This window comes from Strigops habroptila, chromosome Z (genome assembly GCF_004027225.2).
Source record: "Strigops habroptila isolate Jane chromosome Z, bStrHab1.2.pri, whole genome shotgun sequence".
Lineage (NCBI taxonomy): Eukaryota > Metazoa > Chordata > Aves > Psittaciformes > Psittacidae > Strigops > Strigops habroptila.
Window position 1 is genome coordinate 60,715,328 of NC_044302.2, and position 72,089 is coordinate 60,787,416.

At 40.8% G+C, this 72,089-nt stretch overlaps 1 protein-coding gene across 1 annotated transcript; it reads left to right on the plus strand.

Annotated features, from left to right (window-relative positions):
• Nucleotides 1–7,542: 7,542 nt before the first annotated feature.
• On the plus strand, nucleotides 7,543–54,490 carry RASEF (RAS and EF-hand domain containing). The gene is made up of 17 exons (XM_030470638.1): nucleotides 7,543–7,892; nucleotides 20,808–20,954; nucleotides 21,739–21,829; nucleotides 33,392–33,487; nucleotides 34,454–34,531; nucleotides 34,990–35,105; nucleotides 35,922–35,990; nucleotides 36,927–37,011; nucleotides 39,016–39,107; nucleotides 41,123–41,357; nucleotides 42,421–42,558; nucleotides 42,650–42,797; nucleotides 43,739–43,820; nucleotides 45,081–45,195; nucleotides 46,604–46,723; nucleotides 47,729–47,805; nucleotides 49,204–54,490. Exons 1-17 carry the CDS (start codon nucleotides 7,543–7,545, stop codon nucleotides 49,310–49,312), a joined length of 2,148 nt encoding a protein of 715 aa, XP_030326498.1. The 3' UTR covers nucleotides 49,313–54,490.
• Nucleotides 54,491–72,089: the final 17,599 nt, after the last annotated feature.

A 72,089-nucleotide genomic window follows, 5' to 3' on the forward strand; every position in this document is an offset into this window, starting at 1 on the left:
TTTCAAAGGCCATGAAGAAATCTCACTCCTCCTCAAGATTAACAAGCATTGTATTTTATCTTACATTCCAGAAGAATTAGCGTGACTTTATAACTTTGTGATTCTTTTATTGTTTGATTTACTTTTCATCTCTGAGTCATGTAACCTTTAGTTTCCTTTAGTTTAAAACCCTCACTAATTTGCTTGAACACTTTCTTATTTAGAAGATCCTTGAGGGATGTTTTACTACACCTTTCTTCTCGTCCAGCTCTCCAATCTTATATTGCAATATTGTTTGGCCACACACTGTAATAAATAGTTAATGAGTAGTTTTGAATGGATTTATTTTATTTCTCATACAATACAGAATTAACCTTGCTTAGGGGGCAAAAAGTCAAATTAGTTATGTTCACATTTATTTAGCATTTTATATTAAACAATTTTTAAAAAGTCCTATATATGCAGGAAATAAATTCTAATAAGTTTATAATCTCAAATGTTATTCTGATATTTTATAAATAAGTAGGCCTACATAGGCTATTTTTCTACCTTAGTAAGTTAAAACCACCAGAACTGTTCTCTGACACTGAGGCCAGTGTGCATGGCAGTGTCCACTTCATTATTATTAAACTGGGCTTACCTTCCAAAACAAGGTGGCTACATGGTTTCTCCTATCTTCCAAATAGTGTTCATTAGGGCAGAAAAATAATTTGGAAGATGCTAGTTGTCCTGCATCCAATGCTGGGGGATTGTTCTAAACAATTTAACAATGTAGGAGGTTGAGCTTCTGTGCCTTTGCCTGAGTTCTGGCAGTATTGAAATTATCAGTTGCAGTCAAAGGGACTGAGAGACACCACTCAATGCTACTTTCAACGGGGCATTTACCAGTTGTTTTCCCCAAGAAAATTGCCCAGAAGCTTGAAGCTGTGGGCATGTCCAATAGCTCTGTGGGCACCGAGCATCTGAACAGCCAAAATCCCCTTTGGATCCGGAAATGAGACATTCTTCACTCATTCTTTGAGGGCTTGCTCTAGTGTCAGTACACACAGTTTGCCTAACACGAACATGAGAAAGTTTCACACAGTGAAACAGTGAAAGCCACTTTTGCCCTAGAAAAAGTAGAAAGAAGTACTTTGTTTCTGCCTTCTTTATAGAGGAAAATGAAGGTAAATGCATTACACAGAAGCTTTAGAGATGGGTTCAGCCTTCTCTGTCTGAACAGATTCAGATATTTCCTGCTCCATGTAAGCAACCCTGTCCTTTAGGCTGTCTTACAGTTGCTCAAATGATTGAATATGTACCATTTACCCAGAATCTGTGAAAATAATAAGGTTTTTTGAAATGGACAGAGAGAAATTAAGGACAGATCAGTGATCCACTGGCATAGGGAAAACTGGCATCCAGCATCTGCTCCAAAGAATTTTTTGTCTAGTTATAATGCACTGTAAAACACAGATACTTGGAGCATTATAGCTTTGAACAGCTGGATGCTTCTCAACTTCATCACTGTCCCCTGTAGCTTTGTGGTTAGGGCACTTGGATTAGGAAAAAGGTAACTTTAATTTGCTTCAGACAGACCAGTTCATTAAATGTGATTCTCTGGCATCTGGGGAAACGTTCCAACACACTGAGCAAAAAAAGGGAGGTAGAAAGATGGTGAAACCATGACCTTCCTTTTTGCAAGGAAAATGCAGGCCTTACTGTGTTTTTGAAAAAGCTTTGGCACCATTCTGTGGAAAAAGATCAAAGGTAATCCTAACTGGAAGGAAAAATGTCTGTTTGACCTAACATTGTTCATCTTTATCCTGAAAAGGACACGTGTATCCTCTGTCTTCCGCATTGCTCATTGCACGAGATTTGTGCATGGGGAGTTGCATTTTGAGATGGCCACTTCTTTAGGACCAGAGAAGGTTTATTAGTAGATGTAATTTTTTTGGATGCTAGAATGAGAAAAAGTATGTAGAATTTCAAGTATGATAAAGGCTATTTATCTGAAAGATTGTATATCTTTCAGTTAAAAAAGCCTAGAAAGCTTATTTTGCTTATCTCTTTACACTATTCTGTTCATTACAGAGCTACCTGTGACTCTTTTTATGGCTGCTGTAGGAAACTTAGAAGACTGATCAGTATGGATTTCACCATCTATGACCATGCATGAAGGAATATTTAGTCCATGGTGAAATTCAAATTCTGAATAATAAGCAGCATGTAATAATCTAATGTAATATATGAGTTTTCCATTGACATGTTATTTCTCTGCGCACAGAATAACTTTATCTTTTCATTTTTTTCCATGCATGGACTCAGAGAATTTTGCTTTAATTTCTTTTACTGCTATGGAGAAAGAAATAGTAAAAAATTTAGTAGTGGTTGGGTTTTCTCTTCACAGAGCAATGTAATTACTGCTTGTTGTAGCAATCCAGTTTTATCACAAGAAAATAATGGCAGAATGGATCTAGCAGCTTTGATTTCTTTGAGCTTAGTGGGACTGAAAAGACAAAGGAATAAAAGCCTGTATTTTCTGAGGATGCTTGTGGATCTGTCCATGTTAGTTTCATTTGCCCCTTTGTTTCTGAGGAAGTGTTACTTTCATACCTGAAGGTGGGATTTGGTGACTCCTTCTGCATTTCACTCAATTTTGCATTTCTATTCTTGTTTGTTAAAAGCCAGGTATTTGTCAGGATTCCTGACAGCTTGAAAGTAGGACAGAATAAAAAAAATAATCAAGGTGGTATAAAAATCATCATGAAAGCATTCTTGTAAAAGACGAAATTCATAAGTATTTATTGCTGGCTGCCTATGTTCTCCAAAACTATTACAGAGTTTGAGAAATGACAAAATCACAGCATGTCTGTAGAATAATCTTTTTCTGTTATTTCTGGGGCTGGAGTACTCTTGTTAGAGCAGCATGAGAATGACTGCTAACACCTCCAAAATAGGCCAGCAGTCATTATTGGTCATTTCAGCATCAGACTGGCTATTCAGTTGATTGTATAGACTAGCTTTTAAAAAGGCTGTCTCCACTGCTGTTGATACTTAATAATTTCTGCAAAAGTACCTTGGGTACTTCACTATTCTTTTATTAATGGTCTGTTTTCTCTCTTTCACACTAAAGATGCTTCATCTGTATGGCTTCTTCTTCAGACGTAGTCTGGAGTCCATTACAGAAATCAATAAAACTGTGAAAGTTGTTAATAACCTCACTGTCCCAACTGCTAACACTTCAGTTGGATGAAAAATTCTATGTATCCTGAGGACATTTTTAGCTTTCAAATGTACCTCTGCTTTACAAAAATCTATTATGTCACTTTGTGTCTCAGTTTTTGATAAAGTTGCAGCACAAAATTGTGGGTTTTTTTTCAATATTATGCAAGTTTCTTAATTTCTTTCCCTTGGACTAAGTTTCTAAAGATACAGATTATGCCTTTTCCACTTTAGAGGTTATAATGATGCAATATATCTAAGAAGAACAGTCTAGATTATGCCTGTTAATAAATATATTACCCTTAGTTTTTAACTGAGGAGAATAGGAGTGAGTCATATTCAGTAGTACTAAAAATTATACAGCAGGGATTAAGAGTATGTAGCAGTGGTCTATAATCTGCCCAGACTTGGCATTTAAGTATATCTAGTTTTTATGAGGTGCATGCCTGGATACAACTGGGTAAAGAGCTGAAAATTACATCATAGTCATAAAAAGTACAAATGGAGGCATGGTAGCAGAAAGGCAGAGAAGGGAAAAAGGGACAGGAGTGAGAGTCACTACTACTGTCTGTCTACTGGAGACGTCCCAGAGCCTCTCCACTCCGCGCACCATCTTCTCACCATGCACTTCACCTGCCTGCACATACTGTGCTTCCCTTCATGATGGTAAGGAAAGAATGGGGAGGAGGTTCAAAACAGGTATGGATACAAAAGGAAGAGATGGAGCTCCAAATTGGAATTATGATGCTTTGAGATATAGTGTGGCTTGCAGAGGTGGTAACGTTTGTGACTGGAATGAGTGGAGAAACTGGAGTAGGCTTAGCCAATTAGTTTTCGTAGTGCTGTGGCTAAGTATGATACCTGTATATAATAACGGTTCAACTAGCTACTTCTGTATTACTAGTTGATTCTGTTTTACTTACGCTCTACTTTACTTTGTGCTAAACTGCTTAAACAGTCCAAACGGAAAACAGACAAAGGTGAATAAGAGAGTTATTGCAACCATAAAGGGATTCATTCACTCTTTTAACCATCTATAATATTGGGAAGATTAGTTAATATATGCAAGAACCATAGAAAAGAAATACTCTGTCTTCAGAGATAGTCAGAATAGTATGCATGAAATATACATATACAATGATGAGAAGAAGCAAATTACTGAAAAATAGTTCCAGCTTATGTTCTATCTCCTAACTTTGAAATGTTTGGTAGTCCAAGCAAAAATCTTCCTTTACTATGCATGTGAGATTCCAAAAATAATATGTATGGAGAGATGAGAAGAGTGCTGCTATTTCAGGTGTGTGATCTGCCTGGAGCACAGTACTCCAGCTTTACTGTGCTCCTGCACAGTTCTGCAAAATTACTTTCAGAGACCACATATATTTAAACAGCATTCAAGAGTTCTGTAGCTTATGTCCCTAACCAGCTTAGCTTCTCTTCTGCTTGCTGAGGTGATGCTAGGTCTTGATGTCATGTGGTGTGCCATGCCTTCTGTTCCTGGTTTCCCTGTCTCTTCTAATCTGCTCATTTAACCTCTGTGTGTCTGAAACATTGTCAAAAAGCACCTTCTCCCACTTAGAATAATAGGACACTTTGGTAGTGATGCAATAAATCTCTTCTTGCTCGCGTGTTTCTTAGGCCAACCTGAAGTTCCTTAGCATGAATTCGTGTTCTGTTCTGCCTCTTCAGCTGAACAGATTCTCCAGCTGGCTTGTGTGTTTTATGGCACAGAGAAGTAAAATAGATAGACTGAAAATTGCATGTGGGATATACTTGTATTTGTGGCTTTGGTTTCTTACTTACGAATTTAAAACTTCTCCTCTAGCATATCCACAACCATTAGCCCATGGAAAAAGTGCTTTGGTTTTGCATATTTATTTAATTTAGAGCTGGATTTGAAGGGACAGATCCTTTTAGAATAGGCACATCATTTCAGAACAAAGCATTGTTTTGCCATTGCCTGCTGGGAATGCTGCCTTCAGCGCTCACTCAAATCATATTTTATTTGTTATCTCTGTGCTGTTGTTAGGACCATTTGACTGAGCCATGGCCTGCCAAGAGAGCACTGATTGTGTGGCATTGTGTAACACTGCAGGCATCATCTGTTTTACAGGATATATGCCATGGCAGTGCTGAATGACACACTGTACTTCATGCCAGTGTCTGAGATTTGTGTGACTTCTGTACCAGTGGAAACAAGGGAGGTGCCAAAGACAATAACAGCCACTGAATACACAAGGGATTACGTGAACACGAAGGCAGAAATCTGGCCCATGTGGGCACTGCACTTGCAATATTGCAAGATTTTTATATGGCTTGATTTAAAACAGAATGTTAACATGAAGATTTCAATTTGTTTTCAATGTTCCTTATTATTTACTTGTATTACATAGGTAGAAATATAAAGCTTTCAAATAAACAAAGATGAAGATCTTTGCAGTGGGAGGGTCAAATCCCAAGTCATATAAAAGTAGGGTTATATAGAAAAGTTTGAGGAAACATGATGTTCCATCTCAGAGGAAAAAAAAAAAAAAAAAGATTGGGGCTGTGTATCCAAAGTCTATGCCTTCTGCTTAGCAGTCCATGGTAGTTACTACCACAAGAGATAGAATAGAGTGAATAAGTGAGTGAGCAGGATAAGGATTACTGACAAACGTCAATTCATACACCTGCAGCCACAAAAGCAAACAAGAAGGTGAGCGCATTAATTTGAGCAGGAACTCCCTGTCTGTGAGGCACTCACTACACTCCCTGTAGTGAGGCACATTCAGCCCTGGATAAGGCTGTTCCAGCTCAGCTCTGGAGTTTGTCCACACTAAAAGCCAAATGTCCTGACTTTGGTGAACAGATAGCTGGTGTGTGTAAGCAACATACGTTTGCCTCTTTAGATAGCTGAACAAACTTTCATCGGCCTCACAAGGGCTCATGACACTCATTGGGAACAAAAATTGAATGGCCAGATGAGCAACCATAGAAGAGAAAGAACACTTTTGTTAAATTAATTCTTCTTTACTAAAACATTAGATTTTGCCACACTCAGAATCTGGAGGTGATACCAGTTTGCTACTCTTTCTAGTTCTACAACTGAATAGTGGAAATATAGTGGCAAAAATGTATCAAATTATAAATTGAAGTCCTTTAGGTATCTGACATTTTTAAGCTAAAATTTGTGTTCCAAATACTTGACAGCTATATTCTTCTGGATTTCAGGGAACATTTCACAAAACATTGTACTGACTAGGGATAGATTGTTCGCAAGATTTTAGGCTGAGTCTGTCTAAGCCTGACAAAATAGGAATCAAAAACTGTATAAATACATTAATTTTCTTTGAGAGCATTCCCCACCTCTTAGGCAGAGGGGAACTTTAGAATTTTTATGTGATTTATTTTACTGAGAGGTCAACTGGATTGTTTGTGCTTTCCTGGATCAGTTACTTAGCCTTGGGCTATGTTTCTGTCAATAAGGAAACACTGTTTCGATAGTTGGATTTGTATTCTGTTAAACTCCATCACAACTTTGGTATACACAATTTACATTTGCAAATAGACATAAACAAGAATGAGTGTGGGACGGAGGGAGAGGGAATCTCAGTTCAAATTTTACTGTTTCCAATGAAATCTGAGTCTGACTTCAGGAAAGTGAGAAGTGTTTCTGCCAAGACAGACAGACCCTAGTTCTTTTACACACAGCACTGAAAATCTGCTCCTTTGGTTTACTGCTCTGAACATAGCGTTTGCATTTTTAGTTTAAGCTGGTATTTTAGCAGTGCACGTTTCTAAATTGCTATTGATGGGACAGAAGCGAGCACGTACTCAGCAATGTATAACTCCAAGACTACTCACAGTCATCAAGAACTTACCTAAGGAATCTTTGGCTCATCCTGAGTTCTTCATCATCCCTGAGCATTAGGAGTGCTTTTATTCTGCTGGAAAACGACAATGCGATTTAATACCTTACAGTGACCGCACAGCACTGGGACTCCCACTTATTGCTGCGAGAGAGTGGGACGTGGTTTTAATCTGTGGTGCTCGAGAACAGTACCCGCGCTGTTTGCAGTCCTGGGCAGAGCGGTGCGCAAGGGAACCAGCGCCCTGCTCCGGCGCTGCCGGAGATATCGCGGGGAGGAGGCCTGGCACCTACAGGCCGCCAGCTTGGGGCCGCCCGGGGGCGCCTGCGGCCCTGTCCGGTACCTGCCGCAGTCAAGCGCCGCCACCTGCGGCCCGGCCCCGCAGGGTGCCGGGGCGGAGCAGGGCCGGGCCCGCCCCGCTGCGCCGGCGGCAGAGTTCTGCCGCCAGCTCGAGAGCCCGCGGCTTGCCCTGTCGCGGCCCGGCCCGTCCCGGTCAGAGTATTCCAGGACGATGGATCCCGAGGCGACGGGGGATGAGCTGTCCCGCCTGCGGGCCCTCTTCCTGGCCTGTGACGCCAGCGGCTCGGGCCGCATCGAACGGGAAGACTTCGCGGCGCTGTGCGCCGAGCTGCGGGTGCGGCCGGCCGAGGCTGAGGCCATCTTCCAGCGCCTCGACAGTGACCGCGACGGGGCCATCACCTTCCCGGAGTTCGCTCGCGGCTTCCGCGGCGCCGCCCGCTGGAGGCCTGGCGACGGCGAGCCGGAGGGCGAGGAGGAGGTGGCGTGCGCCGCCGTGGGGCTGGAGCAGCCCTGGAGGGACTTCGAGGTGCGGCTCGGGGACGAGGCGAGGTACATCCCCAGGTAATGTCCGTCCCCGCCCGCGGCGGCACAGGCGCGGCCGCCGCCGTGGGAGCAGGGCCGCGGCCCCGGGGGTGCCGGGGCCACCCTGCCCGGGGGGGTCTGGCGGCAGCAAGCTGCCGCTGCCGCCCTCCGGAGGGGGAGCGGTCCGTCGGGCAGCAATTTGCGCCGGTGTTGTTGCAATTACTCAGCTAGGGAACCGGAGTTCAGGCTGACCTCTCGCCCGCCGTGCTTGCAGGCGTACAGAGCCCTCCCCACATCTGTTCCCCGGCTTTGAGGGTTTCCAGCACTTTTTCCAGCGTGCAGCCGCTTGCTTGCTTCCTCTCAGCTGCTCTGCCAGCGCCCCACGTGGGAAAACCCGGCCGGTGGAGCGCTCGGGATATAAGGTGCTGCCAGCTCCGCAAACGAAACTTTCTCCCCCCGATGCCCTCCTGACCAGTCCCCAGCATCTTTCTTGCACCACTGTCTTCCTTCTCCCGTCAAAGGCAGACCAACACCACCCTTGTGTCCAGGTACAGCTCTCCGGCTGGGGAGCTCGCTGAAGTCCGTGAGAGCCTTTGCCCCCAGTGTCAGTCAAATGCAGACAACTGACCATAGTCTGTTTTGGGATTAAACCCGATTACCAGGGGCCTGTCAGCACCGAGCTGGTTCCAGTTTATAGAGGCACATTTTGGTGATTTGCAGTAATCTGTCTGAAACCTGAGGTGCTCAAAATTAATATGCAAATGCCTGCCGTAAAAAGTAGAGTGATTCTGCTTCATTTAAAAATTGTAATTTAAGATGGAAAACCAGCACTCTGAGTTCCAGGTCTTGGCAGTTAGTTAAGGGGCAGTTAAAAAAAATAGTACATGGGTGTATCAAGAGAGGCTGTGTCAAATTGCAGTGGGTCCTGGCTCTGAGCTGCAGAGAAGCTAACAAAAAGCATGTTAGTTTCTGTGTAACTTTTGTAACAATCAAATAGGATGTGCGGAGGGGTGTGTGTGTGTTCTGTTGTGGGGTTTTTCTGTGGGTTTTTTTTTGTTTGTTTTTGTTTTTTTTTATTTACAGGTGCAAATATCTAATAAGTGGAAAATTTTTATCTTTATCTGCACCTTAAATTCTCATCTACCCCAATAATTTGTTTCTAGCCACTTATAAAAACGTGTTTGGATTGTGAGATTACAAATTTCTTCGGAGGCATTTTCAGTTACTTGCCCTACTACTCATGTGTACAGCCTGAGTCAACTGTTCTTTTCTTTTTAGACTGGAAGAATAAATCACAATGGTTAGTCTCATAGACAGATCAATAACTTCAGACAGTCCTTACTTACCTAGTTCATGATTCTGTCCTTGCTACATATTTGCTTTCTGCAGAAAGAAAACAATATAAGAAAGGTCTGCTTGAAAATTTGCAGAAGCAACTTGTGACGTAACCTAAAGCCAGACGGAAACTCAATAGATGGAAAAAATCTGACTCATGAACAGTGGTGGCATGTGAAAACATCTCTCTCCTTTTGACAATAAGCCTATCTCAGTATCTAGGTTACTATCTTTACACCAACAGTTTGAATATCGTCCAGTTGTTTGTCTAAGAGGATGGCAGGAGGGAAGGGGAATAGCTTTTGTTGGCTTTACTGTGCAGACGTGTCCTTAAGTTTTGTTAAATTCATCATGACACAATGTCATATGTGTTATGATTCTTATACATCAGAATTGCAAACATAACTAAATTTTGACAGTTAAATACATGTATATCAGCTGGGCAGTAATTCGACATAAATGATTCCTATTAATGTTCAGCTTTGTAAATAGCTTTGAACATCCTTGGTCTTTGGCTCCATTTATTAGGTGTGTGTGTCAGCGTCAGCTGGAGAACAGTGTGCCCTTTGTTTTCCTGTTCTTTCTCTTTCCTGTCCTGAAGTACCAGAAGCAGATTTGTGTAACAGCTCAACTTTTTTGCACTTGTGGCCTGCAACTTCTTTTATTGAAACATACGTATAATTTTTTTTATGTGAGTAGTCCCACTAGAATCATCAGGACCACTTATGTAGGTCATGAAGGTATTGCAATTGTTTGAGGAGTCTGGGCGTAGGATTGATTTTAAGCAACAAAAAGTAACAAAGCCATGTAAAGTACAAGCTGATACTTTGGAAAAGTTATTTATCTTATTTATTTATTGCATTTATCAGTTTGTTGCCTTTTTTTAGGGAGAGGCAGTACAGACCTCGCTTGGAACACACCTTTATGTTCAATACTATAAAACAGTTGGTGTCCTCACATTGTGATTTATTATTCTTCATATGTTTGCTGTAACATTGATGTTGAAAACCACGAGAAAAGTAATTAGAAGAAACTGCTCAAACCCAGATGAGTGAAGTTAGTTGTCCATAATTTTTATCTTGATCATATGTGGTTTCTACCTTGATCATTTTGGGATTCAGTCCTTCAAAATGCTGTGCCTTCTGGCCCCAGTCTAGCAAAACACTGGGACATGTTCTTTAGTGCTATTGTGGTTTATATAGAGAGAAACAAGGCACAGCAGATTGAAGTACTGAGACAAAACCAGGTCTGAAGCCAGGAGAAAATGACGCAGTAAACACCTGTGGTCTTTACCATTCCTGAGCTTGAGCGAGTGCCCATGGACATGAAGGGGAAATTTTTCACTGATACCAGTACACGTGGTTCAGCCTCTTTTTCTGCAACTGAGCTTTTAAAAGCTGTAAATAAGCTCCATAATGATGTGCCAAACCCAGTGACAGATTAATACCCTGACCCAGTACTCATGTAGTAGCAGACATTAGATGCAGCATTGCCAGGTGTTGCCTTGTTCCAGATACGAAAATCAATAAGCATAGTTTGAATTTAGCTAATTTTAAAAAAAGATAGTTTTATTATGAGATAGATCTTTCCTCTCTGTAGTTTGGTATATCAGTTGCACAGTTCTGTACATTCAAGTTTGTACTGGAGCTATGGTTGTATCAGTTACAGTTAAACAGGAAGTGTAACATCAAAGAGAATCTTCTCAGCCTTGCTCCTTCCCTTCCCATCTGAACAAATATTTTGGAACTAAGTTCAGTTAGATTTCTTGGTGAAGTGGGTCACTGTGAGTCAAAGTATTGTTTGACTTACTCTTTACATATGCTTAGTGGGCAGTTGTGCTTGTAGCACGAAAAAGTGGAAAGTCTTAAGTCTTCCAGGCCGATGACTTAAAATGTGTGAGGTCAGATTTTAGTGAATATATATATTAATTAAAAGATTAATTAAGCACAAAAGGTTGCAATGCCTTTGGTTTTTATGTAGTGAATTGCCACATGGAGTATACCTGTGTGAGCCATAGGAGATCTGTTTTACTGAGAACTTGGGCATATTAATTAGTTTGTCCTCTAATGAGTATTTGCAATGGTACAGAAGTAGACAAAAAAAAGATAAGAAACCTATTTGATGCACCAGGCAGTGAGTGGTCCAGTATACTGGAAGGGTTTAGCCCTTCACCACATTACTGGGTGTTGCATTCTGTTTTAATATGTGGCCAACCTCACTGGCTTGAAATTGAAAAGTTTGAAAGGTTCCCTCCATGCTGCTAAAGGAATGTGTTTTATATGTGTCCTAACTATAGGCATGTGTTCCTTTAAGCATGTGTGAAAGTCTCCTGAGGCAATGCTTTTCCATTCCTCGGCTTGAGCAGAGTGACCCAGCATCCACTGGCACTTCAAGAGAAGACCTGCACTTATGAGCGCTACAACAGTTATTTGTGTCTGTAAGTTACAGGCAAAAAACTTTCCAGAAAATAAATTTTAAATTTTAATGTCAAAGACCTTCAATCAGAAAAAACAAAGACTTGGGACTGTGTGTGCTGTGTGCATTCTCCCCTGTACTCAGCACTGGTGAGGCTGCATCTTGAATCCTGTATTCAGTTCTGGGCTCCTCACTACAAGAGGTGGCAAGAGGTGACACTCCAGACACTGAGGTGCTGGAGCTGGTCCAGAGAAGGACAGCGAAGCTGGTGAAGGTTCTGGAGCACAAGTCTGGTGAGGAACGGCTGAGGGAACTGGGGGTGTTTAGTGTGGAGAAGAGAAGGCTCAGGGGGACCTTATCGCTCTCTACAACTACCTGAAAGGAGGTTGTAGTGAGGTAGGGGTCCGTCTCTTCTCCCAGGTGACAAGGACAAGAGGAAGCAGCCTCAAGCTGTGCTAGAGAAGGTTTAGATTGGATATTAGAAAAAACTTATTCACTGAAAAGGTTGTCAATCACTGGAACAGGCTGCCCAGGGAAATGGTGGAATCACCGTCCCTGGAAATGTTCAGAAACCATAGACAAGGCCCTTAGAGACACGGTTTAGTGGTGGACTTGGCAGTCCTGGGGTAATGGTTGGAGTTGATGATCTTAAAGGTCTTTTCCAACCTAGTTGATTCTATGATTCTTGCGTATTATGGTTTCGCTCTGGGATAAACTGAATCCCTTCAAGCCCTACCAGGCAAATTTTCTGTGATATTTGGCAAATTGGAGAACCAGATTGGAAAATTAACTAAATTAATGTGAACATGAATGGGTGAATGAATCTGGAGAAGAAAGTTTGTATCATGATTTCAAGCAAGATTCTTCTGCTTTTGAAAATCCTCATATTTTGTTGCTTTACGTTTTAGTCTTGGGGTCTGTTGTACTTGTGTGCCTTGTAATTTAGGTGAAGTGACTGTTCACTGGACTCTCATTTCAGTGCTGCCAGACTGTGAGATTTGATGCATCGTACAATCCCAAAGTGTCCTAGTGTGATTATGATAACAGTTTGCCCCCAATTATGTCATCTGGAGCTGTATAGGAAATGTGGACCTGGAGGACATGATAAAAGAGTGCTGTTTTTACCATGTGCTACTTAAACTGTGAAAACAGGCAATGCTCATGGGAAGTACGGCTGTGCGACAGCAAAGGAGAGGGGCTCTGCTGCATAAAAAGCTGTGCAAAACCTGTTGCGCTCTTGCTGTCATGAGCTAGGATGGATTTTTGCCAAAGTCAACAAAGAGCACAGCATTAACTCTTATCAGCAATTTGTGTTTACTTCGAAGAAATGATGAGCCATGATATGCACACTTGAGAGATTTCCTTGGAAGTCAAAGTGTGTTCCCTGGAGAGTGGATAAAAGCAAATTCTGAGGAAAAACAGATGCTGGGTCCCCCTTTGTCACAGTGCTGGAGAGGGGATCTCTACTCTAAGAGTGATGTCTTATAATACGTCTCATGACAGGAGTTTGACAAATGTGCTCTGTTGGAAGTGCGGTGGATGCCCTGTGTATGTACTAGAAGACTTTCTGAGCTACCTTAGGTTTTACTGCTCTTCTCTTCTTTGCTTTAATCAGAACAGCACCTGCGTGAAATAACTTTAGCACTGTAGCATTTGTTTTCCTGGTATTTTCCTGTCACGTGGTCGTTTGTCACAACCATATCCTTTGGAGCATTCTCCTTTTCCACAGACTTCATCTTTCCTCCCTATCTCACAGTTTCTTTCATTCCTGCTCCACTGGCTGCAAACCACACCTCTGTCTTTAGGAAGGGAACAGTATTTGTTCCTTGGAAACATTCAAAATCCTCTCCCTGGGAATGAGCCCTTGGGCAGGCTCTCCCATCTGGGCATTGCAGATCTGTTAGTCTTCTTTTAATGCAGCCTGTTTCTGAAGGTGCAGAAACAAAAAGAAAAGACAGCATTAAAAAGCCCTGTAGTGCTTCAGGTTGAGAAGCTCCTTGAATTTTACACAGTGTTAACATTTCATGTAATTTTTTTTGCTCATGGCACTTAATCTAGGAGAAAGTGTTAGGTACTTAGCTGTGGCAAAAATATATCCTTTTCAATTTGAAATGGTTTTGGTTGATCTTTTCTGCTGGCATGTCTAGTGTGTCTGCTTCTCAGGAGAAGGTATTTCTCTATCTCTTGGTGGTACCCATGGGCTATTGGTCTCAAGCGTAAGGACACTCATCAGATTTGTAATGCTTGATCTTTCTCTTCCTCCAACCACCCATCTCAGACCACTGTATGTTTCACCCCTTCATGCCCATACCAGAATGGAGTTGCTGCAAATGATAAGAGTAATTTTATAAGCTGACCTTCTCACTGGGAAGAGACCATTAGAATTTAGGAACGGAAGCACTTATCAGCATGAAATAAAGTTTTAAGTGTAGTGGTGATCATCTTCACTTTTACGTGCACCTACAAAAATAGAAACTACATTTTCCTAGTGCTTAAAAGATGTCTGGGTCAAGAAAACAAAGAGAAAGTGTTTGGAGACCTTCAGTCTGCAAGTGAGAACATGAATAAGAAATGAATAAGAAAGAAGACAGAGGTCAGTAACTGACAAGGGATGATGTTGAGAAAGATACAGATGTACACAGAAGGGTCTGCAGTAACAGTCCTGCTGGGGAATGCTTTGATCTAGTTTTCTTTCCTCTCAATACAACCTTTGCCAGCTAAGCCTGGCAGCCCACAGGCAGCTCCCGCTTGAGTGAGCTCTTGCCTTGTTTTGCTGCTTTGTGCTCCCCAGAGTGCTGCGTACAGAGGGACCCTGAAATTGTGCTGGTCACCTGGTCAGTCTCCACCTTTCTAAAGCAGACCCAGGACAATATGCAAGTAGTAGTGGAAGAAACACTGAATCTTTACCATGCGAGTAAGGGAAGGCAGTATTATAACATCACTGGCATGTCTTTGACTTTTTCCCGTTTTCTGCTAGCTTATTGCACTTTGTACATCTTTGGTGGAAAACTATGCTGAAAATACTGTTCTTGAGGTCAGACCAAGAGGCCCATGTAACATGGTGTGCTCGCTCTGGCAAGTACATAGAGAACACATGTAAGATACTGAGCAAGTATGGAGTCGCTCCTCTTTGATAAATTTCATCAACTCCCTCTGAGCTGTATTCAGAGTGTGGATCATTAGGCAAAAGGTCACTGTACATTCAGGAAACCAAAACAATATTATGAATTGATAGGAATTAGTATAGCTGTGTGGGTTAAATGAAATCATGCCACTTAATATACTTTAAATATTTGATATCTCTAATTCCAGTGTTGTTTTTATTTTTTACCTCCCCCCCACCCCCTTTCTTCTCCTTCTTCTGTATTCTACCATGGTATTTAAAATCTATCATATTACAAAGTGCATTATCATCAGGGCAGTTTTTTTTTCTTTCTGTAATTCTCTCGGGAAGTCTGAAACCATGTGAATACTGTAACTTCGCATAAGTTAACTCATGTCAAGTTATGCAAATATTGACTGATTACACTCACTAATAGGTAATTTTACAGACTGCTTACATTATAAAACCTTTGCAATGAGGGAAGGTAAAGCCAGAGCAGCTCTTGGCCAGAATACTTTACTTTTTTGGGTATTATTGTTTTGTGTCTGTACTTCGTAGAGGCAGCAGAAAAGCATGCATGATAGGTGGTCTACCCCATGGTGCCAGATGACCCAAAGGGACAGTTTCTTTCATGCCATATATCAAAAAATGCTCTATGTATTAATATTTCTGAATACTAATGCACAGTATCAGTGTGCAACTTAAAGGGGTGCAGCTAAAGCCAATTATAAGTGATTTCAGGATTTCAAGAAGGACCAGTTTTAAAGGGCAAACCTCAGCATTTCTGTCGAATTTTGCTGAAACTGAAGTAAGAGTATTCTAGTTGCCTTTTTGTCCAGCAGAAGGATAGACTATTCAGAGTTCAAGAGTCAGCTTGGTGAAATCTGTTTGTGAAATCTTCCACGATGAATAATTTTGAATAACTAATGAATTTGCAGAAATACATACTGTGTGTTCAAGGGGAACTGGAAACAAACAAACAAACAAGTTGGGCAATATTCTTTGCAGCTAATCTATCCTGGTGCCACCAAAGCATGTGAAAACAGAGGAGGGATTGAAAATATGGAAAGAGGCAGTTCCTCTCATAATCATCAAACACCTACTGCATGTTGATATGGGGTGTATATTGCTCCATCTTTCTAAAATCTTGTATGTCTATAAAATACTATCACAGTGAGCTTGCTGCTAATTCATCACGTATACTTGGAGTCATTAAATCAATAGCAGTCTTCCCAATTGATGAAAGCGTATTACTTCTTGCTGAAGGCATAAGTGATTAAGCAGAGTCCCATCAATTTTGTTGCATGACTTTAATTCCTCCTCTGTAGTAGTTATTGAGTCATGTTTTTAATAAAGACTTCCCATAAAGTTGCCATAGAAGCACTCAGGTAAGTGTCACTGAGAAGTTTAGTGGCCAGTTTTAATCTGAAAAAGCCTTCCAGCCCTTTCTAGGATCCTGCATAGTTGTGGTTGTATGGGTATTGTTTTGCTTCTTATGTGTAACTGCTGCCTCATAAAACTGGGTCACTGACATATTTTAAATCCATCTGGATGGTAGCTGATCACTGGGCTAAGGAGGAATAATAAATATGAAGAGATTTTTGTATCACAGAGGGACAATAAATTCTCACAGTAACAACTCTGTGTTTCTGCATTGTAAAGCAGATTTGCTGTACAGTAGACGCTTAGCAGCAGGGACATACTGATTTCTATCTTCAGTTCTGGTATGTGTATTTGCGTACACGTTGAAAAGAAGCTGCAAGAGGGACTGGCTGTGGCATTCTTGTAAAGAGAATGAAAGTTGCAGAAACACATTACAATGTTCCACTACAAATGTCTTCTGCTTCTGGTACAAAATACAGCAAGCAAAGGCCAGACCAATTGTTTGATTCTCTATTCCCATCAGCATAAGACACTGTACCTTCAATTTTTGCTACTCCATTAATAATCTGCATATTAGGAGGCGTCTGGTATTACCATTATGCATGTGCTATTTTTGAACACAGGATTTGTAGTACAGTTTAGGTACAGTGTAGTTTTATGCATATAGCTTCATTCGATTTAAAGGCACCAGCTGATTAATCCTGCACAAGATGGGGTGAGAAATACAGAGTATCAAAATAACCCTGTAATCTTCTGAAAAAAGTAATGTAGGTCCCTAAGGATGCAACCCTATTTCAATGACCTGTGATTTGTATGAGAATCAAGAAAACATTTGCTCTAGTAACAAGTATTTTCTGTTCTCATCAAGAAACAAGTAATTTTCCTACTCTTTGCTTGCTTTCTAAGAAACAAGGTTATTAGCAGAGATCTCATGAGTGAAATTTAAAGGAAATTTAAAGGAAAAAAGAAAATTTCAGAAAGCAGATTTAATGTTTATATTTCATATTGCTAAAAATCATATGTGTTGACCTAGATTGTGCTGATTTTATCTGCCTTGGAAGACACATAAACTGTCCATCTCAGTATGGCTAGTGCCATTTCTATTTTACATGTGACTCATTTAAAGAATGCTGTGTATTTTCGCAGTGTTTGAAGAAGTGACGTTCCTCAGCAGCTGATTCTGGATATGCATATGTCTGCTTCCTTCTAAAATTTGAAACTATTCTGGAATAGTTTATTGTCTGTTTTGGTGAGCAATTTGCAGCTCTGAAGGACAACTGTTGAAGTGCTAGGAATTTATGAAATGCAGGATACATTGCTAGCTCTCAGTCTGAATATGAAAAATAAATGGAATCTCAAATGGAGAGACTACAGAGAGTATACATTTTGTAATGTTTGAAATACAGCCAGGTTCAAGCTTCAAGTCTGCTCAGCCTAATGCAAGTGCGGTAGGAATTCTGTAAATGGTGATACCTTGAGACACTGAACACAGCTGTGTGTACTTTGAAATCAGTGTCTAAATGCTACAAATCTGCTGCACATGTGAAATTTAATTAAGCTTTGATGAACCCAAGCCTCTGACTTATTTCATGATACACATCAGAACTGTTCCAAAAGTCTCTCGTGCAGTAAACCTTTCAGTGCAGAAATATCACACTTGTCTGTATGTTATAATAGCATGGAGTGAAAGTAGGGCAGTTTCTAAGTCTACAATTTTTTTTTTCCTAGTTTTAATATTTCTGATGGTGCTGATAATGTCAGTGTTGTTTTAGTGCAAAGTTGTGCTAAGGAAAATGTCCTTAACTGTTTTTTTAAAATAAGAATTATTAATTGAGTAAATCTAAATTTGGGGAGTTCTTTATTGATATATTATTTATACATAGTTTGTAGAATCTGATGTTCAGATAAATCTGGGCATTGTTTTGACTATTTGTTAACTTTGATGTAACTGTTTAAAATAGATTTTGAAAAAGAAATTGTGTGCATATGTTAGAAGCTATTTGGGGCACTACACTGAGTTTAACTTCTGGAAATACTGAATATAGCTAAACCATTAGCCTATACAAAGCCTATATAAGGGAAATCCTTTGCAAGACGGATATGATACCCCTGGTATCAGTGAATCTATATTTCTTTGTGCTGATGTTATGTTTCTGTGTATTGAAATGAATGTCAGCATTTCAGCTGGAAACAGATTTTATGGTGGGAGTCCTGAAATACTTCAGTTGTTTAAAACAGAAGTCTGAGCTATAGTAACAATTATGGTACTGCTGTAATACAAAAAGTTAAACCTTCAGTGGGGAAATCACATAGATCATAGAAGAAGCAAAGTGCTGCGCTGTTGATACTCTGTGGAATTGCTTCATGTGGGGGTAAAATGTAGAGAATATACACTGTTGATAAAATGTGTATGATGAAGGTATTAAATGGCACTAGCTCTATAGAAGATAGGAAAACAAAAGCTGTCTAACAAAGAGGATAGTTAGTTCAGAGTCTAGGCTTTCCTTTAACAACAAAAAGAGGTCATGATATGTTGGATACTGTGTTAGAGTAGAACTTGAAAAACACTATTTTTGTTTTCATTCTGCAACTGATATGCTGCCACTGGCATACTTCCTCCACGTTTCCAGCCCTGATCTTCCCTTTTCCTTTTAAGTTCTTGAATACCTGTTTCAGTTCCAGTATATCTGCATAGCACTTGGCTTTACTTGGGAGTGCAAAATGCTGTTACAGAATTTTCTCTGGTATGTTGCCATATGAGAAGTGCAGTTGGCTGGACCAGAGCAGTTTGTTTTAAACCAAAGAGCTGTATACTCATTTCTCCTACAGCTGCCCCACCCCTGCCACGCACTGATAGAAGAAATGTAAATATTAGAAGTCAAACAGCTGAGGGAACATTAAACTTCTTTTTTCCTTGAAGGAGATATGATCACCTCCCTCTCTCCCCTTTAAATATCTATTTTAGCATAGGTGGTTGGCGTTCGTAACCATTTTAATTTCGTGAGTAGACTCCTAAAGTCATAAACTTCTTCATGGATTATGGTTCACCTCTGTGCCTGGCAAAATCTTGGAGCAGATTCTCCTGGAAAGCATGCTAAGGCACATGAAAAACAACGAGGTGGTTGGTGACAGCCAACATGGCTTCACTAAGGGGAAATCCTGCCTGACCAATTTTGTGGCCTTCTATAATGGAGCCACGGAACTGATGGACAACGGCAGAGCAGTTGACGTCATCTACCTGGACTTGTGCAAAGCGTTCAACACTGTCCCGCATGACATCCTTGTCTCTAAATTGGAGAGACATCAATTTGATAGATGGACCACTCGGTGGATAAAAAACTGGCTCGATGGCCACCCACAAAGAGTTGTGGTAAATGGCTCGATGTCCAGTTGGAAACCTGTAACGAGTGGTGTCCCTCAGGGATCGGTGTTGGGACCGGTCCTGTTCAACATCTTTGTTGGTGACATGGACAGTGGGATGGAGTGCGCCTTCAGCAAGTTTGCCAACAACACCAAGCTGTGTGGTTCGATTGATACGCTGGAGGGAAGGGATGCCATCCAGAGGGACCTTGACATGCTTGTGAGGTGGGCCGATGCCAACCTTATGAAGTTTAACCAAGCCAAGTGTAAGGTCCTACACCTGGGTTGGGGCAATCCCAGGCACTGCTACAGGCTGGGCAGAGAAGAGATTCAGAGCAGCCCTGCAGAGAAGGACTTGGGGGTGTTGGTTGACGAGAAGCTTAACATGAGCCGGCAGTGTGCACTTGCAGCCCAGAAAGCCAACCGTATCCTGGGCTGCATCAAAAGAAGCATGACCAGCAGGTCAAAGGAGGTGATCCTGCCCCTTTACTCTGCTCTCGTGAGACCCCACTTGGAGTACTGCGTACAGTTCTGGTGTCCTCAACATAAAAAGGACATGGAGCTGTTGGAACGAGTCCAGAGGAGGGCCACGAGGATGATAAGAGGGCTGGAGCACCTCCCGTATGAAGACAGGCTGAGAGAGTTGGGGCTGTTCAGCCTGGAGAAGAGAAGGCTGTGTGGAGACCTCATAGCAGCCTTCCAGCATCTGAAGGGGGTCTATAAGGATGCTGGGGAGGGACTCTTCATTAGGGACTGTAGCGGTAGGACAAGGGGTAATGGGTTCAAACTTAAACAGAGGAAGTTTAGATTAGATATGAGGAAGAAGTTCTTTACAGTGAGGGTGGTGAAGCACTGGAATGGGTTGCCCAGGGAGGTTGTGGATGCTCCATCCCTGGCAGTGTTCAAGGCCAGGTTGGACAGAGCCTTGGATCACATGGTTTAGGGCAAGGTGTCCCTGCCCATGGCAGGGGGGTTGGAACTGGATGGTCTTAAGGTCCTTTCCAACCCTTACTATTCTATGATTCTATGATTAACATTAGAGCCATCAACAAACTTGATATACAACATGGGTTACTCCAGTGGCACACTCTTCAATATACCATGAATACGAGTTAAAAAAAAGATACTTAACAGAAGAACTTTTTTCTACAGTAACTCTATTAAAGTAGAGAAGCAGGAAGGGAAAACATAATTTAGAAGAATTCAAACATGCTGATGAATGTTCAAAGTCCATATCAAACTTGCTGAATTTTAGAAATGTGCAAAAAGGGAATATCTTAATTTGTAACACATTTTTCAAACCTGTCATAGAACGCTGTTCCCAATAAGTGAGTTAAAATGGTATATCTCTTTTTCAGACAAGAGCAGGTCAGTGTTCTGTATCAGAACATACACATAGTGGAACCAAGATTAATACAGCCTTACGAACACGTCATTAAGAACTTCATCCGAGAGATCAAACTTCAAAGCACAGAGATGGAAACTTTGGCCATCGCAGTAAAAAGGTATAGCGAGTTGTGTTTCTAGGTCAGTTATGCTGTTACTTTTTAATGTCACACTTTTTTTGGTTAAACTACTGGGAGTTAATGCCAAAATACGTCATATGGAGTATTTCCATAAACTGAGTTCAGAGGTTAGCTTATGTGCACACACATGTGCATAAACACATATAGCAGCTTGCAAATGGTTCTCTGTTCATAATTTGGATAAGTCCTGGACCAAAGTTTTACTGGCTCTTTTTTTTTGTGTTTAATGGCTTAAAACATTTTGACTTCTCTTGCTTGGCTGTAACTTTAAGTTTTAGCATACCACACCCATTATACTTTCGTTTTAGAAAACATACTTTTGCTTCTTCAGCTTCAAAGAGAGTATTTACCTGTTGTAGATATTCGTCATTTGCAATCTCCCATCATTTCTGTCAAAACTGAACAGAACAAAATCTTGTATGTGTGGGTGATGCAAGTTGTAGTTATCCTTTTGAAGTCTCTTCAATGGATAACTGGAGGGGCCTTTTATCTCTGTAACTTAGTTTTCAGAATGCAGATGTGATGTATTTCATACTAGTCATCAGCTGTCTGCTGTTATTTAAAATCTCATTTGCCTGTATCTTCAAATTAATTTGTGGTTTTGGTTCCCAACCATACCAGTTTCAAGGTCTGGGCAATCTTAAACTCTTTCCATGCCTGTCTGTCTAGTTTGTTTCAGTTGAGGTAGGCAGATGTGTTTCACACAGTGTTTCTGTCAAGTTAGTAGACAATTGCTAAGAGAATGTTTACTTTTAAATTTTAGAGCTCAGGATAAAGCGGCAGTTCAGCTCAGTGAGCTGGAGGAAGAGATGGAACAACGGATACAGGCTGCAGAGCATAAAGTCAAAAAGGAAGTGAGTATTTTATATTTACAGAATTTCATAATTACCAAACTCCCAGTGGTATTGAGCAGGATTGATTTTTGATGTGTGTTTTGATCCTGACGGGCTGACTCAAAGCTGCCGAAGGCTAGGCCTGGATGAAAAGAAGCTATCCATGAGATCAAACATGTATTCTCTTAATGCTTTCCCAAAGAGGAATGGCTGCTCAGATATAATAAACCAAGAAAAAAAGTCTTTTTATTTTGTGAGAATATGCTGACTTAGAGAATTTTATTTCTGAAACCATTACTAGAAACAGATTGGAGAAAATTACTTTTTCACCATAAAATATGGAATCTAGTTCTCTTAGTAGCTGAATTTATGTAGAAATTAATGCTTAGATCATTTGTTCCTAATTTGTATATCTGCCTGGAGTTAGTGATCTTTCTTTCCCCCATTCTTATCCTGAAACTATATTTTAGAGAGTAATAGACATAAGAGAGGGTAATTGTGATGGCAGTGTGTGAGGGCATGGACCTCCCAAAGTTGATGGGAAATTCTGTCTCAATGTGCTCAAGTCTTAGCCATTGTTTCAACTGGCTTGCAGTCTTGTTGGAAAAGTACAAGAATCCTCTTTCCCTTACCTATTGAAAGATACATTAGAGCCACATGTAGCTGTGTAATGCTAAGCAGAAGGAATTGCAGTAAAACCACCCCATCTGTGTTGCCTGCCTTATTTTGAACTGTTACTAAATTCGCAGAAGATAAACTTAATTTTATAATATGCATAAGAGTAACAGTTTATGGAATTGTTCTAATGTGGATGTAAGAAATGCATTAATTAAAACATACGGGCATAATTATTTCTTTTTAGGATAGACAATATACTGAATGTCTAAATACTTGCTATGGGTTCTTTCACCAAAGCATTTGCAGAATCAGAAGCAACAATCTGCCAACTTGCTGATTTTTAAATAGCTCACAGTAATCGATCTGTGAAGGTAAATGATATTCTGAAAGGTTTGCAGAAAATGGCATCTTTTTCTAGGTCGGAGGAAACCTACCAAACCATAAAAGTCACTTTTTTCCTAGAAACAAAACATAATGTCAAAGATATCACCCCGCCAAAAAAAAAAAAAAAAAAAGAGAAAAAGAGAAAAAAAGCATATCATAATACGTTTAAATAATGTTAATGCACTCTCAGTAGAGGTAAACTTTCCATTTCCAGAGACTAAGCATTTATGTTTAGAAAGTACATTTGCTCTGGAAAATTTTTGTTCTGCAGAAAGTGGTAAATCACTGAGAAAAGCCCTGAAGACTCTTTTTCACTGCTGTAAAAAGATGACTGGGACGTGTGAGTATTCACTCACTCTGAAAACATCCACAGTTATGTACTATCATCATGTAAAAAACCCATCTGCTATGTATTATCCACATCTAACCTGTGTTTCTCATTCTGAGAAGTCCTCAAATTGTCACTGACTTGCATGGATTGCTATTTTACTGTTCACACCTAGCTATAGGTATGAGAGGTGGGCTGTAACTTGTTTCTTACAGCTCTCTTTTCGTTTTCACTCCTTAGTGTTCCCTTTAGCTCCTAGCTCCACATACTCCACCTGCTAAAACGCCCTGCAAGTAAATGTAAGGTATTTACTTTGTGGGATTGTACTAAGCCATTAATCTTAATGCCTATACTCAAGGGAATTGTTTGTCAGAATGATCTCACTCATGCCACACCACGGTGACACTTCCCTCTGCGTGATAGTATCTGCAGATTGAGCCTATCCTGTATTTTGTTTCTTCAAGGGAAGCAAATAGTTACCAAACAATACTTAGGAGTCCTGTATAGGTGCCAACAGTAAGAGAATCCAGTTTAATCTGATTACTTTGATTATTGTTTTAACACACAATTTCAATTTAACACACAGATATCAACATCACCTACAGGAAAGAACTGAATTCTGAATGAAGTCCATGCCTGTCTTTTCCATGTGAAAACTCAGCCTGTCTCATTGGCACTACATTATTACTGTTGCATTCTGGTTTCTTGTGTTGTGAAACTGTGCATTGAAGTCCCTGGGGAGTGACTGGAGTGAGTTAAACACATAGTCATCTACAGCATGCAAAACATACTGTTTTTCTCATTGTGCTTGATGTAATTTCCTTTCAAAATCTCTATGTGTTGGTTAAAATGAAACTCAGAATAGTGTTCTTGGTTTGATATTCAGACCAAGTACTATATAAAACTAAAGATGCTGTCATCAGCATACCTTTTACTGAAGATGAGCCTGTAACTTTCCAACACTTCCAAGTGAAAAAATGTAAAAGAAAGCCAGAAATAAGTAACTGGTGGTGGCACAGTAATGCTATTATTAGCACAATGCATGCAGAGCCATAGAAGGCTGGTTTGAAAAACAGGTGTGTATGTTTACATCTATATATGCAATGAACACCTAAATTTATGTACAAATAAAATGTGAACATTTTTTTTTTCCTTTTGAGAAAGCTAAGCTCAGGAGGCTGTGACATAAACAACAAGCACTGAATTGGCCCATATCCTTGCTTCCATCTCGCCATTTTATTTCTATGAATATTTTAGAAGTGGACTGCAATTACAGAATCAGAATCTGTGGATCTTAAGAAAGGGGCAGGTTGACATAATGGAAAGACAAGACTACATACATTAATCTAAGGGGAAAGTGTGTGGTTTTGTCGTGGTTTGAGCCCAGCCGGTAACTCAGAACCACACAGCCGCTCGCTCACTCCCCCCCTTCCTCCCCCCGCTCCCGGAGGGATGGGGAGGAGAATCGGAAGAATGTAACTCCCACGGGTTGAGATAAGAGCAGTCCCACAACTAAGGTATAATACAAACCACTACTGCTACCACCAATGATAATAATGATTAGTGAAATAACAAGGGGAGAGGATACAATTGCTCACCACCTGCCGACCGATACCCAGCCCGACCCGAGCAGTGATCTGGGCCTTCCGGGTAACTCCCCCCGGTTTATATACTGGGCATGACGTGCTGTGGTATGGAATACCCCTTTGGCTAGTTTGGGTCAGGTGTCCTGTCTCTGCTTCCTCCCGGCTTCCCCTCCTCCCTGGCAAAGCATGAGACTGAGAAAGTCCTTGGTTGGAATAAACATTACTTAGCAACAACTAAAAACATCAGTGTTATCAGCATTGTTCCCAGGCTGAAAGTTAAAAAACACAGCACTGCACCAGCTACTAAGAAGGAGAAAAATGACTGCTATAGCTGAACCCAGGACAGTATCCACCCCTTATTCCATACCATTCACGTCATGCTCAGATCCCACATCTCTCAGCACACCATCACCCCTGTCCCATATATATACACATATATATATACACCCACACCCACACACAGAGAAAGATATCATTCCCTAGTCCATGGACCAATCCCTGTAAAATTGCTGAACTCATCCAGTCCATGATGTCAGGCTCCATCTCTTGTAATAGTCTTTCAGGGCAGGAGGGACGGTATGTAGTGTTGGGTTGTGGCCTGCTGATGATACCGCCAAACTCGTCTGGTCACTGCTGAGCTTGTCTGGTTTTCTCAAAATTCATTCTTTGTTGAGGTGATGATCGGAGGGAAGTCAGGGTCAATTGCTGGCGACCTGAAGATATCTAGCTGGTGGGCTATAAAAGTGTTATAGAGCAGGCAACAGCATACAATTGAGTTCATTGGCTGTTTTCCCCCAAAATCAAATCCCCTTGAGGTACACATCGGACTTCCCCATCTTCCCGCATTACCCACCAAGTATATCCAGGTCCCTGAGCAAAAGCAACCCCACAAGTGGGTTTGCTTTTACCTGAAGCAGGAATAACCCAGACTATCTTCCCCAACAAATTCTTTATGTGCACCACAGGAACTTTATCCCCCTCTACAGTACGTAAAAGTTCTGACTGGGCTGGGCCAGCCCTGTTGGCAGATCCCCTACTGTTGACCAACCAGGTGGCTTTTGGTAAATGTGTATCCCAGTGTTTGAAAGTCCCACCACCCATTGCTCTCAGTGTAGTTTTTAACAGCCCATTGTACCGTTCGATTTTCCCAGAGGCTGGTGCATGGTAGGGGATGTGATATACCCACTCAATGCCATGCTCTTTGGCCCAAGTGTCTATGAGGTTGTTCCGGAAATGAGTCCCATTGTCTGACTCAGTTCTCTCTGGGGTGCCGTGTTGCCACAAGACTTGTTTCTCAAGGCCCAGGATAGTGTTCCGGGCAGTGGCATGGGACACAGCGTATGTTTCCAGCCAGCCGGTGGTTGCTTCCACCATGGTAAGCACATAGCGCTTGCCCTGGCGGGTTGGTGGGAGTGTGATATAGTCAATCTGCCAGGCCTCCCCATATTTGTACTTCAGCCATCGTCCTCCATACCAGAGAGGCTTTAACCGCTTGGCTTGCTTAATTGCAGCACATGTTTCACATTCGTGAATAACCTGGGCAATAGTGTCCATCGTTAAGTCCACCCCTCGATCACGAGCCCATCTATATGTTGCATCTCTGCCTTGATGGCCTGAGGTGTCATGGGCCCACCGGGCTAAAAATAATTCACCCTTATGTTGCCAATCCAAGTCCATCTGAGCCACTTCAATCTTAGCAGCTTTATCCACTTGCTGGTTATTCTGGTGTTCCTCAGTGGCCCGACTTGGGTACATGAGCATCTACGTGGCGTACCTTCACCACCAGGTTCTGCACCTGAGCAGCGATATCTTGCCACAATGCAGCAGCCCAGATGGGTTTACTTCTGCGTTGCCAGTTGCTCTGCTTCCATTGCTGCAACCACCCCCACAGGGCATTTGCCACCATCCATGAGTCAGTATAGAGATAAAGTACTGGCCATTTTTCTCGTTCAGCAATGTCCAAGGCCAGCTGGATGGCTTTCACCTCTGCAAATTGACTCGATTCACCCTCTCCCTCAGCAGTTTCTGCAACTTGTCGCAGGGGACTCCACACAGCTGCCTTCCATCTCCGATGCTTTCCCACAATACGGCAGGACCCATCAGTAAACAAGGCATATTGCTTTTCACTCTCTGACAGTTCATTATATGGTGGGGCCTCTTCAGCACGCGTCACCTCCTCTTCTGGTGACATCCCAAAATCTTTGCCCTCTGGCCAGTCCATGATGACTTCTAGAATTCCTGGACGACTGGGATTTCCTGTTCGAGCTCGTTGTGTAATTAGTGCGGCCCACTTACTCCATGTAGCATCAGTTGCATGATGTGTAGAGGAGACCCTGCCTTTGAACATCCAGCCCAGCACAGGCAACCGGGGTGCCAGGAGGAGCTGTGCTTCAGTTCCAATCACTTCTGAGGCAGCTCGAACCCCTTCATAGGCTGCCAGTGTCTCTTTTTCAGTGGGAGCATAGCTGGCCTCGGATCCTTTATATCCCCGACTCCAAAAGCCAAGGGGTCGACCTCGAGTCTCCCCTGGAGCTTTCTGCCAGAGGCTCCAGGTAGGACCATTCTCCCCAGCTGCGGTATAGAGCACATTTTTCACATCTGGCCCGGCCCGGACTGGTCCAAGGGCTACTGCATGAACCATTTCTCGTTTAATTTGTTCAAAGGCTTGTTGTTGCTCAGGGCCCCATTTGAAATCATTCTTCTTCCGGGTCACATGGTAGAGAGGGCTTACAATCAGACTGTAATTTGGGATGTGCATTCTCCAGAACCCCACAACACCTAAGAAAGCTTGTGTTTCTTTCTTGTTAGTTGGTGGAGACATTGCTGTTATCTTGTTGATCACGTCTGTGATCAACAGTTTCTCCTGGAAAACTTGCTAAGGCACATGAAAAACAATGAGGTGGTTGGTGACAGCCAACATGGCTTCACTAAGGGGAAATCCTGCCTGACCAATTTTGTGGCCTTCTATGATGGAGCCACGGAACTGATGGACAGCGGCAGAGCAGTTGATGTCATCTACCTGGACTTGTGCAAAGCATTCGACACTGTCCCACATGACATCCTTGTCTCTAAATTGGAGAGACATCAATTTGATAGATGGACCACTCGGTGGATAAAAAACTGGCTCGATGGCCGCATGCAAAGAGTTGTGGTAAATGGCTCAATGTCCAGTTGGAAACCTGTAACAAGTGGTGTCCCTCAGGGATCGGTGTTGGGACCGGTCCTGTTCAACATCTTTGTTGGTGACATGGACAGTGGGGCCGATGACACCAAGCTGTGTGGTTTGGTTGATACGCTGGAGGGAAGGGATGCCATTCCAGAGGGACCTTGACACGCTTGTGAGGTGGGCCGATGCCAACCTTATGAAGTTTAACCAAGCCAAGTGTAAGGTCCTACACCTGGGTCGGGGCAACCCCAGGCACTGCTACAGGCTGGGCAGAGAAGAGATTCAGAGCAGCCCTGCAGAGAAGGACTTGGGGGTGTTGGTTGACGAAAAGCTTAACATGAGCCGGCAGTGTGCACTTGCAGCCCAGAAAGCCAACCGTATCCTGGGCTGCATCAAAAGAAGCGTGACCAGCAGGTCGAAGGAGGTGATCCTGCCCCTCTACTCTGCTCTTGTGAGACCCCACTTGGAGTACTGCGTACAGTTCTGGTGTCCTCAACATAAAAAGGACATGGAGCTGTTGGAACGAGTCCAGAGGAGGGCCACGAGGATGATAAGAGGGCTGGAGCACCTCCCATATGAAGACAGGCTGAGAAAGTTGGGGCTGTTCAGCCTGGAGAAGAGAAGGCTGCGTGGTGACCTCATAGCAGCCTTCCAGTATCTGAAGGGGGTCTACAAGGCTGCTGGGGAAGGACTCTTCCTTAGGGACTGTAGTGGTAGGACAAGGGGTAATGGGTTCAAACTTAAACAGAGGAAGTTTAGATTAGATATAAGGAAGAAGTTCTTTACAGTGAGGGTGGTGAAGCACTGGAATGGGTTGCCCAGGGAGGTTGTGGATGCTCCATCCCTGGCGGTGTTCAAGGCCAGGTTGGACAGAGCCTTGAGCCACATGGTTTAGGGCAAGGTGTCCCTGCCCATGGCAGGGGGGTTGGAACTAGATGATCTTAAGGTCCTTTCCAACCCTTACGATTCTATGATTCTATTCTATGATTCTATGTGGGGATCTGGCGGCGTCCATCTTGCCATGTTATTCCCAAAAATTGAATCTCCTGTGCAGGTCCCTTGACCTTATTCCGTTTTATGGCAAAACCGGCCTTCAGCAGGATTTGGATTATCTTCCTCCCTTTCTCAAAAACTTCTTCCGCTGTATCACCCCACACGATGATGTCATCAATGTATTGCAGGTGTTCTGGAGCTTGCCCCTGTTCCAATGCAGTCTGGATCAATCCATGGCAGATGGTAGGGCTGTGTTTCCACCCCTGGGGCAGTCGGTTCCAAGTGTACTGGACGCCCCTCCAAGTGAAAGCAAACTGTGGCCTGCATTCTGCTGCCAAAGGGATTGAGAAAAATGCATTGGCAATGTCAATTGTGGCATACCACTTGGCTGCCTTTGACTCCAGTTCATACTGAAGTTCTAATGTCCGGTACGGCAGCACTCAATGGTGGTGTGACTTCGTTCAGGCCACGATAGTCTACTGTTAATCTCCACTCTCCATTAGACTTTTGCACTGGCCATATGGGGCTATTAAAGGGTGAGCGGGTCCTGCTGATCACTCCTTGGCTCTCCAGTCTACGGATCAGCTTATGGATGGGAATCAAGGAGTCTCGGTTGGTGCGATATTGCCGCCGGTGCACTGTTGTGGTCGCAATTGGCGCTTGTTGTTCTTCGACCTTCAGCAACCCCACAATAGAAGGATCCTCCGAGAGACCGGGTAAGTTGGACAGCTGCTTAATTTCCTCTGTCTCCAAGGCAGCGATACCAAAAGCCCATCTATACCCTTTTGGGTCTTTGAAGTACCCTCTCCTGAGATAGTCTATGCCAAGGATGCATGGAGCCCCTGGACCAGTTACAATGGGGTGCTTTTGCCACTTCCTCCCAGTCAGGCTGATTTCAGCTGCCAGCATAGTTAATGCTTGGGATCCTCCTGTCACTCCAGAAATATAAATGGGTTTCACCCCTTGGTACCTTGATGGCATCAGAGTACACCGTGCACCGGTATCTACTAGAGCCTTATACTTCTGTGGGACTGATGTGCCAGGCCATCTGATCCACACAGTCCAGTAAACCCGATTATCCCTCTCCTCCACCTGGCTGGAGGCAGGGCCCCTCTAATAGTGATCACAAAATTCTCCACTTCTGTCTTGTAGAAAGGGATTAGTATTCCTTATCACAGGAGCTGGAGTAAAATCAGCTCTTTCACTCCATCTGGGAAACTGCTTGCCAGAGACTGGAGCAGCAGCTTTCCTGGGAGGATCATCCTTGACCATTGTTCTCCTCTTCAGTTCACGCACCCGTTGCTCCAGAGCTGAAGTAGGTTTTCCATCCCACTTTCTCATGTCTTCTCCGTGATCCCGCAGGTAAAACCATAGGGTGGCCCGTGGCGTGTACCTCGTATATTTTCTTTCTCGAGCAGTAGGGCGCCTTCTGTTGATAGCTGAGACATGGGTTGGTACGCGTGGGGAGCTGGATAGATCGGATAAATCGTCTCTCAATTGTTTGAACTCCTGGGACAGTTTTTCCACAGCTGAAATGATGGAAGGGGTGAGATTGTCTTCAAACTCTCAGAGTTGACGAATCAGGCAATCCACTGTTGGTGATACTCCGTCATTCCAGGTCATTGATGCCAATGTGTGGGCATATGATGATGGTGCACTCCATGTAAGTTTCCGCCACATGGGTCGTGTACATTCGACTTCATCTGGATCTACGGATGTGTTCCTGGCATCCGGCCTACGCTAGATCATCTCTATAATGGCTGATTCCCTCAGGGACTGGATGCCTTTCTCTATCGTGGTCCAGTTGGCTGAGCGATTCGTAATATCGTCTTTGTAGGGAAACCTTTCCTTCACAGCTGCCAGAAGCCGCCTCCAAAGACTGAGGGATTGCTTCTCTCTTGCAATCGCTTTGTCAATTCCTCCTTCCTTAGCAAGTGATCCCAGCTGCTTGGCTTCCCTACCTTCTAGTTCATGACCGTCGGCCCCATTGTCCCAGCGTCGGAGCAACCAGGTGACAATGTGCTCCCCTGGAAGACGGGTGAAATCTTTTCGGATATTCCGCAGTTCGGTTGAGGTCCGGGGTCGAGAAGTGACCTCTTCTTCTTCTTCCTCTTCCTCTGACCCACGTAGTAGTAACTCTTGTTCAGATGCTGTTGCATGTAGTAATGGCACTGGGTCTTCATCTTTCTTCACTTCGCGGGTTGCTCTTTGTGCCTTTCGTCTGCTTTTGCTTACAGGGGCAACAGACATTGTCACAAACTGGACATTTGGTTTAGCTGCAGTGTTTGTCACTGTGGTTGGAGTGGCTGCAGTGTCTGCCACTAGGATTGGAGTGGTTGCAATGTCTATTGCTGGGGTTGGTGCAGCTGTTGTGCTTGGGAGTTGAGTAACACCAACAGCTGCATTGTTTGTTGCTTTTGGGGTTTGAATAGCTACTGTGCATGTCACTGGGGTTGGTGTAGCTGCGGTGCTTGGAGTAGCTATATTGTCTGTTGCTGTCGGGGTTTGAGTAGCTACTGTGCATGTCACTGGGGTTGGTGTAGCTGCGGTGCTTGGAGTAGCTATATTGTCTGTTGCTATCGGGGTTTGAATAGCTACTGTCCTTGTCACTGGGGTTGGTGTGGCTGCGGTGCTTGGAGTAGCCACATTGTCTGTTGCTGTTGGGGTTTGAGTAGCTGTTGTGCTTGTCACTGGGGTTGGTGTAACTGCTGTATTTGAAGTTGGAGTAGTTGCGTTGTCTGTTGTGGTCAAGGTTTGAGTAGCTGTTGTGCTTGTCACTGGGGTTGATGTAGCTGCTGTACTTGGAGTGGCTGTGTTGTCTGTTGTGGTCAGGGTCTGAGTAGCTGCTGTGCTTGTAGTTGGCATAGCTGCGTTGTCTGTTGCTTTGCCATCAGATCCAGAGACATTTTTCTCCCTTTGAAGGTGCTGCATAGTGTTGAGCAGGGCTCTGTAGGCATAGGCCAAGCCCCAGCACGTTGCCAAGATTTGTCCCTCTCTGGTATAACCAGGACGACAGCACACCTTGTTTAAGTGTTTTACTAGTTTTTCCGGATGTTGCACTTGTTCAGTGGTGAAGTTCCAAAGCACTGGAGGGGCCCACTGGCCTAGATACTTGCCCATACTATCCCACACACCCTGCCACTCATAACTGTCCAGCCTCAGGGAAAATCTCCTGGTGGTCCTCCTATATCGTCGTCTAACCCTAGACCAGATTCGAACCTGATACTGCTGAATTTTTGAGATTAAACGAAATAGGATGTTCCTACGACGGGATGGCCGTGGGTAAAACACACTCCGTATGTGTGCCGACATGCTGATCCCCAGCACAATCAGCAGGCAGGTTTCAAGGGTACTCAAAGGCCATCTAAAACCTTCAGAACTCTCAACTGCTGTTGCAAATAGGCTGGTGGGGGAACGGGGGGTGAAAGAGAATGCTTCGTTCGTAAGTTTACCCCCCGAGGAGAAAAAAAAAGATATGCAATTGCTAAAATATTTCATTATATACCTCCCAATGTATAGAGGTGATGGCCACGCTGGAAGCACAAACCGGACCAGTTTCATGATCAATGAGTCTATTGTATTACAAGTCATTACCATGAAGTACAGTGAAACAAGAACCTTAGCCCAGGCCCCCCAGCCGGTAAACGCTAAAACAGCAAATAGTGGCTGTAAGTAAGGTACAACATGCTGAAACTCTGAGATCAAGCGCAACAAGTCTGAGAGCCAAATAATCACCATTGTGACGAGTAGTAACAATGAATGCTTATCACAAATATGATTAAACACACTCTGGTCAGATCTGTCGTTATCTCAACCTTTCGAGCCCCACGTTGGGCACCAAAAAGAACTGTCGTGGTTTGAGCCCAGCCGGTAACTCAGAACCACACAGCCGCTCGCTCACTCCCCCCCTTCCTCCCCCCGCTCCCGGAGGGATGGGGAGGAGAATGGGAAGAATGTAACTCAACTCCCACGGGTTGAGATAAGAGCAGTCCCACAACTGATGTATAATACAAACCACTACTGCTACCACCAATGATAATAACGATTAGTGAAATAACAAGGGGAGAGGATACAATTGCTCACCACCTGCCGACCGATACCCAGCCCGACCCGAGCAGTGATCTGGGCCTTCCGGGTAACTCCCCCCGGTTTATATACTGGGCATGACGTGCTGTGGTATGGAATACCCCTTTGGCTAGTTTGGGTCAGGTGTCCTGTCTCTGCTTCCTCCCGGCTTCCCCTCCTCCCTGGCAAAGCATGAGACTGAGAAAGTCCTTGGTTGGAATAAACATTACTTAGCAACAACTAAAAACGTCAGTGTTATCAGCGTTGTTCCCAGGCTGAAAGTTAAGAAACGCAGCACTGCACCAGCTACTAAGAAGGAGAAAAATGACTGCTATAGCTGAACCCAGGACAGGTTTCCAAACTGATGAATGCATTTTTTATTTTATTTTTTAATAAACATTTCATACATTTCTCAACTTTTAATAAGATTAAAAATATTACAGGAGAAGCAAAAAGCTGAAGAAGCACTAAACGAGCTGAAGCGCCAGTATGATACTGAAGTTGGGGATCTTCAGGTGACAATAAAAAAACTTAAAATGGTGAGTTGAAGTCATGGCAAGAGTTTTTAAAGTGTTTTAAGAGTTGCTGACCTTATGAAGTGCCTTCCCCAAGATAGATAATCATAACCGTAGCTTTTTTAATTGTAGCTTTTTAATTTGATGTGTATTAGTAAATGGCAGCTGCAAATAATCTTCTAGGTTGCGTTGTCATTCTGTGCTGTTGTTTTCATCCTCTGTAATTTATGGAAATACTCAGGAAAGGAACCAACTGCTAGCCAATTCAGTTGCTGAATATTTTTCTAGGTTCATCAAGTTCTTAACACTGCACTTACCTAGTCTTGTATTTGTAACATATTTGTAATATATTAGAAATATTATAATATTATATAAATTTGTAATGTATTAGAAATAGTCCAATATATTACCTCTAAATATTTGTAATTTATAGATTTAGATGAAACTGGCAACTCAAATATAGTAATTTACAGTAATATAGTGCCATAGAGCAGCTAGTTATTTCTCTCAAACTTGATTGTGGAAGTGGGTTAAAGTTCTTGATTTTAAATTGAAATTACTAGTGTAACTAGCTAGTACTAGTCTGAATCTAACTCCAACCTGATCTTTTCATTTCATACCTAAGCGTAAAGTAAACTGAAATCTTGGATATGGATATTGGTTAGGGTTATTTTGTAATTTGGGTTTAATTTTGACATTATTTTTTTGCTATATGTTTTACCAGAATTATATCATCCAATGAGGATATATTTTTGTTTCTTCATATGAATTGAACTTAAAGGAGCATTAATAGAAATGGAAATTTCTCACAAGAAACATGAGCGCCTACTCGTACTGCCTCCTTACATAGTTGAGAAAATCCTGGGTTTTAAAAACTTTTAATAGCTGTAAAATATTTTAGGGGTTATTTAATATGGTTTCTATTACTTTTAATGTACTTTGAACAATCAATAGCGTACATTAATTGCGCTTTTTTTTTCATCCTTCTAGCTGGAGGAGCAGTCCAAGAACGTAAATCACAGGCAAGATGTGGTTGAATTGAAAAAAAGAATACATGATATGTTGCTGGTAAGAGACGAATATCATTAATATAGTAATTTAATCTCCATTTTAGCCTCTGCAATAGAGATTGTTTTATTTTTTATTTTTTACATTTAGTACTGGTAAGCTACAAAATAAAATTCTAAAGTTGCTGAGAAGTGTATGAGGATCGTTAACTTGGGAAAAATACTTGTTCTGCATGAATGCATACACATTCTAGGTATGACATTTAGAAATGGCTTGAGATGATGTAGTCCCATTTTTGTGTAACCGAAATGGAAATATGAAAATTCAGTGGTTCTTGCATGCTAATTTACTGACTTGATTTAGAGTTGTTCCATTTTCTTTCCCCCTTTATGCTCAGATTTTCTATTGTATCATTTCAATTTAATTTTTATACATTTTATTTTACCATTATGTCAACATTTTATGCAGGTGACTATGACAGCTAATGTCTAGTATCTTTTTTTTTTTTTTTTTTTAAGGAAAATCAGAAACTTAAGAAAGATCTTATAGAAGCACAGACAAATATAGCTTTCCTACAGAGTGAATTAGATAGCTTGAAAAGCGAGTATGCTGATCAGACTTTGAACACTGAGAGGTAAGGTACTTCTACATGAAAATATTTTCACCAGGGGGAGAATATCTGTTGTCTGATGTAGCTGTTATTATGTATGCAGTTGGTAACTGTTATTTTGTAAAATTATCATCAATGAGAGGTACACATTAGACACCATGAAAAGTATGCCATAACTGCTGTTCACTGTTCTTGTCGGGTTTCAGACAGAGAAAGTTCTGCTTATGATGCAAACTCTCATAATCTTGCAAGGAAGCCCATTGATTTTACTGGGATTTCAGTTAGGGTTAAAAGTTATTACCAGGCAATTTTTTCCTCCATGATTTGCACTCAGATGAATATCTGTGTGAATATTAGGGAGAATAGTTTTGGAAGCCTCCCACATCCGTCTCAATCATTTTTTTCTGAAGTGAATGGAAGCTGCTTCTAGATACTAATTTAAAGGAGTGTAAATGACAGTTTTATTATGTGGCTATCTTCTGATAACAAAAATGATATTTCACGGGGAGACGCGGCAGTTCTTCTAGTTATTTTGTAGATATTTTATTTTTCAGTCACAGTCTCTGTGGAGATATAACAGCAGAGATCAATGAAGTTACCAAGTGATTTTTATGTATTTCAGGAGAAATATGAACATAGAAAAACTATATTCAGGAATATTTTGAAATGGTATCTTTTCCCTGCTATATATTTATCACCTCTTATAATTGTTGACTGTTAAGTTTTGTCCTCTGCCAACAGCAATATTATAAAAATAAAAAAGATATCCTCTAAAGTAAAAATTATTGGAGAGATATATATATATATGGTTTTTTGTTTGGTTTTTTTTTTTTCCTTCAGAGACCTAGAAATTATCCGAGAGTATACTGAAGACAGAGATAATTTGGAAAGACAAATTGAAATACTTCAGTAAGTTCATAGTAATTCAGATTTTTTTAACAAGCTTTATATATGTCCCAACATATTTGGGAGTACATATTTTCGTATGCAAAAGACTGGGAAAAAATCTGAAGTAAAAATACTAAAATGGCCTCAATTCTCATAGAAGGTACTGTGGTCAACTTTCATAGAAGGTACCGTGCTTCTAACTACTGTTACTGTGTTACTGAGCCACTAACTCTTCATTGTTTTTTCTTTCTTTTCCTAGCCTCACTGATTTTCATGTCTTTATGATAAGCTTAATGAGATTTGAATCTATCCATGCTATATTACTTGGCTTCTATTTTTTATTGACTTTGCTGCTCCAGTAACTCCCTGTCTGATTGTTATCTGGAAAGTATTAAGTGCATGAAGTTATACAAGTGGTGCACAGACTTTGCTTTCAAGGAGGGTCACAATGAGTAGGTTTTTTGGTATCTTTAGTTAATTTCTTTATCCTAAACATATTCTTTCTTTCAAGCAGCTGAATCACACCTCTTAGAGTCACTTCAGCAATACTTAAAGGTTACCCATTTTGTATTTCAGAAATGGTTGTACCAGTCTACTACCCCGTAGCTGTGTTTTCTGAGACAATTCCTACAGTGTCTTTTTTTCCCCCAGCCTACCACAGACCATGGTGGAAGAAGAGAAACAGGGTTTCCTAGACTGTTAGTGAAGGCTAAACTTCACAGTGCTTTTTTATGTACAGTCATTTGTTTGAGTGTACGACACATTTTTCTAGTTCCACATTACTCTTCAGTGTTTATCTAAAGAAAGGCAAAAGGGTTCTGTTAATGTTTTTTGGTTTTTTTTTTTTATTTTATTTTATTTTATTTTATTTTATTTTATTTCAATTTTTCTTTGTGATAAATTCCATATTTTTCTCTTTACCTTACTCTTGCAAGTTAAGCTGTATTTCCTTGTTAGATCAGCTAATAGAAAGCTACATGACAGCAACGATGGCTTAAGAAATGCACTTCAAAACAGTTTCAGCAAGTACAACAGATCATTGGTATGTATTTTTAATTCTGTTTTATTATACTAGAATGCTGAAGAATTAACACACCAAATGCAAATTGGTCTGTACTTCAGCGGGTTCTCAGAAAAAATTAGTTTTATTCAGTGGATTCACTCTGAGGATATAGTTGTGTAGTTGAATTTAGTTAGATTTTACTTATGTTTTGTGGAATAATGGAGTTTTGTTAGAGCAAAACTACTTTCTGAGGTGATTTGGAAAGTAGTAGTTTTTTTTAATGTACCGACCAAATGTATCTGATGAGGTGAATAAAACATCAGTTTATCTTGCGCTAAAGGTGTCCTGGGTTCAGCTATAACAGTTATTTTTCTCCTTCTTATTAGCTGGTGCAGTGCTGTGTTTTGGCTTTAGTCTGAGAACAAGGCTGGTAACACACCGATGTTTTTAGTTGCTAAGTAATGCTTACCCCGATGAAGGACTTTTCAGTCTCTCAGGGTCTGCAAGAGAGGAGGGACACGGGAAACCAGGAGGAAGCAGAGACAGGACACCTGACCCAAGCTAGCCAAAGGGGTATTCCATACCACAGCACGTCATGCCCAGTATATAAACTGGGGGGAGTCACCCGGAAGGCCCAGATCACTGCTGAGGTTGGGCTAGGTATTGGTTGATGGGTGGTGAGCAATTGTATTGTGCATTACTTGTGTTTATTGTTTTCTTTTCCTTTTCCCCTTTTAGTTTTATATTCTCTCCCCTTGTCATTTCCCTTATCATTATCAGTGGTGGTAGTAGTAGTAGTTTTGTATTATACTTTAGGTATTGGACTGTTCTTATTTCAACCTGTGGGCTTTACATCCTTTCGATTCTCCTCTCCATGCTGCCAGAGGAGTGAGCGAGTGGCTGTGTGGTTCTGAGTTACCGGCTGGGCTTAAACCACGACAAAAGGGAGTATGTTTGTATTGCGTATATGGGAGTGCCCTACCACTGAAAACACACTTTTTCAGAAAACTGCTTTTTTTAGGTAGCAAGGTCTTAAGCTAATTTAAACTTTTGTCCAGGCAAGTCACTGGGAAGATGGAATAGCAGGGACTGCTGACAATAAGGATCTCAGACCTTTTTGGGCTATCACAACTGTATGGGGATCTGTTGTAATGGATGTAACTTGGCACCCTCCAAAGCAGAGAAAGGAAGGCTTGAAAGTCACAAAAAATTTATTCTACGTTACCATTTTGCAATATTGGGAAATCTGTTAAACTCCTAAAATAATGATTGAGCAGCCTTTACATCATCACGAAAGCATGCATTTAGAAGGATGGGGCTGGTATGTTGGGCCCACAGAGACAGTACTGGACAGGAAGGGGGAAAATAGGGTCATTGCTTTAGTTTATCCTACCAGTGAACACCAGTGCTGTTTGCAGGCTACCATAGATTCACTGCAGATACAACAAAAGACACCATTTCCTTTCTGCTATGCCCTGAAATGTAAGGGGGGCAGATAACAGAGAATACAGAGGAAATTGTTCCCAGTGAATAAACATGTAGAGGGACAGCTGAATGTAAGAAATACTCTGTCATGTGCCATCAGTTGAGTTTCTCCTTTTCTCCACTATCTCACACAAGAACTAGAAGGTACCTCTACTGAAACTAGCTCAGTTAGTGGCATTTGCCTTTTCACTTTAGTAGTCAACATGCCTTTTTAAAAAATATTACTTTTCAAAGTTTAGCATTTCAAAGTCTCAGATGTAATCAATGGAATCATCCTCTTGGAATTTCAGTTGTCTTTTTCGGTTGAGTGTGGCTAGCACGTTCAGTATTAAGGTAACAGTGTAGCCTAAAATGCTGAATGTAATGGGCCTTTTGACATCCAAGCCTATATAAAGCATGAGATTTAATTAAAAATCAATACTTGAATATATATGAAAATACACAGTATTAATTTTGATACACAGTAGAAATTTGGATGATGCGCACTTTTTTCATTAAATATTTAGATGCTTATACTGTGTTCATCAAACTTATGTATTTGCTATGTATCTGTCACAGAGATTAGCAAACACCTCACCAGGGAGTACCATTTCTAGAAGCAGTCCTAAATTTAATGGTGGACAGTCTCCTCTAAACCCACGGTATGACAGGTAAGCCAGGTTCACTTTTATCAAGTTTAAGAAGAGTAGGGCATCCCTTGTCTTAGAAGAGCAAATGCTGCCTGATTCAGACAGCCTCTTGTTTGGTCTTGGATTGTTTTGATTCTAGTTTGATTCTCAGTCTCCCCCCCCCCCCCCCGTCTACAAGAAACTATAAAAATCTACTGAGGACCTCTAGCTTACTCACTACTTAGGAAATTAACATTTTTGGTCATATCTTCAGACTGTATGTCTGGTTTTTCCTTTTGTAATAATTATTATTACAAAGGTTTGTGGGCCTGATGTCCTTCTCTGTGAATATTTATTAGATATTTGCCAGATGGTGCAAGGCTTGCACAGCCACAAAAGTGAGAAGTGCATGCTACTTGAAAAGAAAGTTCATGTGGTATGAGTAAAACTTGACTCCTAACAGGTATGGCTTAGTAGTATCTAAAGACAGAAAGAGGTATGAATGTCCCAAACCCTGTTCATTGTCCGTACTTTGTCTCCTGACATCAGATCAGCATTAAGAGACATTGATTTGCATTCTAACATGTTTTAAGTAATTTACAGTAGTAGGTATATTTTTTCTTCTTTTTTTTTTAAGCTTAACATACATCTTGGTCTAACTTGCTTTAAGCAGGTATGAAATTCCCAGCATTGAATTCATGCTTCAGTGAAGTTGAAAATTGGCAACTAAAGACCTTTTATTTCAGGGAAAGCCTGACAAGATGAAGTTCATTGTAGCATGCACCCTTCTTCTGTATTTCAGTGATTTGGTAGAGGCTAGTAGGTGCATGAATACAAATAGCATGGGTATTCCACAGCAAATTCCACAGCAAATATCATGCTCATTGGTGTGGTTATTTATTAGCTTGAAGGGATGGATATATTAGATGGTTCTGGATGTTGGTGCCTCTGTCACCTCTATTTGGCCACTTGCAAGGAGGGATTATATCTGAGTCAGTAGCAGCTTCCTAGTTAGGTGATTTTTCCCCAGTGTATTCTTCTGTGGTGTGCCATTGCTCTGGGAGCTTCCAGCCCCTCTGGCAGCAAACTGTCTTTACGAGGATTGATGCTGACCTGGCCTGTTCTAGTAGTTTAGTGCTAGTGCTTCACATCCATTCCCAAACTGGTCCTCTCTTCTCCACCGTGACTTGGAAACTTTTTCTACCTGAATTTAATTTGTGCCTGTCCCTGTCTTATTGCAGGAGCAGGATAATGACTGTAGCAGTAGTCAACTTTTTTAAAAGATTGGCCACTGTAAGAATCACTCTATTAATCTGTATTTTCTCTAGATTCATTTACACAAATAAAAAGTTGTTTTATTTTCTGTAAGCCATACTACTGTCATTGCTGCATCCATTTAAGTATTTTTATATATTACAGCAACCAGAAGAGGGGGGAGGGTAGGGAAGGAAAGGAAAGGTCTTTGAAGGAAGGGTGAGGGAAAAGAAAGGACTTCTGTGTAAAACCTTAATTTTTGTGTAGCTTACCAAACTTTAAGAAAACATGTTTCGGTGACTTCTTCCACCATTACTCCTCTCCTGAATTCGGCTACCTCCTTTTCCATATTTATAGCTGTTACTTACTGGCCTCTGTGCTTCTATGAGCAAACGCATTCATTTGGATTAGATACAGTACACCAAGGTCATTTTATGTGTCTTAGAATAAGCCAAAAGTAGCTAAACCTTCAGCAATCATGTTCTGCCTAAGATGTCTTCATTGTATGCAATTTTTCTGAATCTTTTTTTAAACAATTATTTTTTTCCTGTGTATGAATAAATAGACATTCTTACCGAGACTCAGGAAATCATCATCAATAACATAGATTATGTAATTTAATCTGAGCATACTTAGAAATGGGATTAAAAATTAAATTATTTAGCAAGGCAAAAATGGTATTAACGTACGTCTTGAACTATATAGTTAGCATTTCTAAGTATTGACTATTCCAGAATGGCTTAGATTTTGTTAGGAAAAACAGTTGTGGAATAATTCTCCCTCCCCCATTATTTTTTTATTAGGTCATCTCATTCTTCTTGTGTGGATGAAGATTATGATTCTTTAGCCCTTTGTGATCCTATGCAAAGGATTAATTGTGAAGTTGACAGCTTGCCTGAGAGCTGTTTTGACAGTGGTTTATCTACCTTGAGAGATTCAAATGAGTATGATTCAGAAGTGGAATACAGGCACCAAAGGATTTTTCCACGGTCACAGTGTATGCAAGAAAGCGTTGGTGGTGATGCTTCTGATACAGACGTAAGTGCCAGACTTACTCCTTCTCTGAAAAAGACCCTGATGGAAACAAAATTAGTTTCCTGTTTCTTAAAATGAAATGGATATTTCCCCAAAGGGCAGTTAATACTGACTATTTGTACGCATTCAAATAAAATTAATGACATTTTTTTTGAGAATGTATGAATAGTTATTCCTCTTTAAAATAAAATGTTCTTTTTGACATTTTTGACAGATGTTTGAGGTAATAACTTCATTTTTGAAGTACATGTGTGTTTTGAATGTTGTTAAACAACATGCAGACAGGAGTCCATTTTCTAATGATTAAAAAGCAAATACTATAGCAGTCAAATAGGTTTCCGTTCACTTTCTCTTACTATGTTGTGGCATTGAATGAAAAAATATCATGAGAAAAAGAATAGTGTTAGTGCATACATTGGCTTACACAGTAAGTCTCAGAGAATTTAGAAACGTAGGAAGGTGTTATTTTCTATATTTTGTTGTTAGTAAAATGGGAAGCTTTGCTGATGACTTCTTAGCAAGGCTAGTATCAAACACAGCACAACACAGGGTTTTATAGAGCAGATTCTTTGCCGTGCATTTAGTAGAGACATTTAGTCTGTTTGCAGTTGAAAAATGCTATGAATAGTGCTAATTACAGCTGTGCTGTATTTAATTCAGCTTGAGTTATTACTCTCTATCCTGTTATTGTAGGATAGAGTGTAATGTAGAGAATTTTTTTATTTTTGTAAAATGAGTTTTGAAATAAAGTATTTGTTTATTGTAATTATTTCTTAAGCTGAATTTTCTGTATGGAAATTAATTTTCTGTATCTGAATACTGTACTGAAAGCACATACACCAAATAGCAAACACATTTAAGAATGAAATGTAGGCTATAGTGAAGAGCAAGTATAAATAAGAACAAAATAATCACAGTTTTACTACTAGGATTTCATGGGTTATTTGGTCATTCATCTCTTTTTAATCCAAAATGCAAGAACAAATGTTTTAAGCAGTTTTAGCTGTGCCATTCGAAAAAAGCATATTTTTCTTACTGGAGCTAACACACTAGCTTGTACTTTCAGGTTCCAGAGATCAGGGATGAAGAAGCATACAGTCCTGATAACAGCAATGTGGTATTAGACTGGAAGTCTTCACGACCAGTAAGTCGAAGCAGCTCAATTGCTTCAACAAGGAGATACATATCTGCTCTCACCCCTCAGGTAACCAGTTCATTAGAAAAAAACAAGAAGTGTTTGATGTGGAAAATACTTTTTATATGACTTGAAATAGAGGGGTTCTTTTTATTTTCAGTCAGATGCAACTGAATGTACTCCGAAATACCCCAGTTCAGAGAAGGCTTACAAGATTGTTCTTGCTGGAGATGCAGCAGTGGGAAAATCCAGTTTCCTTACGAGACTTTGCAAGAATGAATTTCGAGGCAATACCAGTGCAACCCTGGGTATAGTTGTTGTTCTTAAAATTCTAAAGTGAATTTCATTGATGTTCTGTGGAAGTGGGTGAAAAGATTACTCTCTGTGGTCTCTTGCCAGGGTTTCCTGAATATACACATGAAGTTTCTTAGGATGTGAGATCTAATTGAGTACTAAAGGTTAGAAGTGCCTCACTGCTGGCTGGAGTAGATAATAGGGTATTGCTGTAATTTAGTTTCTCTTTGCAAAGTACAAAGCCTGTTCCTGAACAACACCAAGCACTAGAAAAGAGAGTTTCAGTGTAACGGATTTAGAATGTCTGTATGATCCTTTTCACATTTTTCATTACTTTCTTGTCCTCAGCTCTTTCCTTTTTCCTTAGTATTTCATACTACTGTTTAATGTCTTTTATAGTATTTTTTTGTGTCAGTTTCTTCAAAGCGTTGTTGAAGCTTTTGTTTAAATGCAGCTGAAGGGATTTCTGACTTGTGTGTATTATTATAGCTGTCAGCTGACAAACTTTATTTACTGATTCCAAAGACTGAATTTTTGTCCTTCAGTTAAATCATAGTTATATATCTGTTTTATTGCCTCTGAGACAGGATTTTTGTTCTAGTCTATCTTTCTTCTTCTTGGCATTTGAAATAGTGTGTTTATAAAACATTTTCTCTTCTTCCATAAAACTGCTTAGAGAAATAAGATAGAGATGTTCTTTTTTGCTGGTCATAATGACACATTTGTATTAATGATTCTGGGAAAATGTGTGTATAAAATATTTCTGTAAATATTTTTCTAAAGATAAATACGTTCAGGGGATTATTACAGTTCAAGGCTGTGTTGATGACTGAAATCTCGTAATCAATTAAAAGAGATGAATTTTGAAATAACCTGTTTAGGGCACATAACTTGACATTTTCTGTGGGTTTTTAAGGTTATTGATTTTTTTGTTTGTACACGTTATTCTTTTCAGGTGTGGATTTTCAAATGAAAAGACTAATTGTTGATGGAGAACCTACAGTACTACAACTGTGGGACACAGCTGGGCAGGAGAGGTTAGTGATTCTCTGCACTTACGTAATTTCAGTTGTTTTGTTTCTAAAAGATGTTTGTCTTTTTCCACCTAGGTGAAAAACAACCCCACTAAATATTACGTGGCCTGATAGTAAGTCAGTTTGGCCATATGCAAGTGTCTATAACAGATGTGATTTTGTTCTGCTGAGACCCATGACAGGTGGAACATTTATTTGTTAGCCACGGTGATGCCTGAGGTAATCTTTCCTCTCTGCAGGCAGAAATAGTTGAGGTTCACCACAGCATTAATTAAACCCATGTGTCCCTCTCTTGCAATACAAAAAGATGGAGTAGATGTACATTATTTCTTCCCTCTTTGTCCTTACAGACCTGTATTTCTGCACAGGCTTTATCTTAGAGATTTCCTTCCCTTCACCATTCTCTCCTTTCCTTGAAAGTCCTGATCCTGATTTGCATTGTAGTAAGTGTATGAAAACTTCTTCCAGGAGACTTTAAAAAGACTTATGATGAAATTATACAGTTTGATGAATGTATATCCAAGGTCCTTCAAATTATTGTGTAGAATTTCCTCAAAATCCTATGACAAATTTACTTGAGAGCCATTACTTCTTTACTGGTAGCTTTTGGGGCTTGTTAAGAGGTTAATCTAACACCTTGAAAGCCAGTTTAATCTGTTCATTGACCAAGATTTGTATTGGTCTCTATGAGTTTATTTTTGCCTGTATGAGTAATTATGTGAAGTAGGTAGTCAGAGGCTCAATTGTTCTCCTCCCACAGAATAAATTTATGAAGAATATTTTAAAATATATTCTAAATAACTAGTTGCTGTCCTTGATTGTTAAATTGGTTGTGTTATGTTAGTGGCAAAGATGACTGTCACTGATGAATTAATTCCAAATTATTGGTTTCATATGTTTTCAAATGTAGCGGAGTAACCCATTCAATTTCTAAAGTTGTATGTAAGTGAAAAAGCCTTGTCACCTAATCAAAATTCCAGTGTAAAGCAGATTATTTGTAATAGATACAATGTATACTGTTTTGATACAAAAAATTATGATTGATGTTTAGGACAGGATCCTATGGGTCCTTATGGCACATTTATAGACCTACAGCAGCAGTTTTCAAGATCTACTTACGAAAGAAGCTATGAGAAAACTCATCTTGTAGTGTGGAGGGAATCTTCCTCAGTAGTGTAATAAAGTAATGTGATGTTCTTAATGATGTTAAATTGAATTATTTTTTGATGATGTGGCCTTATGCAAATTTTCTTTTTCTGAAAGATTTCGAAGTATTGCGAAGTCATACTTCAGAAGAGCAGATGGTGTCTTACTGCTATATGATGTAACTTGTGAAAAAAGCTTTCTTAATGTGCGAGAATGGGTGGATATGATTGAGGTAGGAACCTTAAGTATATGCAAGTTACAAACTATGTTTCGCTGCATTTTTAACTTTATTATTTATAAAATTTGAGTATCTGTATGTTGCATTTAGCCAGACTGCAAACACTCATAGAAGTAAAAGCTATATGGAAGTCCTAATTGTGTCCTGACATATCCAGTTAGTGCTAAAACTGATACATGTTTTTGTATAAAAGGGTGTCATGTAATCACACTCTTTCCATTCAATTCCTTTTGAAATGAACATGAGAGCCCACTTCAGATGCTCTCTTGTGAATGGCTTGAGTATTCCTTGGAGTCTTTGCATTTTAAACCAGTGTGTTGGATTCTGTAGATTAGCTATAGTTCAAGTGAAATTTTGAGAATTTCTTTCTACTATTACTTCTTGTTTGTTTATTTGAATACAAATTTGCATGTAATGTAGAGCATTTTTCTCTAATACCAGAAGCGTTTAATAAGAGCGAAAGAATTAAGCAAAATCTTTAATTCATCTTCTGAAAGTCATTTCTTTTAATCATACTATACGAGTTTGACACTTTTCCCATAGTAATTTTGTCTTACAGCGTTTGGGTATTGTAACCATTTCCATTAGGCTTACTTAACATATGAAATGCCTTGTTGGGAAGCACATCTTTGCAGGCTGATGTTAAACATGAACTAGCTCATGATTCTCAGCCCTACTTTCATCGTCTGTCATTTTTTGTGATAATGCGGAAAATTATTTTTGTGGGAAGAAAATCAATATGACATGATCATAGAATCATAGAATCATAGAATCGTAAGGGTTGGAAAGGACCTTAAGATCATCTAGTTCCAACCCCCCTGCCATGGGCAGGGACACCTTGCCCTAAACCATGTGGCTCAAGGCTCTGTCCAACCTGGCCTTGAACACCGCCAGGGATGGAGCATCCACAACCTCCCTGGGCAACCCATTCCAGTGCTTCACCACCCTCACTGTAAAGAACTTCTTCCTTATATCTAATCTAAACTTCCTCTGTTTAAGTTTGAACCCATTACCCCTTGTCCTACCACTACAGTCCCTAAGGAAGAGTCCCTCCCCAGCAGCCTTGTAGACCCCCTTCAGATACTGGAAGGCTGCTATGAGGTCACCACGCAGCCTTCTCTTCTCCAGGCTGAACAGCCCCAACTTTCTCAGCCTGTCTTCATATGGGAGGTGCTCCAGCCCTCTTATCATCCTTGTGGCCCTCCTCTGGACTCGTTCCAACAGCTCCATGTCCTTTTTATGTTGAGGACACCAGAACTGTACGCAGTACTCCAAGTGAGGTCTCACAAGAGCAGAGTAGAGGGGCAGGATCACCTCCTTCGACCTGCTGGTCATGATGATGCTAGTTACTTTTTTGTTTTCTGAGTGTTCTAGCAATAAGGAAATAAAATCCTCTTTACAGGATGCAACTCATGAGAATATTCCAATTATGATGGTGGGTAACAAAGCGGATCTCCGTCAAACTGTTACAGAACAAGGACAAAAATGTGTTTCTGTAAATTATGGAGAAAAGCTGGCTATGGTAAGGTCGAAGTCTACCTCTTTAGTATAAAGTGGTCTTCAAAACTTGAATCTGAGAACCATGTGAGAAACTAGTAAACAGAATTAATTTTCAGGTCATTTGTTCAAATGTAGTAATAAGGATTCGTAGATATCTGTCATGAAAACTATCCTATTTTGATGGTGTTCACTGGGCTAAATCACAGCTCAGTATTCACTGACCTGCACTTAATTTTTGGCTGGGATAGTGTTCTCAGCCTTTATGGTGAAAAGTGGATGGAGATTGATATTTGCTGCTGCCAAAGAGAAATTGCCAGTATAAATACAAAGCACACTAGTGAGCAAATGAGGCTTTCACCTAGCTTGTGTCTGTACAGATTTTGAGTAGAATATTTTCATCTTCAAGAGGCTATCTTGTATTCCTGCCATGTCTGCAGAATGAAAAAAGGAGCTGCCTGCTATAAATAGAAGTCTGGAAAAGTCTTGTGCATGTATTTATACGGGCAATGAGGGATGCACATATCCCCTATTTTGCAGAAAAAATGTAGAATTTTTAATGTCTTGAATTTCTGAGTGCTTGTGCAATTGATTGATTATACAGGGGCAAGTGTCATGTCTGAATGATATTTCTGATTAACTTAGAATACCAGATACTGTAGTTCACAAATAGCTAACAAGAGCGATTCAGTAACCTGTCTTAGCAACTCTCTTCCTATTTTGCAGTCTTGTGGACAAGATTTAATTTGGACATTAAGCCCATGATGTGGTTTTTATTCAGTTTGTTAATTCAGAATATACTGGATATATAAAAAAATACAATTAGAAAGTAATTACTGTTTTTTTTTTACTGGTTTTTTTCACAGTACTAATGTGAATATATTGGAGAATGAGAGTGTGAGATAAAAGTCCTGTTAGTTTAAATGTGTGTCATCTTTCTTTGTGTTGTTGAGGAAACTATTTGTAATTGAATACATATATTCACATGGGAACCAGGTTAGTTAGTTTAACATTTTATTTTTACTTACAGACTTATAATGCACTATTCTGTGAAACAAGTGCAAAAGATGGATCTAATGTTGTAGAAGCAGTTCTTCATCTTGCTCGGTAAGTAGCTATGTTTTTATTTTTGAATAAACAAATCTTGTGTATATTTAATGAAAAGGACATTAAATGTGAATACACATACAAAGGTTCTTTGTATTTTTTGTATTTTTCTTTGTATTTATTGTGAACTACACATTTGTGTATTTAGAAATTGCACATCATGCACATTGCACATGTACATCCAAAATTATACCAACATAAAATTTAACAAACAGAATTTAAAAATTAATAACATATTAAATCTTTATAAATAACTACAAGGTAGGATTTCTTCTCAGTTTGATAAAGTAACATTTTTGCTTGCAAATGTCACAAAGCTGTCTTGATAATTAATATTTAATTTACAGCTCGATTAAGGAGCTCACAATTTTAAAACCTGTTTGGTGAATGAATTACATTTTGTAATGGGACATGGATATACTTTCTTAATTCTTTCCTAAAATCATTTCAAGTACATATAATTATGTATAATTAATTCTTAATTCTTTCACATATATTAATATATACTCAATTTTATTACTGACCATTCTATTCCCCATATATTCTTTGATGTCTCTTTCTCTAAATTATGTAAAAGATAGAATTTGTGATCCATTTAGCAACCAGCTATTTCTGTGATAATGTGAAAGCCAAACATTACACTTCTACTACCTTTTCAAACAAGTCTTGGTTTTTTATTTGTCTGTCAATGTCAGTGTGGACTTAGTGGCCAATTGGTTAAATGTCTTGTTACCAAGAACCTGGCCATGAATGCAGCTGTGGATTAAGAGATTAGAGAACATATATAGCACAGTTATATAACATTAATCATAGCTGGAAAATTATCTCTAATGTTTAAACATGATACCTTTGTTTAACTGTTTCAAGGATAAAAAAATGTTTTGGCACTTGGAGCCTCTCTTTTCAGAATCTCAAAAAAAAAAAAAAACCCAAAAAAATTTTCTTCACAAAGCACATTGATGCACATATCGCCTATACATTACCCAGAACTTTGGTGTGGAATGATTGTCTGCAATTTCTTTACTCAAGTATTAGTAATTTGTGTTCTTTGAAAGAAGCACTTCATTTTGAAATTAACATTTCATTACCATTGTGCTGAATAATACAGTGTTCTTAGAGTTACTTTATGAATTTATTCTACTAATATGAGGAGAGTTATTTTATATCAGAAATTATTATATTTCTAGCACTAGCTACGATTTGTATAGAAATACTGATATGATTCCCAAGTTTGAAACTTAGGAGACATGTTGATTCTCTGCACTAAACCCCCGAGTTTTAGCTATGTAACCGATGATGGTGAGCTCTGTAATATATACTGGGGCAAACAGAACAGTGAACATGAATGAAAATACAGTAATTGAATGCATTTTTTTGTTTGTTTGGGTTTCTTTACAGGGAAGTGCGAAAACGAAGTGATAATCAAGATGATACGAGGTCAGTAACCAGCCTGGCTGGAACACCTGTCAAAAAATCGGCACTCACGAAAAACTGTTGCAATGTTTAACTGATAGATACTTTTCCTGACCTAAATAACTTGTATGTTAAAAAAAAAAGTTAATGAAGGATTTCAATAATGTATTCTTTCTATTGTGGACTATACATTTGTGTATTTAGAAATTGCACGTCATGTTAAAAATCCAGACTCTTCTGTCCATTCATATTTGTGCACTTGCTTTGCCCGATAGGCTCTGGTTTCACTTTTCTTAAGTAATGTAAGTCAAATCAATGCTATGGTCGTCACTGCACATAACATTGTAATGTATTTTATTGTCTTTACCTGCTTGTTTCTCTAAGGGCTCAAGATTTCTTACATACAGAACATTGTAATATCATATTCATAGGAAAAGAAAAATATTACAGCTTCAATTTTTTTAATCTCTTTTTGTTTGTGCCTGCTTATGTAGTTTTTTGGAGGCCTTAAGTTATATGCTGATGAAACCTTTCCCAGGAAAACACCAAAACATTGAAAGGTTGTCTAGATCCAGGTAAACCCTAAGTTCAGGGCATGAAGCAGAATGGTCTCTGTCAGGTTAAGACAGTGGCAGGTGCATGGGGTTCTGGTGAAATTTTGGAAAATCTAGTGAGTTAGAATTTATTTAATTTTGGGATTTGGGGTTTGATTCAGAACTGAGAAGTAGACTTTACATCTGATCCTACATAGCTCAGAAGTGAAAGGAATATTTGCATGGACCATTACCATGCGTTACCATGGACCATTCAAAATTCCGGAGAGACTATAATACCTGTGATATGTAGGATTACCGAGAAGAATTAATGATCTAATACCTGCCTGTTTGTTTAGATTAGATCATTATTAGTATTACAGAGATGCGAGTTGTAATTTTTCCCTTGTTTGTCATATCTTCCATTCAGACCCTAATTGAGGGATTGTAGTAGTACAGAGGAGTCTGTTTTAATGGATATTCTTTATGCATTTTTGAAGTTTTAAACCTGCAGGTGAAAGAATTGCTGCACATGCACAAAGGTCTGTTTAAACTCTTCATTAAGAGAAGTCCCTGAAATGAACAGCGACCACTTACCTTAATTAGAATTCCTTTGTCTGATTTCAGGAAAATTCTGAGAAACTCACCAGTGTGCAGTAGCTTTAGGTCTCAGCATCTCTAAAACCTAAGTTATTATTGCTTATATCAGTTCCCAACAACCCTATTGCATAGTAAAAATTGTAGGTATTTCTACAGTTAACAATCATGACCCAGTTCTTCTCAGCTTTCACTAATTTTTGTTGGACTGGGATAGGGCTCCTTCAGAGCCAGCAAGTTGTTTCAGTCTTTTCTGGGTATATTAATAAAACATCTCCAAGCTGACACCTAGCTTGGTAAATCAACCTTGGATAAAGTTTTATGGAGTGATTGAAAACCCATATGACAAGCAGCTGTTCCTGCATTTTATCAGCACTATAGCTGAATGGTGTATAGCCTGTGGTGCTTTACCAGTTTTATAAAATGTGGAGTTCTCATCAACAGGATGGTTCAGAATAAAAAAAAAAAACCCAAACAGTTTTAAAGTAGGAAGAGCAGTGTAATTAGGCATACTTTCAAACCTCTAGATCAGAGCACTTAACCCTCAGGTAACCAGCTGAAAGCTTGTTCTTAGCAAGACAGTGAAATCTAATGCCAAAAGGAATAAGGCATTTTATTTCACTGTATTGTACTTCAACCCTAGAAGAGAAAACATGTTTGTTTTCCTTTTTGTAGTACTAAGGAAACTGTTACATACTACCTTCTTCCAGGTAGGAGACTTTAGGGTTGTAGCATCATCCCACCCAGCAGTACAAGATGCCTCACTGTAATCCTAAAACTTGGAGCAGGTGGCAGAGAATGAAGGAGAGACACAGGTGTATCAGGAATATGCCTGGTCATACACCTGTTGTTTACTATTAACCTTGTATTATTTAAACAACAAAATTACAGCTATAATTAGCTTCTCTGAGGAGAAAACCACACTTCGCTGAGTGCACTGATGAGGGCCTTTTCTATGGTTTTTTTGTGTAAAAGCTTCTCTCCAAAGGAGTGAAATGGCAGTAGAATTAATGTAAGCTTTACTTGCGGGTAGCTCTTCCTGCAGTAGTAGGGAGGAGAGAGGGCAATGATCCAGCACTTGGTTTCTGAAGTGTAAGCTTGCACATAGGTGTTTGCATTTTCTCAGAGAAAAAAGAAAGAAAAGATCATGATTATAAGCTGTTACTTACATTCCAAAATATTGCTTCTTCAGTGTTACTATCTTTTGTTAACTTGTAGAGCTTAGACTGAAGCTCAGCATTCTGTGTGTCTCCAGAACTGCAGCTCTGTGGACTAAGCCTGTAGTAGACGAGGTGAAATATATTAGCCTAAACCTTGTTAACACACGTGCATGAGCAACACATTTTCGTTGAATTCACAAGATCACATAAAGTTGTTTGTTAGAAGGATTTCGGAAGTGGTTTTGTTCAACCTCCCAAGCACTCAGGCACTGCCGCCAGCCCTAGATCAGGTTAGTTGTGGGTTTGGCTAGCCAAGCTGTGAAAATCCCCAAAGATAGAGATACCACCACCATTCTTGGCAGTCTGTTCCCATGCTTGCACTCCACTTTTGGATAAAAATTTCTCCCCATGTCCAGTCTTGGTTTCCCAAGTGACTACAGATTTGTAGCCGTTTCCCCTCGTATTTTCTGCTACCAAGAAGAGTTTGGCTGTGGTCTTGGTGACTCCCCTTTCAGTATTTGAGGGAGGTTAGATCCTTCTTGGCCTTGTCTTCACCAGTATAATGATGCTGTTGTGAGGTACCTCTTGCAGATGTTGCTAGTTTCCACATCCCAGAGTTGGCAACGTGTGTGCATGTGCAGTAATTCCTTTTCACGCCTAAGGTTCTTACCGTATAGAGAGTGCCATGTGAATGTCCATGCCTGTAGAGAGCCTTGTTGAAGGATGTGAGTTCAGGGACCTGCCATCGCACCTGTTTTTTCTCTCTCTGCAGGATTTGGCCATTGCTATTTTGGGTACTTTTTTTTTTTTTTTTTTTTTTAAATTTATTTTAATGACCAAAATCTCTCATGTTATTCGGCCAAATAATATAAACTGAGTCCCCTTTTTTAAGCTCTCTAATTTTTATGCAGTATGTAAAGCAATTTTATTCTGAAACAGTGTTGTTTTTTTAAATAAGATTTAAGGCTGGAAACTGCTGACAAAGTTTTGCCTTTGTGTAGTTTTATGGTCAATATCTTAATTGGTACGAAAGCACTATCAAATGGGGATATAGTATAGCTGAGTTGGAACTGGTTTTAGAAATCCTATGATGATCAGTTCCATTAAGTCTGAGTATACACATAATACCGTGTAGAATTCATATTACAGCAAAGGAACTTGGGAAAAAAAAAAGAAAGAAATTAAATCATATATTTATATATACTATACGGAATAGTATACATACATACTATATGGAATAGTGAATGAAGTTTTGTGTTGTTTTGTTTTGAAAGGTTACTTTGTCTTCTACCTAAAATGTAAAAGGGCAAACATCAGCTATATGCTCTGACATGATTGCACTATTGTACTTTGAATGTTTTTATGGTTTTGTTTAGTACATAAGAACTATTCATTTAATTGCACAGAGGTTTTTTTGTTTTTTGTTTTTTGGGTTTTTTTTTTTTAGTGTATGCATTCCCTTAATATATGTATTTATTTGAAAAGGAGAGGCCTTGTTTTTCAACATGATCTGTAAATAAATTATTTTTATTCAGTTGACATGGAAATGTTATTTTACCCTTTATTAGTTTTGATCCTTTTCAATTGTGGCATAGTACGCAATTCTAAGGCAATAATTTCTGTGAGGTGCTCTGAAAGTGTTTTGATCCCCTAAGTTCTAGTAACCACTTTGTGCCTGTTTAACACACAATAGTGGCTTAATAAGACAAGTTGCTGCTTCTTTTTATTGTTCTTAGAAGTATAGTTATGGCCTAACATGGTTGAAGTATTTTTCTGTGTAACTTTTTTGTATTGACTAAAAAATTTTCTATTATATTAGAAAATATAAATTACAGTTTTAAATCTGTGTGGCCTGTTAAAATGGTTTCCAAGGAAAATATCTATGGACCACTCCTGCAGGAGGATCATGTAGATGTGCATCCATGCAGATCCCTAATTAAGCTAATAGGTTCTATGCTAGTGCAGGCAGTCTGTTCATATTAGGTCCTTTTAAAGAGACTTTTTTTGTCTAATCAACTGCTGAACAACAATAGTAGCTAACTTTTTAGGGAAGAAATTTCAGTGAAAGATCCCTAATTCATAAACCAAAGGAGGATATATATTCATATAGTCAAGGTACTTTATTACATTCCAAAGAAACCTACTTCCAAGATGTTTCTCACTGTATTAGGTAGTTAAAGAAATGGACCAATTATCTTATGTGCAGTTCAAATGCCCTTTACCACTATCCCTGCCAAATTTGATATAGCATGAAATGCTATCCCTGTGACCCTGTCTGGGCTACTTATGGTTTGGAAATTCTTTTTACAGCTCCCATTATTTTAGTGTTTCTCATCTACTGTATTACTATCAGGCCTAATCATTTCTTACTGGTATCCTTAGGACTAGTAAGATCAATATTCATCATCATTAAATTTTTTCATCTATCTTGTTTTATGAGAAAACTGTTCCTATGGTAGAAGAAAATTTGACTTGGATATCTGGAATGTAGATTCAGATGTGTTACTCGGTTTATAAAAAGAAGGCCTTTCTGCTCTTTAAGAACGGCTATATATAGCTGGGGATATATGGAATGAAGATTCAGATGTGAGATGTGTTACTTAGTTTGTAAAAAGAAAGCCTTTCTGCTCTTTAAGAATGGCTATAGATAGCTGGGTTTATACGAAATTAGTGATTAGGTGGCTGAGTAACAATCAAACCCAAGCTGTGAAAGTTTCCCACTGAATGTAAAGTATTTAAAATAAAAGTGTATTTTCATAGTAGTATAAGGAAGAAATTCAGTGCCAATTGCATATGCCAACTTTTAATAAAAGTGTATATTGTATAAATCTCTAAATTGTGAAAACTTTTTAAACTTTATACTGTTTACAAATAAAACTGGTGTTCATGCAGTTTATTCTTCCTCAAAACTACAGATCACTGCATTCACTGTAATTTTGTACATATATATGTTTAAAAAGTACACAATTTCTGTATTAGAACTTGCTGTATAATAAAATAATGCTTCAGTAGCCATTTTTCTTCAGTGTATTTTCTTTTTGTCAGTGCTCTTGAGCAGCAGTCCAGCGTAGTGTCTGTGACCTGTCAGCTTAATGTCATCATGGTTCACCAGTTTCTGTGGCCAAAGCCATACAAGAGTGATGCAACCACTGGTATCCCTGACCGCTTTCAAATTCTTAGCCTTAATGAACAGTCATCAACTTAAATCTGAACTGAGAGATGTTCCCCACTCTGTGTCCTTAATAGGGCTTGAAATTCCTCTGCTGTATCTGTTTACAGACATGCTTTAGCCACTCTGTCTAACCACTAATATGTGATGTTGGTAAGGTAAGAAAGAAAAAAACCAACATCAAAACAGCCAAAAGGAGTAAGCCTATTGCAAATATGCTCTATATAAGGCTCTAGACCTCAAACAGAAAATACTTAGGGGTCCATATGTCAAAGACAAAACTGCCCCTAAATCCAAATTAAAAGCTGTTTCATGTAAATTTGGCAACCTTAAATGTTATTGTAGAATCACAGAATCAGCATAAATCAACAAATGCTGGCTGATATTAAGCTGGCTCTTGGCCAACACCCCTAGGTCCTTTTCTACCAGGCAGCTTTCCAGCCACTGTTCCCACAGCCTGTAGCATTACATGGGGTTGTTGTGGCCTAAGTGCAGAATCTGGCACTTTGCCTTGTTGAACCTCATGCAACTGGCCACAGCCCATTGATCCAGCCTGTCCAGATCCCCCACAAAGCCTTCCTACCCTCCAGCACATCAACACACCCACCCAGCTTGGTGGTGTTGGCAAACTGACTGAAGGTGCACTCGATTCCCTTGCCCAGGTAATTGAAACTGAGCCCTGAGGAACGCCACTTGTGACCCTCTCCAGCTGGATTTAACTCCATTCACAATTCTTTTAGCCTAGACATCCATGTTGATCCAATAAAAACTTAAATGCACTTTGTTGTCTGGTATCTTCTTACAAATATATTCTTAGTGAGTACAAATATATTCTTAGTATTCTCAAAATACTAAATATATTCTGTTTTAATAAAAAGAGCTGACGACAGCCTAAAAGAGATATAGATTTTGCAGTTAGTCCTTAGATTTACTGGCAGAACTGCTGTGGTGTATATTCTTAGGCTCCAGAACAGCTGCTGCTTTCCTGGGTACTGCTGACATCTGTCCTTGCAGTTTTGATACCTTGAGCTCCTTGATGAGTTCAGAGTGACACTGCCTAGAAGTACACTCTGTATCTTTTGTTGTTTCTACGCTTGGAGTGAAACCTTAACCTTCTCCTACACAATTCTCGAGGAACTTTAGATTTGCTTGAGCTGGGTTTTGTTTCTACTCTAAAGTCCATAAAGGCATTATGTTCTCAGGCATAAACCCTCCAATTTAGCTGGAGTTAGAGCAACAGAAAAAGCGTGGCTTACGACAGTGACCATAGGGTCCTGTTCTAAGCTAGCACCTGGCTTCACTAGTGACTGGATATGGATGTAAAGCTCCTTTCTGCCACAGAGTAATAAGCCCTGGAAGGATGGGGTGGGGATGAATTGTGTGTCACTGTCAAAAAGCTCTTTTCAAAGCCTGAATTCCCTTCTTCTAGAACACAAAAATATTAAGACATAAAATTTAATTTTCAAATTAATTTACCTCTTTATGTGTTTTCCTCCCATATTTCTGTAACCTGTTCTTCATGTGGTCTTCTTTATAATTTGCACAAATTATAAACTATTGTTGAAACTGAAACAATTAGCCGATACCTGACACTATCAACATGTAATCAGAAACCGTTTTTATAGTCCTACATTAAGGAGCTATATCTTCTTACTGATACTGTGGTCAGAGCGGAATTCTAGTTCATAAGCTAATGTTGTAATCCAAGGACAATGAGAGGTGTAGCAACATAAGTTGATCTTCTTACTGCATGCAACTGAAAACGCTCACCTGATAGTGTTCTACTTACACTTTTCTGTTACTTTGTGCAAATAATCACTGACTTTTCTAGGAACTTGCTATTGCTTACCTTTTGCAAAAGGTCTTTTTTTGACCTGATTTAAAAATAGGAAAAAAAAAAAGAAATCAAAGACAGAATCAAGGATAGACTAAAAGTCTGGGGAAAATCCTCCTTATGAGTTGCTTGTATTTTCTTCTCCCCAGTTCAGCTGTGAATTTCCACGAGGAAAAAAGTTAAAGTGTTTGCACCAGAATAAAATAGCAATGGAAATGTTTAAGATAAAGGAAAACAGAAAAAAAAAAAAAAAAAGAGGCCAAATTTAGAACAAAATACTGCCTGCCTCATGGCTTTTTTTTTTTTTTTTTCCTTTCTCCTGGAAGTAGGTTTCTGTTTTAGTCGGTACCCATTCCTGTAAAGTATTTCCTTTTGTAGTTCTTAGTGAATCATTCTGATGTCCCAAACACGTCTTTACAGAGGCAACTGTTATTGGAATGTCAGAGAAAACCTTCAGGAATTTTGCAGTAAATTTATGAGAAAAATTCCCTTTATCATTAAATAAGTCAAAGTGCCTGAGATTTGGATTGATTCCACTAAACAAACTCACTTAACCTCTATGTACTGAATAGATAAAATAATGGAACAACTGTGTGAAAGATGTCAATCTAAAACCAGGACTGTGGGAGTAGATGGTCCTGTATTTAAACTATGTGTAACATTAAACCTTCCTCTAACCAGAGCTGTGGGCTGCAAGCATCCAAACTGAACCATACGCAGCCCTTGCCAACTCTGTAATTCTTTCCTTTCTTGACCTTTATCCTAGGTTAAGCTGGTGGAAATCTGAACAAATACGTATAGATGAAATAAATTTTACTCTAAGAAGTTTCAGCAAATACAGAAAAATACATACAATTTTCCACACTTATTTTAAAGTCATCTGAAGTGACTAAAGATGAGTGATAGTGTAATGCTAAGCATTGACCAGTAACCCCTTTTTGCACAGCAGTATTCCAATTCTGGAAAATAAGGGTTAGGGAGGCATATAAATATATAGACATAAACATGCACATTAAAGTATATATACCCTTTTTCTTTTATATACACACATGCAACTACATATATACGTATTGTGTATGCATATATGTATGTGAAATAATAACTGCTGTCTTTCACTTAAAAAATTAAAATCCTAGATCACAGGAGCTTTCATAGTGGTTTCATAAAAGGTAACAGTGACATCAGTGTTCTTGTAATCTCTTCCCCTTAGTGTAAACATTCTCTGAATCCAAGGTTGTATCTTGCTAAGCACATACTGGCAGCTATTTTTGCTTTCAAAATCCACAGAGTAGTTTTTGTGTTTTATTGGAAAGTGCTTTGGACTACCTTGTACATAGAATCATAGTCATAGAATCATTTAGGTTGGAAGAGACCTTTAAGATTGAGTCCAACCATAAACCTAACACTGCCAAGTCCACCACTAAACCATATCCCTGCATGCCACATCTACACGTCTTTTAGATACCTCCAGCAATGGTGACCCAACTACTTTGCTGGCCAAAGGTACTATGATGTTTTTTGCATTCTATTCTCTAATTGCTTGGGAACATGCATCAACATTTGAGTATAGAAGTGCCTCAGAATGACTCTCTTTCAAGCTTTTCATGAATGATTTAGTTTGCAAGGTAGTCCCAAGGAATAAATCGTGTCTTTCCTAAGGACTTCATGGAGCATTTGTGCACTACAGTTCCCACAGAATAGCTGTGCTTTTTGAAGAGGAACATGAATAATTGGGGCAGTGAAGTGCTATGATGGACATAAAGTCTGTCCTTCTTAAATAGGGGACATACACAGACCATTTTGTGTGTGTAGTGGAGAGAGAGCTTTTTCTGCATGTTAAAGAAAGACTTGAGTTGTATTTTTTTTTTTTTTAGGTGTATTTACAAGTAATGAAGTATTGCGGAAGATGTGAGTCATGCAGCCCATGTATAGTGGCTTTCCTACAGAGTGTGATGGCAAATCAACCTTTTAACTGAGTTCAAAATAGAATATGACACTTTCAGTGAATAGAACAGACAGGTGATGCTGAGTATGAAACATCTTTGGTGGTTAGGTACTGATAGGATTTTGTTGAATAGAAGTGGTAAAATTATACTTCCAAAGAATACATTTGAAGCTAGATGGGGAGTTTTAAAACCCAACTAGCAAACCATGTAAGTGCCTATATAACTTTGACTGAAAGAGGTATAAGCAGAGGTATAAGCAGGTTTAATCTGTTGGGTTTGGTTTTGGTTTTTTTTTTTATTTCTTTTTTAAAGACAGGTTCTCTAAAGTCATAATATTTTGTCAAGTCATAATATTTTATTAATCCCATCTTTTTCTAACTTTTATCTTAAATTTGAGATTTAAACAACCGAGTATATATCAAGATATTTAAAATATTTTCTTTTTGAAGTAAAGTCATATATCAAAAAAAATTAACTGAATATTTAAATGCCAAAAGTTGACCTGCACTTTTGGCCAGGCTTACTGTTCTCCCACATCATGAAGTTTTCTAATTTTTACTTTTAGTCTTTTTATTTTTAATTTTATCCTGTGTCTCTACTTGTCTCTTCATCCCATACTTTTACTATCCTCTTTCCATGCTTTTCCACACCCCCCACATTCACCTACTTCCAATTATTCATGTCTTCTATTTTTATTTCACCTATAGCCATTCTTTTGCAAACTTCCATCCCTTTCTGCCTCACTGTGATCCCAGTGCAAGGGCTCTGTCTTTTGATACTCCTAGGCTTGTCTCTGCTCTGTCTCAGGGAAAACTTTCTCAGATAATCACGTAATAGTCTCTTTGCCAACTTAATAAAGAAGAGCCCAGGTGGTAGGCACTTTCTCTGAGAGTGGTTGGCATTTGTCTGATTTCAGATAGGAAAATGTGGGTAGTTGCTTTTATTGCTGATTCTTTTCAGATAAGATCTTATGGGTGGAGTAAAAAAGTGCAGTGCAGGAATCTAAACGAGTACACATGTGTGTCCCAGGGGTTGATTGTTAGTTAGATAGCTGTTTAGTATTTAGCACCCTCCATTCTGCCAGGTTCATTACAGAGATAAAAGGTTGCTAACGACAGAAGAAATAATTTTTCTGCATTCATCTGGAGCATTGTATTCTCGGGTTAACAAAAAACTGCGATGTGTTCTGGTAGTCAGTGTAAGTGCATGAGAAACCAAAAGCACTGGCAAACTGAAAGACTGTAAAGGTGGCATGAACAAGATGAGCTTTCTTTTCAGTATTAATCTGGCTCAAAAGAGAATATTACTGAAGCTAGTTACAGAAAAGAATTTTGCACTACCAAAACAATATTATGGACGCAGGACTGACTTTGATCTGTTAGGCCTGGGTATGTGCTCTGATTGTGTTTGCTCTTCACCACGTTTGTTTCCTTTCCTTCTTGCTTTGCACATTCGTCTTGGGTTTTAGCAAAGCGAAATAGGAGTGAGATCCAGAAGAAGCTTCCCTGGAGCAACTATGATGCATGCTGCTTAGATAAAGCCTGAGAACTTGGAAAAGGAAAAACTGTGGTTTACATAAATAGACCATCTATTCATCTTCTAATCTCATTGGGTCAGAAGCTGACTTTTAATGTCCTGATAGCACAAACATAGGCCTAGGTAATGCCTTGATACAGACACCACCACCATAAGTAGTAATTTTTGAACAGAGTATTCCTTTTTCTAATTTGTAACTATACTTGAGTGGCAATAGCTTTTTTTATTGGTTGGAAATGACAGTTTAAGGAAGTTTAATTTGAGAAATCAGCAATAAGTTCATAAAGCAACCATCTCATACTTACCTTTAAAAACAATGGTTAAGCTTCTCAAGACTGATTACACTTGGAAATTTTAAAGATGTGTTAACCCTTTCAAAACCCCTTTCCCACCAATAAACCTACACTAGGCACATGATTATGTTGCCAGCTGCGGCAATTTGATTATATTGCTACGAATGATTGTGAAGTCTAACTGGAAGTTTATGTCTGTAGGATTCAGATGTTCTCCAACAGCTTGTTGCATAAAAAGATGAAAACCAAGGTTTTCACTGAAGTGGTTTACTATGATCTTTCAGTTTGTTATAATTTAGTCCACTTAACTGGTATTTATGCTGGTGGAACAAATAGATTTGAGATTTTCGCATTAAGAAAATGCATCAAAGGGTATGATTTTCAGCATTGTTTGTAATATGAGTGTCGTGGTTTGAGCCCAGCCGGTAACTCAGAACCACACAGCCGCTCGCTCACTCCCTCCCTTCCTCCCCCCGCTCCCGGAGGGATGGGGAGGAGAATGGGAAGAATGTAACTCCCACGGGTTGAGATAAGAGCAGTCCCGCAACTAAGGTATAATACAAACCACTACTGCTACCACCAATGATAATAATGATTAGTGAAATAACAAGGGGAGAGGATACAATTGCTCACCACCTGCCGACCGATACCCAGCCCGACCCGAGCAGTGATCTGGGCCTTCCGGGTAACTCCCCCCGGTTTATATACTGGGCATGACGTGCTGTGGTATGGAATACCCCTTTGGCTAGTTTGGGTCAGGTGTCCTGTCTCTGCTTCCTCCCGGCTTCCCCTCCTCCCTGGCAAAGCATGAGACTGAGAAAGTCCTTGGTTGGAATAAACATTACTTAGCAACAACTAAAAACATCGGTGTTATCAGCGTTGTTCCCAGGCTGAAAGTTAAAAAACACAGCACTGCACCAGCTACTAAGCAGGAGAAAAATGACTGCTATAGCTGAACCCAGGACAATGAGCAAGGTCCCTTAAGAGTTAACATCTATAACTTGAACAAAAACCACAGTCACAAAATACTGAAATTTTGGAACTACAGTATTAAGGACTTTAAAACAACTTGTCTACCATAAAAAAAAAAACCACCAAAACTTTGAATTCTTACAAACCTCACAGTACTCATTTACTCCTACTGAAATTTCAGGCCACTTTGCACATGCACAATGTATGGAATGAAGAATGAAGACAGTGGTGCAATTTATGATTTACCCTGTTTTTTGTTGAAATGTCTGTTGAAATGTTTACTGTGAAAACCTCCAGCAGTGTAGTCACATACATAAAATGTTTCCTAGATAAATTAGACCAATTTGTTCATTGAACTTGTTGTCATGTAATATAGATTTCCTGTTTGCAGCTGCAACTTTTCTGAATTACTTGTCATGCAGTATTTTAATGCAATACAAAAATATCACTGACTGTAATCTGCGCTCATTTATTGCATTAAATATTCAATTTGCAGAAATATATATTTACTTATTTACATTCAAGTTCTTTGTTTATTCGGATGACATTTTAGGGATAAGATTAACTAAGATTTCTCTCATCAAATTCTATCACAGTTCAATGACACCCAACCGATTACTTTTGTCTTGAGTGCAAAGAAACCTTTCCCAGCAAATACTCTTCCAATTGCTTGTTTTTTGTAGTCACTAGAGGGCAGCAATGTCCGATCTAACGCTATTCTCACTTAATGCCTCTGTTTAGGCTCCAGTTGTAAAAACACACACAACCCCTCACGTTGGAATACCTGCAGTCAAAATGTAGGTGAGTATAGCAGAAAATTCGTGACAGGTTAGTTAAAATCAGGACCTTTTTCAGTAAAACAACCCTTCTGAGGTGTTTTATTACTTGCTTGTAAAAATTACACCGAGGCTAAACTTCACATTCAAAAATCTTGCTGCCCCACCCTGCCCATAGCACATTTTTTTTGCAGTACATTGGTTTGGCCGTTCTTATGTTGCCATTAGTGGTGCAGCAGGTATGTTCGAGGCTACGGGTGCCAGTTGCTGTCTCACAAAAATGCTTGGATTATTTTCATTCTTTGATTGCTTTCATTTGTCTTTTATGTTATTATTATGAAAACAAATTGCTTAGTGTAGTTTTCTGTAATGAAAAGCATTCCATTATGGCCTTTGAATGAAGGGAAAAAACCCATTCTAGCTCCTCTGACTGACAACCATGCACAGAATAAGGAATGTATGCCATGTTTTGTGTCCTAGAGATTACTTCCCTTAAGAGTCTCTTTACACAAATATATTGACAGTCTGAATTTGTTAATTTGAGTAAGTAAATAATTAAAATATAACAAATAGAAAGCTTTCACTTTGGGACTATGCTGATTAGAATTTTTGGTTGTGTAGTGGCATACATTAATTAGCAATCAACTGTAGTTAACTAAAACAACTGTAAATGTTGAGACTGGCTAGTCCCAAGGTATTTATTCATTGCCCCATTTTATCAATGCAGAAATGTTTGTTCTTTGCCCTGCTGATCAGCCTGGGGTATTGAACAAATGTTTGCAGTTGGAAACAAATGAGCTCCACGCTAGCCTTACTGTGTGCCATGGAAAACACTTGCAAGCGTGGAGAAAACTATTCATTAAGTGGTGAGCCTGGATCAAAGACACTGGCCTGGTGCTGCAGCAGCCTTTGCCTTCAGTGTGGAGGCTGTGGGTTGAGGTGAGTGCTGGCCCGCCATCACCCCCACAGCCCAGTGCCCCTGTCGCTGAGGCCTGCGCTAGCTGCCTGCGGCAGCAAGGAGTTTGCTGCCCCAGGGATCATGGGGAGAGGCTTGAATCAAAACTTTCCAGGTGCTACACAAACACTGGAGAAAAGAGATCTGCCCCAACCAACCACTGCCGACCCCCTGTGAGGTCCCAACCCTGCAAGGCACCAGCCAGTGCTTGTGGGGTGTGGCTGAGGAGGCTGGGACACCCTGGGAGCTGGTAGGCGAGGTGAAGCGGGGCCCTGGCCCTGGGGTGGCTGATTTTAGCTAAATCCCTCCCATACTCTGAGTGGAGACCTGGAGAGAAAGCAAACATTGCCCTGCTGCAGGCTAGCAAGGCCACTGTGAGGGTGGCGCGGAAATTAATGTTTGTGAAGCGGAATAAGCTCAGAAGGCTGGGGAGAGATGGGGACAGAAAGCACAAGGCAGGTAGATGGAGGCCTTGACAGAGTGCTATTTATATGGGCAGCCTGTAACAGTACCTATTTTCGAGAGGATATCAAGGCTGTAGGCTGCTAAGTGTGCTCTCCTGCATTGCCAGGTGAATTGCACTGAGAAGACTAAAATTTCATGCTCCACCAGCATCTCTGTGGTGTTCAGCCTTGCCTTCCTCTGGGTGTTGGTGCTGCTTTGTGCTCCCACACGTCACATGGAGAGCAGGGTGCACCTCTCTGCAGGACTCAGCTGTAGTGCTTAGAATAAACTCACGTTGATTTATAGTAGCCTTTTTCTTTCCCTTTTTTTCATTTTTTTTTTTTTTTTTTTTTTTTTTTATAAACAGGGGTTTTCAAGATCAGTTGTTCATGTCCACTGTCTGGAAGAGAGCCAGCCCTGCATTATCCACTTCCCTGGTAGAGTTATTGGTGGCTGCAGCTGCTGCAGGGTTGGGAGCTGGGGCATCTCGGCTGAAGGACCTCTCCAGTCACTCTGAGGAGCAAGTGCCCTTCAGGCCCTACGTATATCGACATATGTTTGGCTCTCTAGAATGTAGGCCAGGAGGTAGGGCCTAATCCCAAATCATACCTGAGTATGAGTTGCATTATGGCACAAGCATAAACCCTTGGATCCCTGGAGGAGTTTGTAAGGTGGTGGGTGCTGAAGCTACTGTGAGGTGATGGTGTTTACTGAGATAAAATGGGTTGTGAACTGTTCTTTCTTCTGAACATGTGGAAAAAACCCAATAAACCGTAAGGAAGTAAGGATTTTTTTTTTTTAAGTCTCGTAGGTAGATAGCTTTGATTTCTGACTTCTTTTCTGATGTTTTGGGGAAGAGGTGAGTGGATTTTTATTTTTATTTTTTTTTTTTTTAATCAAAGCCATGTGTATCTTCTGGAGTATGATGTCAAATGACTTGTATTTATGTGCGTATGTGTATATTTATGTATATGTATACATACACAAACTTTTTTTCCAAAATAACTTGCTTATAAGGTTTCAAAAGCCATGTTTCTATGATTGTTTTTCTGTTGCTTCAGTAACTCTGGAGCATTTATCCATGTAATAGCATGGTCTTCTGCTTCACTGGTTATATAGACCTCATGCTTCAATAACTTTGATACCATTCAGATGAAATGCTGCTTCGTATATTTTGTGTTTAAAAGCTTACTTGTAGCAAATATAAAAAGCAGACATTTAAAAAGACATAATCGGGTTGACTTAAGAGGCTAATTAAGTTTTAACATATATTAAAATATATGACTGAATGACTTGTTTATAGTTGACTTGTTGATAATTGATATAAATGTTGCTGTGTGTTGTGGTGGAACCAAAATGTGAGTTATTAGCAAATACAGTTTTTGTAAATGAAGAGATCTTAATCCCTTCTGTAAATAAAAAATCCTTATTGGCCGTGTATTTTAGGGATTGACTGTGGAAGTTGTTTCAGGTAGGCAAATATCTATGTGACCTAAACAGTCTTCACAAGACGATAGTGGAACAATCACACAGGGCATATGGGATGCTGATCTAGATTAGCCTACAAGAGCAGTTTTAACCATTATCAGTCCTCCAGAATAATTAATCTCACTGAGTTGAATTGACTGTCCTAGCAGATGAGTGAAACTTAATCAGATAAAAGGTTGTCGTGGTTTGAGCCCAGCCGGTAACTCAGAACCACACAGCCGCTCGCTCACCCCCCCCCCCCCCCCTTCTTCCTCCCCCCGCTCCCGGAGGGATGGGGAGGAGAATGGGAAGAATGTAACTCCCACGGGTTGAGATAAGAGCAGTCCCGCAACTAAGGTATAACACAAAACCACTACTGCTACCACCAATGATAATAACGATTAGTGAAATAACAAGGGGAGAGGATACAATTGCTCACCACCTGCCGACCGATACCCAGCCCGACCCGAGCAGTGATCTGGGCCTTCCGGGTAACTCCCCCCGGTTTATATACTGGGCATGACGTGCTGTGGTATGGAATACCCCTTTGGCTAGTTTGGGTCAGGTGTCCTGTCTCTGCTTCCTCCTGGCTTCCCCTCCTCCCTGGCAAAGCATGAGACTGAGAAAGTCCTTGGTTGGAATAAACATTACTTAGCAACAACTAAAAACATCAGTGTTATCAGCGTTGTTCCCAGGCTGAAAGTTAAAAAACACAGCACTGCACCAGCTACTAAGCAGGAGAAAAATGACTGCTATAGCTGAACCCAGGACGGTATCCACCCCTTATTCCATACCATTCACGTCATGCTCAGATCCCACATCTCTCAGCACACCATCACCCCTGTCCCATATATACACATATATATACACCCACACCCACACACAGAGAAAGATATCGTTCCCTAGTCCATGGACCAATCCCTGTAAAATTGCTGAACTCATCCAGTCCATGATGTCAGGCTCCATCTCTTGTAATAGTCTTTCAGGGCAGGAGGGACGGTACATAGTGTTGGGTTGTGGCCTGCTGATGATACCGCCAAACTCATCTGGTCACTGCTGAGCTCGTCTGGTTTCCTCAAAATTCATTCTTTGTTGGGGTGATGATCGGAGGGAAGTCAGGGTCAATGGCTGGTGACCTGAAGATATCTAGCTGGTGGGCTATAAACGTGTTATAGAGCAGGCAACAGCGTACAATTGAGTTCATTGGCTGTTTTCCCCCAAAATCAAATCCCCTTGAGGTACACATCGGACTTCCCCATCTTCCCGCATTACCCACCAAGTATATCCAGGTCCCTGAGCAAAAGCAACCCCACGAGTGGGTTTGCCTTTACCTGAAGCAGGAATAACCCAGACTGTCTTCCCCAACAAATTCTTTATGTGCACCACAGGAATTTTATCCCCCTCTACAGTACGTAAAAGTTCTGATTGGGCTGGGCCAGCCCTGTTGGCAGATCCCCTACTGTTGACCAACCAGGTGGCTTTTGGTAAATGTGTATCCCAGTGTTTGAAAGTCCCACCACCCATTGCTCTCAGTGTAGTTTTTAACAGCCCATTGTACCGTTCGATTTTCCCAGAGGCTGGTGCATGGTAGGGGATGTGATATACCCACTCAATGCCATGCTCTTTGGCCCAAGTGTCTATGAGGTTGTTCCGGAAATGAGTCCCATTGTCTGACTCAATTCTCTCTGGGGTGCCGTGTCGCCACAAGACTTGTTTCTCAAGGCCCAGGATAGTGTTCCGGGCAGTGGCATGGGACACAGCGTATGTTTCCAGCCAGCCGGTGGTTGCTTCCACCATGGTAAGCACATAGCGCTTGCCCTGGCGGGTTGGTGGGAGTGTGATATAGTCAATCTGCCAGGCCTCCCCATATTTGTACTTCAGCCATCGTCCTCCATACCAGAGAGGCTTTAACCGCTTGGCTTGCTTAATTGCAGCACATGTTTCACATTCGTGAATAACCTGGGCAATAGTGTCCATCGTTAAGTCCACCCCTCGATCACGAGCCCATCTATATGTTGCATCTCTGCCTTGATGGCCTGAGGTGTCATGGGCCCACCGGGCTAAAACTAATTCACCCTTATGTTGCCAATCCAAGTCCATCTGAGCCACTTTAATCTTAGCAGCTTTATCCACTTGCTGGTTATTCTGGTGTTCCTCAGTGGCCCGACTCTTGGGTACATGAGCATCTACGTGGCGTACCTTCACCACCAGGTTCTGCACCCGAGCAGCGATATCTTGCCACAATGCAGCAGCCCAGATGGGTTTACTTCTGCGTTGCCAGTTGCTCTGCTTCCATTGCTGCAACCACCCCCACAGGGCATTTGCCACCATCCATGAGTCAGTATAGAGATAAAGTACTGGCCATTTTTCTCGTTCAGCAATGTCCAAGGCCAGCTGGATGGCTTTCACCTCTGCAAATTGACTCGATTCACCCTCTCCCTCAGCAGTTTCTGCAACTTGTCGCAGGGGACTCCACACAGCTGCCTTCCATCTCCGATGCTTTCCCACAATACGGCAGGACCCATCAGTAAACAAGGCATATTGCTTTTCACTCTCTGACAGTTCATTATATGGTGGGGCCTCTTCAGCACGCGTCACCTCCTCTTCTGGTGACATCCCAAAATCTTTGCCCTCTGGCCAGTCCATGATGACTTCTAGAATTCCTGGACGACTGGGATTTCCTATTCGAGCTCGTTGTGTAATTAGTGTGGCCCACTTACTCCATGTAGCATCCGTTGCATGATGTGTAGAGGAGACCCTGCCTTTGAACATCCAGCCCAGCACAGGCAACCGGGGTGCCAGGAGGAGCTGCGCTTCAGTTCCAATCACTTCTGAGGCAGCTCGAACCCCTTCATAGGCTGCCAGTGTCTCTTTTTCAGTGGGAGTGTAGCTGGCCTCGGATCCTTTATATCCCCGACTCCAAAAGCCAAGGGGTCGACCTCGAGTCTCCCCTGGAGCTTTCTGCCAGAGGCTCCAGGTAGGACCATTCTCCCCAGCTGCGGTATAGAGCACATTTTTCACATCTGGCCCGGCCCGGACTCGTCCAAGGGCTACTGCATGAACTATTTCTCGTTTAATTTGTTCAAAGGCTTGTTGTTGCTCAGGGCCCCATTTGAAATCATTCTTCTTCCGGGTCACGTGGTAGAGAGGGCTTACAATCAGTCTGTAATTTGGGATGTGCATTCTCCAGAACCCCACAACACCTAAGAAAGCTTGTGTTTCTTTCTTGTTAGTTGGTGGAGACATTGCTGTTATCTTGTTGATCACGTCTGTGGGGATCTGGCGGCGTCCATCTTGCCATTTTATTCCCCAAAATTGAATCTCCTGTGCAGGTCCCTTGACCTTATTCCGTTTTATGGCAAAACCGGCCTTCAGCAGGATTTGGATTATTTTCCTCCCTTTCTCAAAAACTTCTTCCGCTGTATCACCCCACACGATGATGTCATCAATGTATTGCAGGTGTTCTGGAGCTTGCCCCTGTTCCAGTGCAGTCTGGATCAATCCATGGCAGATGGTAGTGCTGTGTTTCCACCCCTGGGGCAGTCGGTTCCAAGTGTACTGGACGCCCCTCCAAGTGAAAGCAAACTGTGGCCTGCATTCTGCTGCCAAAGGGATTGAGAAAAATGCATTGGCAATGTCAATTGTGGCATACCACTTGGCTGCCTTTGACTCCAGTTCATACTGAAGTTCTAACATGTCCGGTACGGCAGCACTCAATGGTGGTGTGACTTCGTTCAGGCCACGATAGTCTACTGTTAATCTCCACTCTCCATTAGACTTTCGCACTGGCCATATGGGGCTATTAAAGGGTGAGCGGGTCCTGCTGATCACTCCTTGGCTCTCCAGTCTACGGATCAGCTTATGGATGGGAATCAAGGAGTCTCGGTTGGTGCGATATTGCCGCCGGTGCACTGTTGTGGTCGCAATTGGCACTTGTTGTTCTTCGACCTTCAGCAACCCCACAACAGAAGGATCCTCTGAGAGACCGGGTAAGGTGGACAGCTGCTTAATTTCCTCTGTCTCCAAGGCAGCGATACCAAAAGCCCATCGACACCCTTTTGGGTCTTTGAAATACCCTCTCCTGAGATAGTCTATGCCAAGGATGCATGGAGCCCCTGGACCAGTTACAATGGGGTGCTTTTGCCACTTCCTCCCAGTCAGGCTGATTTCAGCTTCCAGCATAGTTAACGCTTGGGATCCTCCTGTCACTCCAGAAATAGAAATGGGTTTCACCCCTTGATACCTTGATGGCATCAGAGTACACTGTGCACCGGTATCTACTAGAGCCTTATACTTCTGTGGGACTGATGTGCCAGGCCATCTGATCCACACAGTCCAGTAAACCCGATTATCCCTCTCCTCCACCTGGCTGGAGGCAGGGCCCCTCTAATAGTGATCACAAAATTCTCCACTTCTGTCTTGTAGAAAGGGATTAGTGTTCCTTATCACAGGAGCTGGAGTAAAATCAGCTCTTTCGCTCCATCTGGGAAACTGCTTGCCAGAGACTGGAGCAGCAGCTTTCCTGGGAGGATCATCCTTGACCATTGTTCTCCTCTTCAGTTCACGCACCCGTTGCTCCAGAGCTGAAGTAGGTTTTCCATCCCACTTTCTCACGTCTTCTCCATGATCCCGCAGGTAAAACCATAGGGTGGCCCGTGGCGTGTACCTCGTATATTTTCTTTCTCGAGCAGTAGGGCGCCTTCTGTTGATAGCTGAGACATGGGTTGGTACGCGTGGAGAGCTGGAGAGATCGGATAAATCGTCTCTCAATTGTTTGAACTCCTGGGACAGTTTTTCCACAGCTGAAATGATGGAAGGGGTGAGATTGTCTTCGAACTCTCGGAGTTGACGAATCAGGAAATCCACTGTTGGTGATACTCCGTCATTCCAGGTCATTGATGCCAATGTGTGGGCATATGATGATGGCGCACTCCGTGTAAGTTTCCGCCACATGGGTCGTGTACATTCGACTTCATCTGGATCTACGGATGTGTTCCTGGCATCCGGCCTACGCTAGATCATCTCTATAATGGCTGATTCCCTCAGGGACTGGATGCCTTTCTCTATCGTGGTCCAGTTGGCTGAGCGATTCGTAATATCGTCTTTGTAGGGAAACCTTTCCTTCACAGCTGCCAGGAGCCGCCTCCAAAGACTGAGGGCTCGCTTCTCTCTTGCAATCGCTTTGTCAATTCCTCCTTCCTTAGCAAGTGATCCCAGCTGCTTGACTTCCCTACCTTCTAGTTCATGACCGTCGGCCCCATTGTCCCAGCGTCGGAGCAACCAGGTGACAATGTGCTCCCCTGGAAGACGGGTGAAATCTTTTCGCATATTCCGTAGTTCGGTTGAGGTCCGGGGTCGAGAAGTGACCTCTTCTTCTTCTTCCTCTTCCTCTGACCCACGTAGTAGTAACTCTTGTTCAGGTGCTGTTGCATATAGTAATGGCACTGGGTCTTCATCTTTCTTCGCTTCGCGGGTTGCTCTTTGTGCCTTTCGTCTGCTTTTGCTTACAGGGGCAACAGACATTGTCACAAACTGGACATTTGGTTTAGCTGCAGTGTTTGTCACTGTGGTTGGAGTGGCTGCAGTGTCTGCCACTAGGATTGGAGTGGTTGCAATGTCTGTTGCTGGGGTTGGTGCAGCTGTTGTGCTTGGGAGTTGAGTAACACCAACAGCTGCATTATCTGTTGCTGTCGGGGTTTGAGTAGCTACTGTGCTTGTCACTGGGGTTGGTGTAGCTGCAGTGCTTGGAGTAGCCATATTGTCTGTTGCTGTCGGGGTTTGAATAGCTACTGTGCATGTCACTGGGGTTGGTGTAGCTGTGGTGCTTGGAGTAGCTATATTGTCTGTTGCTGTCGGGGTTTGAGTAGCTACTGTGCTTGTCACTGGGGTTGGTGTGGCTGCGGTGCTTGGAGTAGCCACATTGTCTGTTGCTGTCGGGGTTTGAGTAGCTGTTGTGCTTGTCACTGGGGTTGGTGTAACTGCTGTATTTGAAGTTGGAATAGTTGCGTTGTCTGTTGTGGTCAGGGTTTGAGTAGCTGTTGTGCTTGGCACTGGGGTTGATGTAGCTGCTGTACTTGGAGTAGCTGTGTTGACTGTTGTGGTCAGGGTCTGAGTAGCTGCTGTGCTTGTAGTTGGCACAGCTGCGTTGTCTGTTGCTTTGCCATCAGATCCAGAGACATTTTTTTCCCTTTGAAGGTGCTGCATAGTGTTGAGCAGGGCTCTGTAGGCATAGGCCAAGCCCCAGCACGTTGCCAAAATTTGTCCCTCTCTGGTATAACCAGGACGACAGCACACCTCGTTTAAGTGTTTTACTAGTTTTTCCGGATGTTGCACTTGTTCAGTGGTGAAGTTCCAAAGCACTGGAGGGGCCCACTGGCCTAGGTACTTGCCCATACTATCCCACACACCCTGCCACTCATAACTGTCCAGCCTCAGGGAAAATCTCCTGGTGGTCCTCCTATATCGTCGTCTAACCCTAGACCAGATTCGAACCTGATACTGCTGAATTTTTGACATTAAACGAAATAGGATGTTCCTACGACGGGATGGCCGTGGGTAAAACACACTCCGTATGTTTGCCAACATGCTGATCCCCAGCACAATCAGCAGGCAGGTTTCAAGGGTACTCAAAGGCCATCTAAAACCTTCAGAACTCTCAATTGCTGTTGCAAATAGGCTAGTGGGGGAACGGGGGGTGAAAGAGAATGCTTCGTTCGTAAGTTTACCCCCCGAGGAGAAAAAAAAAGATATGCCATTGCTAAAATATTTCATTATATACCTCCCAATGTATAGTGGTGATGGCCACGCTGGAAGCACAAACCAGACCAGTTTCATGATCAATGAGTCTATTGTATTACAAGTCATTACCATGAAGTACAGTGAAACAAGAACCTTAGCCCAGGCCCCCCAGCCGATAAACACTAAAACAGCAAATAGTGGCTGTAAGTAAGGTACAACATGCTGAAACTCTGAGATCAAGCGCAACAAGTCTGAGAGCCAATAAATCACCATTGTGACGAGTAGTAACAATGAATGCTTATCACAAATATGATTAAACACACTCTGGTCAGATCTGTCGTTATCTCAACCTTTCGAGCCCCACGTTGGGCACCAAAAAGAACTGTCGTGGTTTGAGCCCAGCCGGTAACTCAGAACCACACAGCCGCTCGCTCACTCCCCGCCCCCGCTT

Bases quoted from the DNA above. Each gene is read 5' to 3' on its own strand.
- RASEF (XM_030470638.1), top strand. From the start codon at position 7,543: ATGGATCCCGAGGCGACGGGGGATGAGCTGTCCCGCCTGCGGGCCCTC. The intron at 21,830-33,391 runs GTGAGTATTTTA...AAAATATTACAG, and splicing joins AGCATAAAGTCAAAAAGGAA to GAGAAGCAAAAAGCTGAAGA. The intron at 39,108-41,122 runs GTAAGCCAGGTT...TTTTTTTATTAG, and splicing joins CTAAACCCACGGTATGACAG to GTCATCTCATTCTTCTTGTG.